This window comes from Ostrinia nubilalis, chromosome 12 (genome assembly GCF_963855985.1).
Source record: "Ostrinia nubilalis chromosome 12, ilOstNubi1.1, whole genome shotgun sequence".
Lineage (NCBI taxonomy): Eukaryota > Metazoa > Arthropoda > Insecta > Lepidoptera > Crambidae > Ostrinia > Ostrinia nubilalis.
Window position 1 is genome coordinate 6,203,383 of NC_087099.1, and position 70,022 is coordinate 6,273,404.

Below are 70,022 nucleotides of genomic sequence, written 5' to 3' on the forward strand. Positions count from 1 at the left end.
GAACATGATGTCGAAAACCTAGAATATAAATTATGTAATCTTAAGAAATCTTTGAACACAATGTCTGAACGGTATCAATGTACAAAAAAAGAGTGTGATGAACATTTCCAGGCTTTGAAAAAATTTATATCTAATTGCAACTGTCAAAATTCTATCCTATTGGATGAATCTTGTACAGATAGTTTTCAGTCTGGTTGTGAGTCACCACCTACTCTAAACACCCTAAACAAAGACTACTGTCCTAGGATATCACACACATTTACCAACGGCTCCCCAACTAAAAATATTGAAAAAACCAACATAGTAATGTTCAGTGATGAGTTAGGCAAAAATATGGGCCAACTTATTAATAGTTACTTGGGACAAAGTGTAATCAACCATTGTTTACCGGGTGCTTCCTATTTACAAATTATGAGAAAAATAACAAATTATTCGTTCTCAATAAATACCACATTAGTAATTTTAATAGGAAATAGGGGCAATGTAGGCAAAAAAGACCTACTAAATATTTTTGATAGCTTATGTTTACTTAATGTAGATAAAATAATTTTGTTCACATTCCCCTACAGTAGAAGCTTGCCACAGGAGGAAAATAATTTAAGATATAAATTGAATTTGACATTGAATACACTGACATATAATCAATGCAAATTCCATGTAATTGACATTAACAATTATTTAAAAAATAAATGTTTATTGACAATAGATAAATATAATTATCTAAATAAATATTGTAAAAGACGAATAGCGAATTCGCTATCATATTTTATTAAATATTTAGCCATTAATTTGGCTAGCCAAACTGCTTTTATTGAGCAGAACATGGATGTTCGACCCTTGGAATCTGTTCCAAATCATAATTTAAATTACATCGTAAGACAATAGAGGATAACTCTGGCATACAAAATTCGGGTACAAAGAAATTTAACGGTTTTAATTTAGTGCATCAAAATGTACAAGGCTTCTCCGGCAAAGACTTGGAAATTGAGTTATTTATCCAAGAATTGAATATTCATGTCTTATGTTTAACGGAACATTGGCTCAGGCAATATGAACTAATGCTGAGCATTAATAATTATAAGCTTATTAGTTCATTCACTAGAGAGTTAGCTATTCGTGGAGGGTCACTAATATTAATCAATGATAAATTAAAATGTAAAGAGCGTAAAGATATTGTATCTCTCTCTGTCGAGCGAACTATTGAGCTGTCATGTGCAGAACTGGACGACTATGTTATTGTATGTGTATATAGACCCCCATCTAGTAACTATGAATTATTTGAAACCACAATGGAAGAGGTACTTAGAAGAGTGTGTAATAGTTCAAAGAAAGTAGTTGTATGTGGAGACTTTAATATTAATATAATAGAAGATTCCTCTCTTTCAATACGGTTTTTAAATTTATTCAAATCTTTTAACTTGTTAAATCTTTTCTCTGAACCAACTAGGGTGACTCCAACATCAGCTACTTGCTTAGACAATATATTCTGTAACTGCTTAGTGCTAGAGAAATCAATAATAAATTTTGTTAATTCTGATCATTGCGGTCAAATAGTGTCATTTCAACACCATTTTGTGCCATCGAGCAAGGAAATAGAATATAGACCAGTCACTGCATCCCAGAAAGACAAATTTAAATCTCAAATATCTAATAAGGTCCCACTTTTGCATTATTTTAACTGTAGTATAAATATTTTATATGAGCAATTATTTGAATTAATTAAAAATGAGTTCAATAAAACTTTTCCTAAGAAAACAATTATTATTAAAAACAATAAAACTAAATTCAGTGACTGGGCTACAGTAGGTATTTATATTAGTAGGAAAAAAATGTTTGAATTATATGGTAGAAAAGCCTATAGTAGCGACCCGGACTTTATAGAATATGTAAAAAAATACTCAAAAGTTTTTAAACAAGTTTGTACCATGGCAAAATCTATTTACATACGTGACAAAATTAAAAACTCTGGCAACAAAATTAAAGCTACTTGGAATTGTATTAATAAAGAAACTTGTAAAATTATATCTCGGGATGACACATTCGCATTAAAAATTGATAATAAGTATATTAAATGCAATGATAAGGTAGCAAACGCATTCGAAGGTTACTTCTCAAATGTACCAATCATAACAACAAGCAATCTTAATTCATGTTCACTTTATACACTTTAATAGTCAGGTTTACGGATAATAATAGTCCTAAAATTATTATTAATTTCCCATATTTCGGGTAATTTTCCCACGTAAATAACTGAGAACACTGGTCTTTGACGTATTATTTTTTCGAGTGAATGACGTTTGATTTCAATTAATTTCAATATTTTAATGGCGGGAAATAAGTGATTGGATTATTATTTTGCCTGTGAAATGTGATTCCTTAATTTTTGTTTGTTCGAACAGAACGGTTTTTACACAATTTCATCACACAAGACATGTCGTATTCGTGTTGTTTTTTTACTGCTTAAATGTGTCAACTGTGTGAAGTTTGCACTCGAAGTGGTGTATCAGGGTGTGAATGTGTGCGTGCCGGCCTGTACGTACAGGCAAGCTGGTGTATCCTAATGTCACAGTATTTTGTTGATGAGAATCCGTCCGACTTTTTTTATAGGTCCATGGTAGGTAGCCTGTATTTTGTAGGAAAGATTATTTACACTAAACTAGAAAACTATAGTCTCAATCTCATTATACATAGGTACTGTCCATCTTCAGTAAGAATAACAAGGACTAATCAACTAAAAAGCATGAAATAAATTAATTTTAACAAAAAAATTAAAACCGACTCCAAATAACCTGCACTAAAAAGTAGAAAATAATTACATTATTTATTTATTAGGACAAAATGTATACCATGATTGATATTTTTGGAGTCGGTGCCGGCAAATTTAGAACATTTCTTGAGCTTGGCACTGAGCAGGCTGGCACCGACTCCGAGAATATCAATCATGGTATACAATTGTCCTAATAAATAAATAATGTAATGATTTTCTACTTTTTAGTGCAGGTTTTTTGGATTCGGTTTTAATTTTTTTGTTAATTCAAGAAAGTAAGAACTTTTACGTTTATATCATCTGAAACGATTTACCATCATTTAGTAGAAATAAATAGAGAAAAATAGCATAACATAAACTTTCATAAATAACATTTAAAAAGTTGCGTATCATAGCGCACGCGCATACGGTGACGTAATTGACGTAATCTTTATGCCATTAATTAATCGAAGCGATACAATTAATAATTACTCTGAATTAGCAAATGACCCTAAGATTTGGGTATTTAAACCACCTTCACAGTATGAAGTTCATCATTCGAACATTGAACTAGTTCAATAAACATTCAAAACTTCTTCAAACTTATAAACCTATATCAAAATGTTCAAGGTAGTATTTGTCTGTGTAATCCTCATTGTCGCTACTTCAGCAACGCATTATGAAGACCTAGAATTGAATAATCTGATTGAGTACGGAGAGTCACCTTATGGGGTAAGTTAAATATCACTTTCTTCAGTTCAGGCATTTGGTCTCTACTGAAGGAGTACGACCCTCTCTGATGTTCCAGAGGCTAATGGAGGATTTAGCTTACACCTCACCACACCAGCCAGAAGTCAAAATATTGTAAAAGCCATCATTTGATCGTCAGTTATCAATCATTCTTTTTCTTATTTGGTTTATGGCCAGATCTGGGTCTCTTTTGTAGTTCTTTGGGCTATATCATTTCTTGCACCATATTCTTAGCTTCAAACATCATACTAATCAAATTTTTTTTCAGGGCTTCGTTGTGCCGTACCCTTATCAAGATCAATTACAAGAACAAGTGGTGTTAAAACCTCTTTATTCTGAAGTCATCGTGCCTGCAGTGCCAGCGCTTCCAGCCACTGCAGTAGTGTCTGAAGTAGCTGAAGTCGGCTTCTCAAAGCTTGGTCTCATCACAAAAGCGGCATCTGTAAGTATTGCTACCATTTTATTACCACGTTTTACCCCAATGTAACAATGACGAGTTTTATCTATCCTTTTATCTATGACTAGGGATTTTCTTTGTCTATATTCTAAGCAAAAAGACATTTTCATTTGTACTATTGTATAGGTTCTTAACATTTATGTATCCCAACTAAACTTATCGATACTTGCAATCATAATTTATGACATTATTTTATTCTCTTTACAGTTCGCACTTGGTTTGGTGAAGACAGCCGTCTTCTTCGTCATCGCCAAAGCCCCTGCTCTTATCCTGGGAACGTTGGCTGCCTTCGGAATCTGCAAGTTCACGCCTATCTGCTCCAAGCTCTCCAGCGTGGAGTCTTTGTACGAAGTCCCTATTGAGCTCAGGTCATACGCTACCCCTGAGAGGCTGGCCAAGGCGACCGAATTCGTCAAGAAGGCGATTAGGAAGTACCGGTCATTGCAAGAGGAACACTGAAGGCGATTGTAGATTAATTTATATTTATAGTTACGAGTATTTAAGACTATTTATTTGATGAAATAAATTATTGAAACGAAACTTTTGATTCTTTTCTTCAACTTAACCTGTACGATAGCTTTGATAGACAAATGCTCCGTTAAGTAATACTCGTCGAGACGAGTGATGAACAATTTACATGCAAAAAGTCTAAAATAATCATAATTTTGTTAAAATTAATAAATTAATAATGTAACAAAAAATATACACAGACATAGAAATATGTATAGAAAATGTATAAATAAATATTTAAACTAAGAATTAATGTGTAACATACTAGTAGAGCTAAATTTGATGATTACTTATCTTAACATAGGTTAGGTACACAATTTCAATAAAAACAGAAACTGTTCTAACGCAGAAGTAAATAATGATAGCTTGTCAAACTACGTTATGGAAATTGGAAATGTAGTATAATAAAATATATTAATTTGCATTTAAAAAGATTAACTGAAAATTAAGTCCTGATCCTATAAGTAGAGGCAATAATTTTGATAGAGTTTACCACACGACTTGGTTTTTATTTTCTAGGTTCATATCTAATGTGATATGAGGCCGTTGTGTTTCGAATGAAAAGGAGAAGAATGTATGGACCAAAAACCCAAAATCGATTGGAACTTATCTTGGGAATTATATGGGTATCAGTAATATTTTACCCCACCGAAAACTCAGAAGATCAATGGGATATGTAGAAGTTATAGACTGACAAAGTATGTATCAAATATCATGGGTTAATTGTGACTTTTACCTTTTACAATAATAAGATTTAAAACTTTCGAGTTCCATTTCAACTAAAACAGAATGATACTATCGCCCGTATTCACATACATTATTATGAGGTCTCACAGTGCGCGTGGACGCACAGAGTGACATGACACGATAATGACAGAGTTCTATTCAAAGCTGTGCGTTCGATTTGCTGCTACACCGTTTGTGCATAAGGGCGTATGACTGATTCTACTATGCTATGACTGAGTAACATTATGTGCTCATGGCTTGACGTTTCGGCTGCTATGCTGCAGTTGTGGACACAAGCAGACATAATGTAACTCAGTCTTAAATGTCGCGTTAAGACCCGTATCTTTCTATTTCAGTTTTACAATATTAGTTTCCATCCTCACAAACTTTAAGGCTTGGTATTTCTGCTAAAGTAGGTATTTCGCGCTGTCAAAATCTGCGCGCGCAATACTTCTCCGAAGACAGAGCGCCAAAGAGCTCTCGCGGCTACACAGTATAGAAATACGCAGTTGGTTAGGTTAGGTTGACTTCCTTCCGTTCAAGCGTCACACTCACAGCACTTTCTAATACAAATCATATCCAAGTGATACAAATTAAAACAACTTTCAAAATATGAAAATTATAAATAACTTGAAAAAATCGAACTGCCTAAGGCGGGAATTGAGCTTTTTCAAGTTATTTATAATTTTCAAATTAGTTTGAGATGCGACTCTTAACGCTAAAAAAATTTAATAACTTTCAAAATTTTTGGGAATATATTTTAGAATCGAATAAATATAGAATATAACTGCCAAAGTAAACACGGTTCAAAGAGGCGTGGCGTCACCCGACCTTCCGGAAGTTCCGCGCCGGCTAAAAGAATTTCAAGATTACGTCACCCGACCTATCGGTAGATCCTCGGGAGCTTGAGCGATTGGAAAAACATTTCATGATCAGTTACTCGTAGTAGCGATTATTTAGAGCTTGGATAATAAATTATAGTTGTTGCAATTCACAAAGCTTTGCATGTAGTTAATTACATTAATCAGTACACGCATCAATTTTGTTCAGTCTTTTTGTTTATTAATAAATAAAAATATCATACTAAAATTGCATACATATTTGTTTGTATTGGTCTGGGTGTTTTCTTTCCATAATTTATGTATAACGTATGTACGGGGCTCTGTATCGAAAATCACTATGAGCAATGAGCATCCCACACTGTTACCTGGAGTGCATTACCGCAGCAAAATTTTTATAAATGTTGTGCTTTAGAGAGTCGAGAGTATAGCAGATAATTAGTCCATCGTGAGCAGAAATTTGTCCACTAATAGCAAAATTCGTTCAAATTATAGTGTTAAAGTTATTGGCTAGAAGATTATTTTATCTTGCAGCTTAGACCTTTAGCTACAGACCTTAGACAGTATTTTTGAAACATTCTTACGCATGGTGGAGGAAGGGACGCTCTAGATCAGCGGTTCTTAACCGGTGGTCCGCGGACCACTGGTGGTCCCTGGAGGCATTCCAAGTGGTCCACGATGTGCACTTGCACACCTTGGTCAAAACCACTTTTAACTGATTTTTGCAGTCAAACTGGTTTTGACCGATTATGAGGTGGTCCCTGACAAGACAGAAATTTTGTAAAATGGTCCCTCATGACTTAAAGGTTAAGAACCACTGCTCTAGAGACTCAAAACTACAAGGATACACATGAACTCCAGTTTTAAATCCGTTGATATCTGCTGCATCTGCCATGTTTTTGGCTATAAGATTCTTCTATCTTACGGCTTAGACCTTTAGCTACAGACCTTAGACAGTATTTTTGTGAAAATTCTTACGCATGGTGGAGGAAGGGACGCTCTAGACACTCAAGTCTACAAGGACTCACATCAACTCCAGTTTTAAATCCGTTGACATCTGCTGCATCTGCCATCTTTTTGGGTAGAAGATTCTTCCATCTTGCAGCGTAGACCTTTAGCTACAGACCTTAGACAGTATTTTTGTGAAAATTCTTACGCATGGTGGAGGAAGGGACGCTCTAGACACTCAAGTCTACAAGGACTCACATCAACTCCAGTTTTAAATCCGTTGACATCTGCTGCATCTGCCATCTTTTTGGCTAGAAGATTCTTCTATCTTACAGCTTAGACCTTTAGCTACAGACCTTAGACAGTATTTTTTATTATTTATTTGTGTCAGTGTGCTCTTCTAAAGAGTGTAAGACGATTGTATGTAGGTACTATTAAAATGTAATTTTAACTCATTGGTTTTGTCTCATATTTGAGGAATGTACTATGTATCATGAGTAGAGTCTTCGTTTAAAAGGATGCGAACGATTTAAATTTCAATAGGTAGACAAAATTGATAATTTATTCTTAATTATCAAAAATTTAAGCTTTCTCCAGTAACACTGATATTATTATACTGTGACTCATCAAAGTCATCATTGTCAAAAATATTGACAAATCGCGAACTGTCACGGCCATAAAACTGACACGCGTCCGTCCTCCGTAAGCGCCACCGCGCGACTGATTGAGATTGTCCAAGCCGTCATGGACGATTTTTTCCACATTTTTTAACATAGTAACTAAATAAGACGCAATATAAAAATTTCATCCGTTAAAAGCCCTCAAGTTATTTCTGAACTTTAGTTTAGTAAAAGATTTAGAATCTCAAATCGCTTATTTTAAAAATAAAACCATAAATAGAAAACGAATAGAGGTAACTTTGGGAATATATTCTATCGAGTCAACTTTATCAAATCGTGTTTCCATCCGTTAATAGCCCTAGAAAATATCCTCGACTATGCCCAATAAAAATCTTAGCCTTTAATTTTACTGTTTAGTACCTCAAAAATGAAAAATGAAAACCTCATTTTCGCCATTTTCTCTGCTACCCGGCCTTAACATTTATTCATACTAGCGGCTGCCCGCGACTTCGTACGTGTGGATCCCGTTTTACCCCCTTAGAGGTGGAGTTTCGTAAAACCCTTTCTTAGCGGATGCCTACGTTATAACATCTACCTACATGCCAAATTTCAGCCCGATCCATAAAGTGGTTTGGGCTGTGCGTTGATAGATCACTATGCCAGTCAGTCAGTCAGTCAGCACCTTTGAGTTAATATATTTAGATTAAGTTTCACTACTTTAAAAATTACCCATGTAAGATTGCAATCATTTATTATAATTGCCTGAGAATTGTATGGTTTAATAAAGTTTATTTATGTGTCTGTGGTTACATTATGGGAACCAAATACTAAATTTATATTAACTAATATAATATGGCGACGGTTGTAAGCTCAGATCATAGAAAGAGAATAGATATGAAGTCGCGCGTAACTACAACGAGAACCAGTGTCCCCACATTTCCCCCACCACAGCTCCCACACACACATTCAACTGTGTAAAAACAAAGCGACTGTGAGTCTACGACAACATGTGCAACCGGCTTAAAAGTGCTGTGATTGGCCAGAAGGCGTGCCTTATGGCCAATCAATGGCCGCGTTACGTGACGCACACTAAGAAAATGCTAGTGAGAGAACAAAGATAAAATGGAGTCGACAAGATATCGATACTTTAAATCGCTAGGGGCAAGGCTCGAAACTGGTTTCACAAAATGCTTATGTATGAAAACCTTTTTATTATTATACGTTATTATTAACTACTATCACGCATTTACTTTTTAATTACGGCGATCTGCGTACCGCATATGTTTATCAAAAATAATGCCTATATTAGGCTTTCAACTAGCTCTTATAGTAATTACATAGTTGACAGTTACTAATTACTTCTACTGTTATTATTATTTTTGTAAAATCTTATAATCGCAAGTAACACATCATTTTTTTATTTAAAATTACAAAATAGAAAATTATAATTTACTTCTATTTATCGATAATAGGAAACCGCATTAGAACACGAGCACGGCACTATGTTACGACCGGCACATGCGGCCGTACTGTGTATTTTCACACGACAGTGGATATCGGAAGAAATTAAATACATTGCGCAGTAGTTGAGCATGACATAAAGTGGTTGCTAACTAAATCGTCAATGTACAAGTGTGTTAGAATTTTTATCACCACTGATTTCGATATCGCAGTAACTGTTACGGCACTGAATTCGTTCGTAAAAATGTTTAGTTTTTTTTATTTATAAGCAAAATACCAATGGATTTGCAATACTTACATGTAGTAAATGACTCCATTGTTCCTGTAGTTCTTCGTTTCACTTGTTTTATTGCACGTAACGACGCATTATCCAAAATATCGGAGAACATTTCCTTAGTACGACTGAATCGCGACTAACCTAGCTACGCGGCCGATGTTCGTTTCTGGGCATATCGCGGAGACACGCGCCACGCCCCCGTTTCACATCTATTCCCTTCTATGATCTGAGGTTGTAAGCTTTGATTACCGCAGATAAAAGCTTTCAGGTGGTCAAAATATGTAATGTGTCTACAGACGAACACCACAACAAACACAATGATGCACCAGAAATGGACAGCACAGTCTAATACTAATACCAGTATTATACAACTGTAGATCAGGGATGTTATGGATATGAAGTTTCGGTTATGGATAAGGTTACGGATATTAGAATAATATTATACCGGTTTCGGTTACGGTTAAGGATATGAAATCATTTCGGATTATCCGAAAGTGTCGGATATTTTCGGTTACGGATATTACAATTTCAAATAGCAAAGATGCTGCGCGACCCATATAGCCGCTTTATGTACTACTAGCGGCCGCCCGTGACTTCGTACGCGTGGATCCCGTTTTACCCCCTTCATCTATCTTACGCGGTTTAGATTTTTTCATACAAATGTTTTTTCCCGCTAACTCCCGTTCCCGTGGGAATTTTGCAATATCCTGTTGTAACTAAGCTTTAATTTTACTAAGGTACCTGCATGCCAAATTTCAAGCGTCTAACTTAAGCGGTTTAGATTTTTCATACAAAAGGATTTTCCCGCTAATTCCCTTTCCCGTGGGAATTCCTAAGTATACTATAACCTGCCCAGGAGTATGAAGAATAATTGTACCAAGTTTCGTTAAAATCCGTCGAGTAGTTTTTGTTTCTATAAGGAACATACAGACGGACAGACAGACAGACAGACAGACAGACAAAAATTTTACTGATTGCATTTTTGGCATCAGTATCGATCACTAATCACCCCCTGATAGTTATTTTGAAAATATATTTCATGTACAGAATTGACCTCTCTACAGATTGAACCTATGATAAAGGTGAAACAGGCAGGGATATCCGATTGTGCCAGGGAATGCCAGATAAGTGACAAATGTTAAAAAACATTAAGATTTAGACTCCGCCTTCATCCGAAACTTTTGAACCGGTTTCGGTTACGGTTATGGATATTTTTTTTTCGGATATCCTATAGTTTCGATTACGGTTACGGATATCCATAACATCCCTGCTGTAGATTGTACTTATGAAAGTTACGCAGATGGATGGTGAAAACTAAGTTATTCATATGAAAACAGCCGAAAACGTTCTACACTGGCCTGCAACTAAATATCACACTTTTAATATTGCAATATTTAGTTAACCCGTAGGAAAAGAAACTGAAACTTTCAGTCTTTAGTAAGTTAGTACTTTTGCAAGCCAGTGTATTTTAGCACAATACTGAATACTTACCTGTATGTAAGTTATTTGTTAACAATCTTTCGCTAACATTAAGATCGATATTATTTTGTTTTGAGAGAAGGATAATCCTTATGTTACGAGAAATTAATGTGCACCAAGAACATAAAACGATAGATACTTATTGAATTTGAAAAAATACCACATCCCTTAGTTTGCTTGTATCATTACTGAATAATTTTATTCTTATAAGCGACACTTAATACGGGTCCCGGGTTTGAATACTGCCCATATTTATTTTTCCAAATGTAAAATCAAATTAAAATACCCAATGGCATGTCAGGTTTGCTCCATACGGGTCCCGTTTACTGTGTAACTCCAGGACTTTCCCTTTATTTTGGTGTATGGTGATGAGGTATGACTTTGAATAAGTATCTAAATATTTAGACAGAGGACTGTTAGTACGAAACATTTAAAGAATGAATAGGCACTTACAATTACAAGGCAGATAATATTATACCATCAGACTGCATCTCACTCAATTAACATCAAGTGCAATTGCGGTCATATTATATACCTGTCTTGTTCTGCATAAAAAAATCAGGAGGATATAACAAAATAACATACAATCTAACTTTCGTCTCAGCCAAATGACGTCCACTGCTGGACAAAGGCCTCCCCCAAGGTTTTCCACAATGAACGGTCCTGCGCTGCCCGCATCCAGGCTCTCCCGCGACCTTTACCAGATCGTCGGTCCACCTAGTAGGAGGCCTGCCCACGCTACGTCTTCCAGCCCGTGGTCGCCACTCGAGAACATTCCTGCCCCAACGGCCATCGTGTCTACGAGCTATGTGCCCCGCCCACTGCCACTTGATTTTAGCAATTCTGCGAGCTATGTCGGTTACTTTGGTTCTCCTGCGGATCTCCTCATTTCTGATTCGATCACGCAGGGAAACTCCGAGCATAGCCCGCTCTATCGCCCTTTGGGTGACCTTGAGCCTTCTTATGAGGCCTTTAAAATTGAAAATATTTATCTACAACTTAATTTTATTCAAAATGTTTATTTACAACTTTTCTGCAAGCAGTTTGAGAACCACATCCATAACCGGAACTTATTCAAAACCAGTTTATCGCACGAACACTGTCGGAGTCGTCAGCCGGTTAAGACACGTAAGTTTGCACTTATCCGCCCAACTTTCGGCCGCTTCCGCATGGATCTGCGGCGACTTTCGGGTCATTATTGAGTGCGCGCGCACTGCTTATGGGCGATATTTGCCTACGGAACGTCGCAACTATGACTGCGTAGCGTCTTTTGCTTTGCTTACGATGTTTTGCATTTGTACCTTATTTTTAAATTATTACAATTTACATCGGCAGTTATTTTTAGCGATTTGCTTTATTTGCTATGCATTTGAGTGGGTCAGTTACAATTATGTAATTTGTAACTGTGATTATATTGTGGATAATTCGGAATTTATATTTATTTTGTTTGTATATGGCTTTTATGCTTTTAGCTTTAGAGATGGCAAACCTTAGTGTATATTATCAGAATGCTCGAGGGCTACGCACAAAAACGCATACTTTTAAACGTAATTTACACTTGAATCAATATCACGTCGTTTCATTGACCGAGACTTGGTTGATAGATGGTATTAATGATAGCGAACTTTTTGACGATAGATACCTTGTTTATCGGCGTGATAGAAATTACCTACGTACCCAGGAAAAGTATGGTGGGGGTGTACTGTTGGCCGTTCGTCGTGATATAATGGCCGTTGGACGTACGGAGTGGTCATCCTCAGCAGAAGATATATGGCTTACCGTTACATATAGACATAATAAAAATACCACTAAAATACATTTTTGTACTCTTTACTTATGTAAAGAAAATAATGGTTTTAACTTTAACACGCAGCTACATAATTTCGCGGAAAACCTGACTTCTATTGTGAACTCATGTCCTAACGATGTTTTTGTTATAATGGGAGACTTTAACTTAAGTAATATTGACTGGCACAGTGACGGAGATAACCTCCAGCCTACTGGTATTCTAGGGGAAGCGCAGACATTTTTTTTTGATACACTGGCCGAATGTAATTTAAACCAATTTAATTTGTGCCGCAATGCCAACCATAGATTACTAGATTTAGTCCTGAGTAACTCTAATTTATCTGTGTGCGCGTGTGACGACCCGTTGGTCCCTGAAGATACACACCATAAATCTCTCGTTATTGAATTGAGTTTTGGTGGTATTGAGTGTCTCAAAACAAAAACTAGGCGCAAATACCTCTATCGATTAGCGGATTATGGGAAAATTAACTCGTCTTTAGATGAAATCAACTGGGAAGACTGTTTAAACGGCACATCATTAGAGAATGCTGTACATTATTTTTATAATATCTTGTATAATCTAAGAGATAAACATATACCACATAAACTAGTTTCCCCGTCTAAGTTTCCAGTGTGGTACAACTCAGCACTAAAAAAGGTTCTCAAAGAGAAATATAAATATCATAAAAGATATCGCACATATGGAAACATTTCGGACTACGATACATTCTCCTTACTACGTAAGAGAGCCAAAGCACTAGAGGAAGATTGTTACATAGCGTATTTGAAGACCTCAGAAGAGTCCATTATCGAAAACCCTAAGATGTTTTGGTCCTTCATCAAATCAAATAAGCAGGGCGCTAATTCACTTCCGGCTAATTTGGAATATGAAGGTCAATCAAGTGACTCTGGAGAGGAGATTTGTGAGCTTTTCGCTTCTTACTTTAAATCCACCTTCCTTCCACCCTCTAGCAATATTGCACCAAAACACTCTAACGTAAATACTTCAAATCATACCCATTCCATTGGTGATATAGAAATTAACGCCGATAGTTTAAATACTTTACTGAAATCTCTCGACCTTACCAAGGGTGCAGGGCCGGATCTTATAGAGCCAACATTTATTGTGAACTGTTCGAAAGGTCTTGCGAGGCCGCTCGCAATACTTTTTAAGCGTTCTGTAACGGAAGGTATCGTCCCTGTTCTATGGAAGTCTGCATTTATAACCCCAATACATAAAAGCGGTAACAAGTGCCTGGTAAATAATTATAGGCCTATATCGAAATTGTGCCTGTTCGCCAAAGTCTTTGAGCGTATCGTATATACGCAGGTTTATGATAGCCTGTCTAGTATTTTCATCCCTGAACAACATGGATTCTTAAAAAATCGATCAACCACATCCAACTTAATATTATTTACCGAATTTGTAACTTCAGGCATGGATGCAGGGGGGGAGGTTCACGCTATATTCACTGATTATTGCAAAGCCTTTGATCGAATAGACCATTCATTGCTTCTACAGAAACTACTGTCAGCAGGAATTCATGGAAATCTGTTTAGGTGGTTCTCTTCTTACATAGAAAATCGTACACAGGCCGTAGCAGTGAATGGTTACTGTTCAAAATGGTGTACTGTGCCTTCTGGTGTGCCCCAGGGTTCACTGCTTGGCCCTCTACTGTTTAATATTTTCATAAATGATATATCTTGCTGTTTTTTACATTCAAGTTTCTTATTATATGCAGACGATATGAAAATATATAAACAAATACAAAACACAAATGACTGCCAGAAACTGCAAGATGATCTCCAAAGATTTGAGGAATATTGTAAGCTAAATAAACTAGATCTAAATATTTCTAAATGTCATAGTATATGCTTTAGTCGTAAATGTAATGTGACGCACTACTTGTACACATTAAAAGGGACAGGGCTTAAGAATCTCACCCAAGTTCGGGACCTCGGCGTAATACATGACTCCAAATTAACTTATGAGCTGCACGTTGATAGTGTAGTTAAGAGAGCCACTAGGACCTTGGGCTTTATCATGCGTTCTTGTTCTCAATTCCAAAGTGTAAAAGTAGCAAAGGTGTTATATTGCTCATATGTGCGTAGCATCCTCGATTATTGTTCACAGATTTGGAATCCGCAATATAATATTTACATTAACAGGCTGGAGTGCGTCCAACGGAAATTTATGAGATACTTACAGTACAAGAGCAAGACTTACATTGATAATTACATAGGGAGGTGTAGCAGACATCACATATTACCGCTACAAGATAGACGCAAAATAGCAGACATCACTTTTCTATTAAAAGTAGCCCAATGTAAGATCGATTCCCCACACCTCCTTTCTTTAATAAATCTACGTGCTCCTAGCAGGACTTTAAGACGACCCATTACTCTTTCTGTTCCTCATAGTAATAGCAATTACAGGAAGAACTCATTTTTTATTCGAGCTGCTAATGTCTTTAACCTTATGGCTGGCGATTCCGATATTGATTTATTCAATTCCAGCATAAATAGTGTTAAACGAAATCTCTTCAAAGACTGGTTTGATGTGCATTCTTAAAAGGTGCTTTTTTTTGTATTAAGCTTTAATTTAATTAGTAGTAGGTAACTTTTGGCTTGGTAACTTCTATTCTATTTCTGTTTATTGATAAACAAGCATTACTCAGGCTCTAAATGTGAAAACATGTTAATGGTTATAAATTTTCTAAAATGTTAGTCTACATAGTTTCTACACTGTATTGTTTTCCTTGTAAAATAAAAATAAAAATAAAATAGTAAGAGACCACGTCTCAGATCCGTATACCATCACTGGCAACAACACATTGGTCGAATACTTTCGACTTGAGACACTGCGGTATTTCGGACGTGAGTATATGGCGAAGCATTCGGGAAGCTTCGCCAATCTAACTAAACTTAACTAAAACTCAGGTCACTGCCTTGGAGGAAGGTGCCCAGAAGCAGAAGGCTAGCCACATTGCCCCGCTGGTTGGTTAACATGATCTCTTATTCAATGAAGATAAATACATATTACAGAAATGCCATTCATGACACTGAGTAGGTAGGTAGGATTTAGTTTACTTAATTAAAATCAACAGTGATGGAGATTAAATGTGTAGTAAAAATAATAATATGAGAAAAAACAAGCAATACAAAAATGACCTCGACACCATCATTTTAACGTGGTTGGTCTGTAGTTTGCCGTGGTAGCAGCATCAGGCCCATCTCAACTTATAATTATGTACATTGCCATCAGGTTTATGCATGAGTATCAAAAGAGATTGCCTATAAGTCTATGTGAACTCGTAGTAAGTTAGTGTAACAAAACTCTGTCCTACTAGCACAAGAATTAAGCTATACTTTACTAAATGTTTTCGTGGCACAAGATAAACATAAAACACTAAAATGTAAAAAATTGTATAATGAAATTATTTGAAATATAATTATATAGCCTATAAATGCTAAAGACACAATATGGGCCGGCAAACGGGCATGCTCCTTTCAGTCTATTCGAGCTAGGGAGCTAGTAAAAATTAAGTTGTATTCAAAACCTAAATAAATATACATACACTACAAGTTATTTTTTTTCATGGAATTCATGACGCATTTTTCATAAATTACCTAATTACGTGAAAGTTGCAATCATGCTAATTATGAAATAATTTTAATGCAGGTAATGACTTTAGAAAATAGTCATTAGGATATTAGGATATTCGTTACTTTAATACGTCATATGAATTAGGTAATTGCATAATTATTAACAAATGATCCTTAATGTAAGTTAGTTGGGTTTGGTTTAAAAAGCAGAACAGTGTTCCTACTGGCATCAGTTCCTGTCCTGACTTCAGTAGTACAACAAGTATTATCATAAGTGCAATCACCACCTACAAATAAATCAAGGTAAGCAAAGTCTACTTTGACTATTATAATAATATTACTGGCTCTTTTGAATCGCTCTACTTTAAAAAGTAAAATAATATTTCTACCTTTTCATCTTCAAAAAATTTTGATTGGTTTGAAATTAACCTTTTGTACCATTGAGTTCCAAATATCACCTTTGATATATTACCATCAGCAATTATGTAAAACTCACATGATACAATATTCGATAATCCATTATCAATAATTATGTTTACAAGCTTTTAAGCAGTAATGATTGTATTTCTGATAAAATGTATTTTTTGTAGATGATGCACAAATTGGTCGCCCTATGCTTTGTGTTCGGAGTAGTGTTTGCTGGACCTACCCCAAAACTTCCTACAATTGACAATGATGTAAGTATCACAATTATTATTAGATACCATGTGTTTGGCTTGAAATACTGTATCTGCTGCTATGATTGTTAAATTATATGAATACTAATGGTTTTCTTCTATTTGTAGGAACTAGACTATCCTCCCCACGACAACACCAACAGTTCGAATCAGCAGATATCTCGGACTCTCCCCGACGTGCCTGCCTTTTTGATTCTAGACGTCATCAACGCATTAGTCGGAAATAAGTTTGTAAGTGTCATCTTCACTTTTAGCTTTAGTATGTTTTGCATTATCCTTTTACTCCCCGATTTCTACTGACCTAATGTTCAGTCTTGATCCAAATGGTTCTCATGTGTGTTTATCCGTTTTCTATTTTAATTTTCAAATTCATAAGAATATATCTCATCTTTTACGAATTTTAGTCCCTCATCATCATAATCAGATTTGATGTTCACATCCTAATCATCATCTTTCAGTCCACAGCTCTGAGCGTAGGCGTCTTCGTCATCGAATGGCTGGTCTCAAACGCCATTATCATCGTAGTCGGTGCTGCCGCCGCGCTTGGTTTCTGCAAAATCACTGGCAAATGCAGCCTGAACTATGAGGAGTACGTGCCAGTGTCCCAGCTGAGGAGCTTTGTGACTCCTGAGTATTTGGAGACGGCTGAGAACTTCTTCGTCAGTGCGATTGAGAAGTACGCCGAGAAGAAGGGGAAGGCGATGCGGAATCGGTCGTCCGCGTACTAGTTTTAAGTTAGTTTAGCTGTACGATTTATTTATTTAATAAATTATTTATTTAAAATGATTTTCTCTTTTTAATTTAGTTGTTGTTGTACCATATTCGAATCTTTTTGATTTGAAAACAATTAAAGGTTTTCATTCAAATTAAATTCTTTTGGTCTTACATTTTCAAGAAACCCAGTCATGAGCTAATTAATACAATTTAAATATTGTAGGTAACTTACTGAGATAAAATATGGAATCGATTTAAAAATTAGTGAGTTTAGTGACAATATCTTTATTACACTAATATAATTTAAACATTCTAATCTGATTGTTAGGTCAAATTTCCTTCCTTACCTTTCCTTCTTCAATACTCAACTAAATTAAAACCAAAGATTTTGATTTTAACACACGTGATGTGTATTTGAAATTACAATACGAAAGGATCATTAGGTATGTATAATCTTTGGACAATTTCACACAGCCCCAAAGTAAGAAGAGCGTTGTCACATTTTTCATGCAGAAATCGAGAATTTGGCAGATTTCGAAATGATTTTAGTCATATAATTTATTGTTATAGCTTCTTTTGACTTATATCATCGTAATTATCATACGTTTTTACAGAATGTCTATTGACAAAATCTCGTTCAAATTGGATTTTTGCCTACGAAAACAGCGAATTTCGAAAGCCCGTTTTCCAGGTAACTCGCGAAGGCACAACTTTGAACTAATATTACAACAAATTTATTTCTAAGTAAGAAGATAGAATGTATTCATTAGAATAAGCATACCCTGAAGAAGAAAGTGTATTGAGAAAATTTTGATGTTTAATTCATTAAAATGCATTTTTATCATGTCTAAGATGGTCAATATTCGAGAAAATTACTGCAAGAAAACAGGTCACATCTCATAATCTAAAAGTCATTTGGCAACATAAACTACTTTACACTTAAGAAGAAACATAGTACTATTATTGTGTGAAAAAGAAAAAATATCTATCTTCAATCTTCAAATGAAAAATTAATTTGAAAATACTATAAAATCGGGTGCATCAAATGGCATAAATCAGTCGTGCTTTGGCACTCGTAGACGCCGGGTCTATGTCAGTTGACTGCCCACTGACGTATATGCGTCACGCGTGATTTTTTCGTAAATTGTAGTATGATTGAGTACTTTTGATCCGCAAGTATTTTTAATTTATTTGTTTAGGTAAATCGGACTTGTAATTTCTTTCTTTTCAAATTTTTTATTATTTTACTTACAGAATATGGGTAGAATAGACAAAAGATATTATTATAGTATCTGTTTGGTCAGGAAAAAATAAATGACTAATAAAAATTTTAACAGGGTGTCAAAACATTAGTCTATGCTATTGTGTTTCTACCAACATAAAATATACTCTTCCTTACTAATAAAAGTTGAATAGCGTCTGTATGGTCACACAATGCTTCGTCATGTTTTTCCGAAAGTTCAATTACTGACGACTGAATGAAAGAAATTGGTGCGTAACTATTCATCTGATATTAAACGTTTATTAATAAAGGGGTAGGTCAGGTAAATGGCAAATCCACCAGCGGTCGCTCGATGACACTTAGACAAATAGTTTTATAAAACGTCAACTAAGTTGGTACAAATACCTATTTGTATTGTAGATACTTATACAAATGAACGTATAAAATGAGTTTATTTTTAAAAGTATAGGTACAGGGTGGAAACGATAAGTGATTTCACTTGATTTTTAATTATACAAGATATCGAGAAACTGTTTACTGTTCCTGTAAGTGCTTCATGAGCTCTTTAAAACAATAACAATAAATAGGTCAAAGAATAAACTGGATCTATGCCAAAATTCAATGTTTCCGAATTTCATACTAAATGTATGCCGCCAGCCATACCGACCATATTAGAAGTGTTAATTTTTAAAATTTAATTTTTTAATTGAGTAATATATAATAATTTAATCAAACAACAAACTCGTAAATTGCATTCTTATTTAAATTTATTTACGGAAAACATGATTTTAGGTTTAACTTGCTACAATATCATCAAGAGATACTAATTAATAAATACTAAATAAACAGATAAAGGGGACGGCATTAAGGCACTCAGAATTCTCAGAAACCATTGATTTCGTGTTTGTTTGTAACTGTATTAAATGTATGAAAGCTGGAAATATAGGTTTTTTGAATAGATTCAGTTCGTTCTTAAACATATTATTGATGCCGTTTGCTAGGTCTCATGAAGCACTTTTTCAGTAAGTAACCATTTGTTCGACATCTTGTATACCTACTATAAGAAATATTCGAGTGAGATCACTTATCGATTATTTTCGTCATCCTTATTTGTATTAAATTTAATTAAAATACACTAAGGCTGAGATGCACCACCTAACTTTGACCCTAACTGACAATAACCGGTGTTTTATTTTAGACAGATTTTTGACATCCAAAATTTTGATGTCAATGTTAAAGTAAGACGGTGCAACACGGCCTAACAAATGTATCGTAGACAGTACTTTTTATTTTCTTCATAAATCTTTCTTTTCTTTGTAAAGCTATCTACAAGCTTTTATTTTCTTTGACATCTGGAGTTGTAAAATCTTGCAACTTAAAATTTACTTACTTCCCGTTTTCCCATTGAGCTGAAATTTTGCATGTCTACACAGGCATGCAAAATTTCGTTTCATTTCGCACTAAATAATTTAATTTACACGTGTTTTCATGCGATGGCCAAGTCAATATATTTATGTAAAACGTTAATGATTTCCTGGACTGGACTTGGTATTACATGGATCTCACAACTTTTTACCGTAGAACAACTGAGTAGTGAGACTTGGTTTTTTGACAAGTATTGTTTTTGATGGGTTTGTATTACAGAACGCATGTGTACCTAATGGGATAACTGTTTAAAAACACGATTAGATAAATTTTTCTCTATGGATAAAAATCTTAAAGTTACCTCTGATTTTTTAGCATTAAACGACCGTGGTTTAGAATAATAAATTCTATAAAATCACAATGATAGGATCAGTATTTACCTCTTTGATTGCCTGACTTGTTTAGATTTACAAAAACTAAATATTTATTATTAACTTTTAGATAAAATGTGAATGGCGCTTACGATGTTTAGTTACGAGCTCTTTGATGGACACAGATATTATAGATAACGTTTAAAATATGGCACGCTCGTTTTCATACATTTAATTCTATTTATTTAACCTATCCATATTTATGTGCGGAAACGTCACAAAATCAGAATAAATTTTAATTTTTCCATCCCGCATCATAAAAACTAAAAACTAAAAAGTCAAAAGTAAAATTTAAATAGTAAATATTTTTCATAAACAAGCTTTCGATGCTGTAAAAAGAATAAAATAAAACATAAATTCTTTCAAACCCATCAACTTATTACTTTACTCAATTTAAAGATTAAAAACTTGTCGCGGGATTTACTAGTGTAAAAATTACATTAATTACGTAACTTCATTTTGCTAAAAGTCTGATCTGAGAAAAAATCTAATAGGTAAATTATACATTATTTCTTTATTATTATGTATGATGTAATGTCTAGGTACGATACAACTACGGATTAAGATCGTTTAGTCAACGCAGCGTTGAAATTGTACAGATAAATGCAGTTTGCGCACTCACTACGCGACGTCAAGCAATAAAAACCTAAAATTCGAACGCCAACTTTTTGCTACAACGCTCTTTAACGGATATACTACTTATATACTTTTTATTTTTATTTTTTATTAAATACTTACATATCCCAACTAATATTATAAATGCGAAAGTAACTCTGTCTGTCTGTCTGTCTGTCTGTCTGTCTGTCTGTCTGTTACGCTTTCCCGCTTAAACCTCGCAACCGATTTTGATGAAATTTGGCATAGAGATAGTTTGAGTCCCGGGAAAGAACATAGGATAGTTTTTATCCCGGTTTTTGAAACAGGGACGCGCGCGATAAAGTTTTTCTGTGACAGACAAAATTCCACGCGGGCGAAGCCGCGGGCGGAAAGCTAGTTATACATATTTACACCCAGACCCGTCACAGAAATTAAAATTCATCATTTCAATTTCTGCCCGGCGTTTCAAATCGAACCCGGGACCTCTCGGCATAGTAGTCCGTTCTGAACCACTACACCAAACGGCCGACAAGATATGTATACGAATGGATCGGTTTTTTGCGGGACACTGTAAACGGGATGTTTGTGGGAACAGTTATTTCAAAATAGGTAATATGTAGGTATTTCTACTAAACAGGACTCTGCAAAAAAACAGTTCCTGCAAAAAACGGGATGTCTCCTTGGGAACAAGGCTCTATAGGTGTATTTAAGTATAGTTAGGGCTTGTAGAGCTAGAAGTTTCTTGGCTCTACATGAGATTTGATAATTTTTAGCATTTTTCATAGTGCGAGCCATTATGCTCACATCTTGCCATCCCAACTAGTCCCAACTATCCCAACTATCCCAACTAATATTATAAATGCGAAAGTAACTCTGTCTGTCTGTCTGTCTGTCTGTCTGTCTGTCTGTCTGTCTGTCTGTTACGCTTTCCCGCTTAAACCTCGCAACCGATTTTGATGAAATTTGGCATAGAGATAGTTTGAGTCCCGGGAAAGAACATAGGATAGTTTTTATCCCGGTTTTTGAAACAGGGACGCGCGCGATAAAGTTTTTCTGTGACAGACAAAATTCCACGCGGGCGAAGCCGCGGGCGGAAAGCTAGTCATCATATAAAAGAAAGTCGTGTTAGTTACACCACTTATAATTATAACTCAAGAACGGCTGAACCGATTTAGCTGAAAATTGTCAGGGAGGTAGTTTAGAGCCAGGAGAAGGACATAGGATACTTTTTATCCCGTTCGAAATAAAAAAAGTCTGCTTATTTATTGCCATTAAGGCGGAACAAAGTTCGCCGGGTCAGCTAGTTTTACATGAAAATGTTTTTGGTGGGAAATGCTCTTTCTCCATAGTTAAGTTCAATCGCACAGGGAGCCGTAAGTTCGCAAAGTTAATAGTCAATTTAATTTATTATTAACTGTAATTTATATACCTAATACCAGGGCTAAAACGAAGTGTTATTAAAGAAGTTATGATTTGAAATTATTGGTTAGAGTGAGTGATGTCAACTACACAGTTTTAATGTAACGTAAGGTTTTTCTAATATTTTCTGTAAATGACAAAACCATTAGTTTATTAGTTTACTAAAGGAAAGGTGAACTTAATGCCAAGTAGCTTTGAAAATAATTTTGAGTAAATTAAAACAAATAATTAGCATTTTTGTAATATTCTTTTGAAATTAGATATTTGTCATATTGTGTAATGTAAATAAATTTAAAAAAATCGACCAAGTGCGAGTCGGACTCGCGCACCGAGGTTTCCGTACAAACCTGTAGGTATATAACTTTGAATTTGTAACATCTTAAAGGTACTATAAACCTGAATATTTGATAAGAATTTCAATTTAATACTTCTACGCGTTCATGAAGAAAGGAGTAGTAACTTTAAAATGTTTAAAAATATTTAAAAAAAAGTTTACTTACTAGATCTCGTTCAAACCAATTTTCGTTGGTACTTTTGATGGTAATGTATATTATAATATTTTTTTTAGTTTTATAATTCTCTTATTTTAGAAGTTAGAGACACTCATTTTACCACTTTGGAAGTGTCTCTCGCGCAAACTGTTTCGAAAAAAATGATATTAGAAACGTCAATATCATTTTTGAAGACCTGTCCATAGATACTCCACACGTATTTGTTTGATTTTTGTGTTTTAGTTCTAAGTATGGGGACCCCCAAACTGTATTGCTTTTTTTTTATTTTTATGTAAAAATCTTAATGCGGTTCACAGAATATACCTACATACTAAGTTTCAACAGTATAGCTCTTATAGTTTCGGAAAAAAGTGGCTGTGACATACGGACGGACAGACAGACAGACAACATGACGAATCTATAAGGGTTCCGATTTTTGCCATTTGGCTACGGAACCCTAAAAAAAGTCAATGTTCGCAATTTTATTATTATTGAATTTACGCAGATTACTGTGTAAATTCAATAAGTTCAAAGAAGTGTGATTAGTGGAATAAAAGATATAAAAATATTGTTCTTTAAAGGACATTGTCAGAAACCGCCTAAAAACCGCCCAAAAACATTAACCCATCATAATTATTTTCTATTTTTTTTAATACATTAAGCACCCTTTCATTCTAATGGACACTTAAGCATTGAAAAATTAAATTAATAAGTCTTTTAACGTTTATTCTATAATACTATTACAACTTCCGGACGTTTTGGTGCGTGGCATGGTCTAAAACCTATCAAGTTCCATAATTTTTGCCGATAAAATCTGTACGAGGCATTACCGTACTTTATTGCTGGGAGTCCATGTATAGTGATGTTCCTGCGGCCATCATAGACAATAAAATATCGATTTTGAAAATAAAATAAATCGATTAAACTGCTTTGAAGACTAGATTTGCGTTAAAAGCTAAAAAGATATTGACACTATTACAAGAAGCTATCTAAAATGTCCAACTGGTCGAAGGTCGTAAATAAAATAAAAATAATTAGGACCATAAACTGATATTCATGGTATAGGTCTACCAGAATCTCATGGCAAACAAAAATATTGGAAAAGTGTGTTTTTCATATGGCAATTGTCTATGGTTTAATTGTCACCTGTCAAAGAAAATTATGAAATCTGTCAGCCGCTGCAAAAATTTTGTAATCTCTTCTTGACTATTTGTTATTTTTGTGAAAAAGTCGAAAAAGCTCAAGCAAGTCATATTGTTTTCAATGTGAATTGTAAAATAAGGCATAATTCAAAGTCAATCTTTGATTCTAAAGCGCGTCGTCGAGTTGACAGTAAGTTGGACTGAAATGTTTTGATACTTAGTTTATTGTAAACATTCATGAAATGCAATAAATACATTTTGACTTTGACTTTGACTTTATTACCCAACTACGTCACAAGGAGGGTTATGTTTTTTATATTATTCTTAATAGCTCCTTTATCGGGGTTTTCAGGTATATCTCACAAATTGGTGCAGAGGAATGGTCAAAATGTTATGACCATGTAAAGAAAATTGAAAAAGATTTTATCTCTTTATCTTGATCATCTATTGAAGAACAAGAAATTGCAAGTGGAGTTCTTAGAATCGTTTTCTAGTTCTGAATGAAGTGATAAGTTAAAAGTATGATGCATAATAAAATTAGTTACTTAAAGTAATAATACGATTTATTTATTTTTCAAGACATTTTCCTATGTTAAAAACCCGATGTATAACAACATTCTTCATACACATACCTACCTAAAATGTATATTCGTACTTCATGTTCATTAATACTAAAGTCATAAAAGTAAAAAATTAAACAGTATCAAGATCGTTTATTCCAATTTCCCCAGTATTGCTCTCAACAAAGTTTATTTTCCCTATTTGCCATGAGATTCTGGTACACCTATATCATAACTGTAAAAGTGTCAGAATCCGATGTTGAATCCAATGCCAGTTGAAGTGAGAGAAACATAAATATCAACCTAGTATAGTTGCCAGTCTCTCATGATCTATGCCAATGAGGGTTTTCGCGATTGAAAAATCCGCCAGATGGCAATACGTAGACGTGAGGTCCAAATGCTGCATGATTGGTTATTTTTGACATGACATTGACAGATATGTCAAAATCCACCAATCATGCAGCATTTGGACCTCGCGTCTACGTATTGCCATCTCGCGGATTTTTCAATCGCGAAAACCCTCATTCATAGCATATGTATAATAATAGACCAAATGAACTTTTATAGATTGTGAAAGAGAAGATAAAGATTTTATTATTTTATTAAAATCTTGCCACGAGGTAGTTTTTCAGTAGAAACCAGGATTGGATAATCGCTACAGGCAAGTATCAGTACATTTTATAAATATTTTTAATCGATTATATCCTTGTGAATCGTTTTAATAAATCCTCATTTTACTTTTTCAATTAAAACTTTTTCAATCCCTAGTCTTGTCAAACTGTCATAATGTCAACAAATTATAAATGTCACGTCAGTTGACTCAATTTCAGTCTTCTGTGCGTTTATTGTATTTTTATTTCAATGAAATAGTGCTAAAGGGTTAGTTCTAAAAGTGAAAGCCTTTTTTCAGAAAGAAAACCAATGTGGTGCCCTTATTATTCATACTGTTTGAAAGTTACAAGTCAGTGATACAGAGTTGCCGCCATTATAACTCCGTAGTGATACCATACCAAAGAAGAAGTTTTCCTAAACACTTGTGTTATTTTTATATGTGATCAAATAAAAAGGATTAATTCTACTGCTCAAATGGAATAACTTATCCCAAGAGACCGAATATAAAAAAAAAACCTCTCCATAGAAATTATCACCATCACGAGGATGTGAATTTTTTTGAGAATTTGATATTGGTCCTGTAAGAAAAGTAGTTGTATTTCAGTAGTAGAATCAACCCTTCTTGTTTCATCAGCAAGAGTAACTATAAAAACGCCCTGTAGGTAGGTATTATTAAGCTGAAGAGTTTGTTTAGTGTCAAAGACTGTCACACAGTGTAACTTAAATTGACATATTATGATAATGAACATAAAAACTTAAATAAATATTTATGTTAATATTTTTTCTATTTATTTATTTTCCCAAAGCTTCACAGTGACAGCTGAAACAGCAATAGATACTGTTGTAAAACTAAACTTAGAACAAACTGTTACAAATATTTTACAAATTAAAATAAAAACGCATGTTGCTTTACTTTCTCGTATAGGTAATAAATGTAATTAATGGCTAGATTATTAATGTTACTTTGTTACCCTCAATAGTGAGGAGATCTTATAAAATGGTAACCCTGATTTTCATTGTCATTCAAGTGCTCTTTCTTCGCATAGGCTTCTGTGATTTGGCCAAGGGCCACACACATTGCGATAACATTATGCGACATTGATTTGACAGCAGCGGAGTGAAGTCTTGCGACTATGCAAAATGATACCCTGTAATCGTAGCGCATATAGACATAGACGGGGCGGGGCACATAGCTCGTAGAGCTGATGGCCGCTGGGGCAGGAAAGTTCTTGAGTGGCGACCACGAGCCGAAAGACGTAGCGTGGGCAGGCCTCCCACTAGGTGGACCGACGATCTGGTGAAGGTCGCGGGAGGTGCCTGTATGCGAGCGGTGCAGGATCGGTCTTCGTGGAAATCCTTGGGGGAGGCCTTTGTCCAGCAGTGGACGTCTTTTCGACTGAAACGAACGAACGAACGATACGTATTACCACTATTTACCAGACATTACTATTTATTGCATACTCGCCGGATTACACGTAGGAGCACGCCCGTTACAGCTTCGGCCTTGCATTATTATAAGATCTTGTTTCGCCCTTTTTCGAACTTCCTCCGTGAGGATATCCCCGCCAAATTCTATGATGAACCTATCAAAAGTCATATTCTGCAATGTCAACCCACCACAAGGTGGACCGACGACCTGATAAAGGTAGCGGGAAGGCGCTGGATGCAGGCCGCTACCAACCGTGCGATGTGGAAGTCATTGGGGGAGGCCTATGTTCAGTAGTGGACGTCCTGTGGCTGAAATGATGATGATGATGATGAAATGAATGAAAATGACAAATCTTCGAACGTGTATAATACCGTGCCAAAGTAATCATATAATTTTGGCACCTTAATAACTATTGCCGTTTTTGTTGTAAAGACCATGCAGCGCTACTTGCGGATATTATTGGAAAGAAAACTATGTAGGCTCTAGATCTGAAGCCGCTTTAACGAACACGAAGTGCTCATACAATGCGGCGTATTTTCTTCCAGTCTTTAGTCAGGACTTTAGTCGAATTAAAAACCCCGGTTGAACGTGATATAGCCGCACTAGAATACGATGCTTTTTTGCATAATCGCAAGACTTCGTTCCGGTGTCGACCGAATGTTATCATGATGTATGTGGCCCAGGGGTTACTGTAGCCGCTAAGGTTTGAAACTTCTTGCTTAAAATATTGTAGTCTTTGGCATAGACTACGACGGTAGTCATGGAGATAGGAGTTTGTTATCTCGTGTCAGATGTAAATGGTGAAAAGAAAACTCATGATTCGTGTTATTTTTATGCAATAGTAGGTATTTTATAAAAGTGGAACCCCGAGTGATCTCCAAAACCCATTCTATTATTATATACGATTCGGCTTCGATATCTACAATAGGAGTTTATTTCATGTGTCAGATGACAAGGGTGGAAACAACCTACGATTCATGTTGTTTATTTACGTGCAATATGTGGGCATATTATAAAAGTGGAATGCCGAGTTGTATTTCTAAAACTTGTTCTATTATTTTATACTATTTGGCTGCGACTCGGCGTGACGACAATACAAAACATTTTTTGCGAATCGGTGTTCATACATTCACACAATACATTAGACGCCATGTTGTCATAAACGACATATTATAAAATCGCTGTGATTTAATATTCTTAATCATTAATTTTATGGCAAGTGTCCATCAGGAATCATTGTTCTTACACACAGAATCGTATTATTTCGCTTTCGGGTAGTAATATGTCAAAATTGTTGGTTCTTAGGCGAACAATGTATGGAGAACGAACATTGTCCTTTATTTTTTGTTCAATAAATAAACATTCCAATTAATATTACATTATGTACAATCGTATAACTAACCTATCCTAAAAACTATCGCAATAAATCGTGGACTGGTCTTCAATAGTGGTCTCCATACTTCAACGCTCCAATACCCACATATTCTGCAGCATACGACAGATTGTCAAATTTTTCGGCGATATAACCAAAACCGCATTTGTCGGTCAACTTGCAGAAGCCAAACACCACAACTGCGCCAACTATGAGCGGGTAGCTGTGCTTGAATAGGAAGAGGGCTACATTCACAGCTAGAGCAGCCGCTGCCTGAAAACAAGAAATAAATATAAATATCACAGACGTTTAGAATAGACAGAATAGTGATACTTGAATGATATAAAGATTTCATAATTATAAGTCACCAACTGAAGAAAGAACTTATAATAGAAAGATTTAATTTCAAATATTGTGACAGTAAGCAATTTGACATTTGCTCAAAAGCGTCTTCTATCTTACGGGGTTGCAATCTATGACGTCTCGACTCTGATTTACAATTCCTTCCCTTTCGACGGTTTGTTCCATTTAGAAATGTAGAGATTCTAATTCTCGAACAGCTGGAGGACTTAGAAAATCGATAGCTTATGCCCGTTTTCACCATCAATCCCTAATTTTTAAGTGACCCATATGAAAACAAAATTCCTGTTATGTATTACCATAGGGGTCACTTAAAAATAGGGATTGATGGTGAAAACGGGCATTAGACTATTAATAAATAAGGATACGTACCAATTTGTAATCCACGACGGAGCACAATGTAGACAGCAAGAACCATGCGGCCTTTAATGTCTTCAAAATAATGACTCCAACCGATCTATAATAAAAATAACAATCAATAAAGATTCTCAGATAGAAAATGATAATAAATTGGCTAAAATTATTAGGTTTTTACTTACGGAGCTTCCAGTAGAACTCTGCTCTCTTTTTCAAGTGGGATAATTTCCTGTAAAGAATAAAGTTTTTAGGTAGGTAATGTAGAAAAGCTTATGAAGTATTTTAACTTAAAAGAAAGAATTGGTAAAGAATGTTTTAAGTAATCCAACATTGAATATTTCAAGAAGCTTTAAGCTGCCACCATGATGCAACTCATAATAATATGCTAATAAATAACTTTCTTCTTTAACGTACATTATTAATGTTACTGCTTACTGAAGTAATCCCACGAGCTTTCGCCGAGGCGATCACAGCGAAGATTATAAAGAACCATATCTTAGACATTTTCTGGAAAAATAAAAAAAAGATTAAGAATTTGTAATATTAAACAAAGTACGAACAATGACTTTAATATAAAAAGAGAGTAAAAGAAAGAATGGAAGATAATCTTACCTTAGGTTATTTTACAAAATTGCGAGTAAATAAAATAGTAATGTAGATAGTGACTCTAGGGAATATAGAGTAGATTTGATTTACTTTAGTCAAAAAGTTCCCTTATATACGCAAGTTTTCGTAGGCTCATTGTTAATGATATATAATTTGAATTAATCTAAGTACCTATTTAAGAATTAGATTTAAGGACCTCATTAATATACTTTAACATTTATAAATTAATGTCGTTACTCAATATTCGAGATTGTATTAGCTTCATCATTCATATTACGTGAATCATAATGTCTATTGTTGTAGATTAAATTATATAAGTACTTACATTATAGTTTATGAATTTGAGAGTGTGATAAAATTATTGAATCGAATTCCATTCGGTTAGTGGTCTACCATGCTATTTTAAGGGTTGCTACATACATAGCCCAGCATTAATCGGCACAGCTGGCCGTAAAATACATCGAATATGTTAGTCGAATCGAATATTGTAAATGTAGATGAGTGCTCGGAAAAAAGCCAGTGAAGCTGAACTGTAAGGAATTTCTTTAGGTCCTCTTTGTCATTCAAAAAATACCACCGAACTAACAATTAAAAAAAAAATTCCAGCCCGCTTACATAATGTGTAAAAACCCTAACATAGTTAAAACTATCAATTATTAAAAGTTCCATGTTAAAATTATGAATTTTTGCTCCAATATGGATTCATTACAAAGTTTTAAACCTCAAGTTTGACAAGAAATATGCCTTACCATTATATCAAATCTATCGATTGGTTTTTTAATAAAATACTCAGACCCAGTGTTGTGTGTGCTTGATATTCGTAGTTGAGTAGAAAGAGTAGTATGTGGCTAGCATTAGTTGTATTCCAAGATAGACAATAACTAGTTACTTATTGTTTGATTTACTACTAGGTAAACTAATTATCAAAATTAATTATTATCAAAGCTTATGCCACTTAGGATTTTATCGATAAAAATTAACGAATACTTCTAGTGGTAAAAATACAGAAATTAACAATCTGTAAATCGTAAAGTGTCGGTAAATCGTGTCAAATTGCGTATAGTTTTACTGAAAAATATGTAAATCACACACACACAGTAACAGTAAAAAGAAATTAATTTTGGTCTTCGGATACTATTCTCGTTGTCAATTCATATTAAAATCTACAAGCTTTTGCCCACAGCTTGGCCCGCGTGAATTTTGTTACAGATCTACGTATATCATAAGGATATTTTCGAACCCTGACAATAATACTGTAAAGTTTCATCAAAATCTACACAAAGTATCGTTTTTATACCTCTAATATTAGTAGTATAGTAAGATTATGAAAGCTTTGAGAACAGTGCACAAATATAATTACAGCTAATTTCTGCGTAGCTTCATGTGATAAGATTTCAGAATCTTATAGAAACATTTTGTCTCGCACTTAATTTCTTCTTTCATCCTTTAAGTAATTTCCTCTTGTGAAGTCCAATCTAAGGCTGAGTTGCACCACCTAAACCTAACTTTGACCGTAACTACACTCAACATCAAATAAACCGCACCTTCCGCGACGCGAACTTTAAAGATTTTCTTCTGACACAATCAATGGTACCCCAACAATATTGGTGTTATTTGAAAGCCCAATAAATATCATTAAAGAAAAATACATTTCATTTCTAAATAAATGATTAACATATTATACCATAAATGTGACTTGAAAATAGTTCACCTCTGGGATCAATTAGACCAATTTTTATTATTTATTATAAAACCAAATAAAGATCTCACGTGTCCTCTTTAACAGATGGATAGCGATTAATCCCAACTTAACAGTTTTATAGTCATAAAAATGGCTATAGCGTAACTACCTGTTTTTTAAATAAGTGACTCTGGATCCTTGTAAAGACACATTTTTGGGGTTAAAACCTTTCCTTTAATGAAATGAAGTTTAGGACTAGGCTTTCAAATGGTACCAATGTTGGTGGGAAGTGGGGATGCATACGTTTGATAAGTGCTTGTCGAGGGAGGTGCGATTTATTTGATGCCGAGTGTATAACGATAACCGGTGGTTTTTGTATGGAGTTTGACAGATTTTTGACGTTTGTCAAAGTTAAAGTAAGATGGTGCAACCCAGCCTTAGTATTAAAAAACCTAACAGACAGCTAGAGTTACGGAGTTTAAAATTATTAATTCAGATAGTTTAGCATTAAGCAAGTATGGGTATTTCTCACGAAGTAATAAGATGAAGTAATGTTATTTCATTAAAGTGATCTGTTGGAGATCCGAATGGTCGATAATAATTACAAAGGGTCTCTTTCTACAAAAATATCTGGTAGCTGTGATTTTGTGAAGTCTATGTGCAGCACAGTAGGTATATTTAATATGCTTCACTTGTATTATTCCTTAGGAAAGTATTACCTATACAGTTTTGTATTTTGAGTGCTCTGCTGAGTCAGAGATACATTTGCATACAACAACCACTTCATCTTTTACTAAAGTGGAGAATTAATCTCTTTCCAATGAGCTATGTAAGAATTGACGTTATTTAGACGTATCATTGGATGCACGTCATAGATGAATGAGTGATTCATTAAATGAGTAATAGAATGCAGTGCAGAACATAATCGTACCTATTATGTAGGTAGAACGATCACCCATCCCCTAATAATTTTTTAATGTTGCCTAATTTAAAGAAAAAATATTGAGTTAAGTTCCTACTTAACTCAATATTTTTAAATGCAAAGTGCAAAGTGAAAAGTTTTATTAAGATAGCTATTTATAACAATAAAAGGATCAAATATCGTTTAAACGTTTATTTTAATAAATTAAATATGGCTAACACTTGTATTTAACTATGTACATCAGTCGTCAAATAAATTAGTCTTAATCTAAAGGCATAACTGGTCTTTATAGGTCTCCATACTTCAACGTTCCCAAATCCAAATGGTCAGAAGCATACGCCAATGAATCTGTTTTCTCATAGATATAATGTTTGTTACATAGACCAGTCACCTTACAGAATCCGAACATGAGGACTGCCCCTGCAATCAGAGGATAGCAGTTGCTAAAGAGGTAGAGGGCCAGATTCACAGCGAGCGCCAAAGCCGCCTGAAAGATAAAAAACAAATTATAAGCGAATATTGCATTTATTTCCAAATATTGCATAATTATTTTATTACCAAATAAGTATTGAATTTATTTCCAAAAATTGCATTCATTTCTAAAAAGCTTATCAAAGATCTTGGTAAGTATTAAATTGCAATGACCGTGTTCGGTGACGACGTTTCGTTCTTGACTCAACAATATTATCACCAAGCAAAGTAACAGATAGAATTATAAGATAAGTGAAGACAAAAGGCATACTAACCAATTTAAAGTCGACCACTGAGCAGAATGTAGTTAGCAAAAACCATACAACTTTGAATGATTTGTAAATTAATTTTCCAATCAATCTGTAAAAGAAAAATAAAGATTCATTAGGTCCTAATTATGAACAAAAAAAAAGATGACGACAAAAATCTATAAAATCAATAAAGATTTTTTTCAGTAAAATTGATTTACTTACGGTACTTCCAGCAAAACTCTGCTTTCTTTTTCAAGTGAGACAATATCCTGTGAAAAACGCAAATTTTATTTAAAATAATGAATGAATACAAAATTAATCTAGACAAATAATTTTAACCATAAAACCAGAAAATAGCCCAGATCCAAGGCATCTAAAAAAAGTTCTACGAGTATAAGGATCGAATCAAAGATAAACATGCTTAACGCAGTTTATCGTACTACTGCAATTTTGATAACATCATAACACCCGAGGGTCACCGCTGCCGCTATTTCTAGCAATTGAATCTCACATTGTTTTTATACAGTTCGCCGATATAACAACAATGTTGGTTAGGGGTTACAGGGACGTTAGAATGTGAACTTACATTATTTTTTGTATCGTTGCCTTCTGCGATAATTCCTCGAGCATTTGCCATGGCGAATACAGCCAAAAGTGCCACGAACACTAGCTTCGACATTGTCTGGAAACATAAAAGAATTTGATATAGAATTAGAAAACAACAAAACATTAGATAAAAAAGAAACTGGCACAAAAGAAAGTAAAAGAAATAAAACAAAAGAAAATAGAACCCCTTTTCGAAAAAGAAAAACACCATTACAATGATAGCAAATAAATAAAATTTACCTTGAGGTTGTTTTATCAGATTGCGTGACGTGCTGACACAAGAAAGTATATCGATGTGATTTATTGACGTTAAAATGTTCCTATAAATACTTCTGCCCTTGGTAGGTCATCAGTAATGAGAATAATGTAATTTTGATAATTATAAGGTCATAAAATTTAGGACATCATCAACATAGATTGTATCACTTATTAATTATTGTCGTTAATCAATAAGCGTCATTGCGTGCTGTAGTTTATGAAATTCGGGGTTTTTTGTGAATTAGAAGAAATACCATCAAAATGTTGACATGGCCCTAATCTAGGATAAAGTATTGTGGCAGACAGAATAACTATCAAGTTTAGTTATCGGTAGATATCAACTATTTTAGCATTAAAGGATTAGATGATGATGAATGATCAGATTACTTTAGGTGCCTTGGTGTTATATCCCAATGTTGGAATGAATGCTGATATCGTAAATATTTGGCTTACTTTTGATTTTTATTTACTAGTCATCTCTTATTATTTTGACCCAGGATCAATTAAATGCTAATGTTAGGTATTCAGCCTTTTTTTGCTATTTCTATTCGTGCTGATTTGTAGGTACTGTTATCATCTAGATAGTTTAGTAGAGGATGCATCGTTTCTCAAGAGATGAACTTGTTGTGTTTATTCGGTGAAGTCACTGCATGTCGTGTCATTGAGCTGTGCGCATGACTCATGAGTCGCGTCTTCCTATATTAATCCTTGTTGTTGGCTGGCACATAAAGGTCTAACTTCACAACGAATTCTATATTTAGAATATCCTCCAATTTGCCTCATGGTGTACGAGCATGGCTGTTATCAATGACGTCATTGTATAATGCTGTCGCAATTAGTTATGGAATCTGGGCTGGGCGTGTTATTAATTTACCACTTTGCAAAAAAGAGGGTATGTTTATTGAGGATATGACAGACCATTGTCACTGTCATAAGAAAGTACCTACATTTTATTTTAAAAAAGTAAGCAGGTAACTATTAGTTACTTACTAGTATGTTAAATCTTTATTATACTTTCTTGAATATTCTATTTGCACAGATGTTATGTTAATTTGTAAATGTACTTCAAAATGATGTCAGAGTGTGGCTTTTTCACTCTTATACTATTTCTCGAAATGTTTTTATTTTAGTCTTCACTGTAGTATTTCAAGAAAAAGTACCTAACCGGTTCTTATTCATCAAAAAACAAAGTAAGTAGTCATACAAAGAAACTCAATGACAAGACCGATTCATTCTACAATGTTTAATTAGAATAGACCGACGTTTAAAACTTTTGCAACATCTCGCATTTTGTTATCACTCCATTTGCGTCGCCAATTCGCTATACGCTCATGCGGTCCGCAATGTATGACGAACTTCCATCCGGTCAATGTAACGAACATTCGACAGCACATCAGGCTTTACATTTTGTTGCAAAATCGTCCTTATTACCATTGAATAAAATCCCTCAGTGTTCAGCTTTATGTGCCATCGTCCTTACGTACGGGCAAATGTGTCATTGCCGCCTTATCATATAGGTGACTGCATTTATATGTTTTGACTAACAATCTTGACGCCAGTTGTTGATTCGCTTTCACTTTGCCCGCCGCTCCGTTATCACGTTTATCAAACGTTGTACTTTAATTATAATCCGCTATCTGCTGGATTATCCCGTGGATTGGAACAGTTTTATGTGAAGTTGGTTGAAGATGGGCAACACTAAGAGCAAAAAGATGAAGATCAGCCAGAGCGAGGGCCAGGATAATGTGGAGGATCAGGGCACGATAAATTCCTTGAAGACTGATATTGCTGAAACACCGAATAAGAAAGAAGAAGAAAATGTAACAGAACAAAAGGACAAAGACAATGACAATGCAAGCAGTGCATCTACTGTGGAAGTGCTAGACGATAAGTGAATCATTGTGCTCGTCGTTATAATTGTATCCTTAGTTCTGATAGAGGTTAATATTTAAAACGTGTACCAAAATAGTCTTAAGATTATGTTAATACGTAAGTACCAGTTATGCTCATGTCGACATTGAGAAGTAGAGAGGGGAATAAGTATGAATCTTCAAGATGTGATTTGTGATTCGTCTCAATAAATTATTTTGTATTCGTGTTTTTATTGATTTGTATTATTCTTCTGCTTATAAATTCCATTTTAAGTCGCATTAAATTAGTATTGAACAGGAATTAATATTGATCGATCCTCACCAAAAATAACGTTTAATTTCATCGTTGGTTTCCTATATGGTCTCTAAATTGAAATATCAGAATCTAGGGTTAGAAATACCAAAATCTAGGGTTACTTATATGTTTTTGTTTGGTAAAATATCTTAACTTCATAAAATGGACGAAGACAGTCATGACCTCAGGACAATTAATCAGTCGCTTTATTTCAATAGTAAATGTGGTGTACATAAACATTCTGTATTAAAATAGGTATGTTATACCTAACGAATCTAGGCTATAAAAATATTCTTCGAATAATGACATACTAAATACATATTCTGTCGTCACGTTCTATGACTGTACGAGTACAATACGAGGTAATGGTCACTTATTAAATTTACTAATGAGATGATGTTGGTTGAATCATGCAATTACTTGGAATTGCTTGCAATTTGTCGGTTGTTCACTGTACTAATAAACCGATTGGAAATAACAACCTATAGAATAACTACTTGAAGAAAAAAATACAATAAGTATGTTCCTTTTGAACCATAAAATTGTGGACATAATACCACCATCATCATCAACAGGTCATTTGATCCCCATTGCAGGAGAGCGACCTTCTCTAGTTCACCAGATGGAAATGGAGGATTTGATCTATTATGGAAGTATGGTGCCCAGATAGGTTTGGGATTCCTATATAAAATACTTTGTAACTACACCCGTAAAATATAGGTTTAATCCTTGAAGCAATTATTAATATAACTCTTCCAACCGTTACTAGTCAACCACAAAATTGCTACAAGTACGCAGCTAATCAGAGTCAGTTTAATTAAAACTGGTAGTAATATTCGCGTTACGCTTTGCTATAGGTACATATAATATGCAGAGGTTATCAGCATCTGATTAATATTGTTTCAACAACCGATTAAGATTTTCTGTATTACCTTGCCTAGCCAGAAGTTAGTAATAAAGCTTATTTTATAAATTGAGCTAGTAAAACAGTAAAGTAGTTTCGTTTTTTAAGGATCAGTTCAGTTCATTTTATTAGGATCATTTAATTCATGACCTAGATCAAGGTTAAGAAGTGCAAGCTAAAGTACTCAAAACTACCGTAATCTGTTATGTACCTATGTTCTTCTCTGCAAGAAGCTGTTGAAGGCATTGAACAAGATGGAGCCATTCAGGTTGGCATAAAATTAAAAGTTGCATGTCTGCCTTATTGCTTAAACCAGCTGTGCCCCGCGGCGTTACCTGCGGTAAAACGTACTTAGCCCATGTATTAATCCAGCCAGAGTGTCGGCTAACTCCATACCAAATTTTATTAAAATCGTTCTAGCCTAGACCTGAAGAAGTAAGAAACATACACACTCACAAATTTTCGCCTTTATAATGTGAGTTAGTGTGATGAAATTCTATCTCAAGAACTATGATATTTCTTAATGGTTTATGGGTGACTTCTATGAGAGGATACTTGAGGGAATTTAACAAAAATCACGTAAACATCATATAGTTAGGCCTTGACTGAAACCGTATGTCATGCGATGATAGCATGATACTAAATGCACGTTGCCAACGATGTTTATGGTGACATGCTATTTATAATTCGTAGTTACTGTTAATCAGATGGAAATTTTATTCGATAAAGTCATAAAGGTTATAAAGCGTTTATTGCTCGGGAACTTTTTGAAAATACTCGTATAGGTATTTATTTATCGATTTTCAAAACGTATCCGAGCTATAAACACAATCGTATATAACATTTGACCAATTGGCCTTGGTAAGGATAGGTGTCCTTACTTCATACTAAGATTTCGAATCAACAATCTTATGGAGATATGTTGTGTATCCAATCATAATATCCAAACGCTAGAAAAAAAAAGAGAAATTGTCTCTTGCTCTGTGGTCGTACGTATGGAAGACGCCTCTTTCTCTGAAACTGAAATTTATAGTAAAATATAAGGAAGTATTCAAGTATCCGAGTATTATTGTCAGCCCTTTCAACCATCAAAAATATAAACTACTTTAAGCTGAAAAGGTAGTAGTTAGTGATTATTCTAATAGTTAAGTAACATTAGAATACCTCATACTTATATGATGAATGCACCAAACAGTTATGTTTACTTATAAAATTGTGTGTAATCTTCTTCAGTCTGAAATTACGCTAATTTGAATTGCCAGTATGCTTCTTGAATGTAAATACAGAGGTACCTACCTCTATTTCAGTAAAGCTTGATGTCCTGTTAAATATATGGCAGATCGCTTAGCTAGCACATTAATTATTTGCAGTATAAGTGAAAAAAATACCTTTTTAGTTTGTTAAAAAACAATCTAAGATAACAGGCATGTACAGTTCAAGAAACTAGACATTACTTATGTCTAGTTTCTTGAACTGCACATGAGATCCTGGAAAGCGTGGGGTAACCACTGTGGCCACTAGACAATGTGTCATTTCGATTCGATAATAATATTCGATTCGATTAGTTCTACTCTATTATATTGTAGTTTCCAACTTTTGTGGACGTAGCAATATTATCACGGTCTCTACTTTTCCTAGAGCTTCATTTTGGTGTCAGTTAAAGAATGTCTGGATCTTTAAATAGCAATAATTTTAGTTTTAAAGTATTCTACCTCTGGACGCGACCCTGGGAAATATGATTGCGATGTCACAGTGACTTGGAGTTCTAATACGACCCGCCCATCGTTACTATGGCCACCATAACCATAACAGCCCCATAATAACGCGCGTTGTTATAAATCTCATCACTCGCAGTCCTGCCGTGCTTGGTGAAAAACCCGCGAGTTTCAATTGTTAATTTTCCATTGCTAATTGATTTAAGTACTAGTTCAAAATCGTTTCGATATTGTTTTGATTGATATAAGTGATTCAGTTCATTCAAACTGGGCCAATGTATGGACAAAACGATCGCCGAGAAAGTTCAAGTTGCTAAGTGAGTCTGAAAATTGAGATGGATGACAAAGAAAACTTATTGTGTTTTTAGTTAGAGGTTTTATTATACCTACATATTATAAATTCGTATCTCATACCTATTCTGTATAATATTAATCATCATTTAAAGAGGAAAAGTACGTCTAGCTAAAATACCCGCATAAAATAATTACTGAAAGTTCTGATTCGATTTTAAGTTTCTTTGTTCCCTTTGTTGCTTTTTGTTTTGTACAAAATAAATTATTGATAAATAAAATAAAATATTGTTAATATATTATGTATTTATTAGGGAATTTGTAATAACTCAGTAGGTATAGATTCTATGAAAGATCGATCATTACAATTACTCGTGCGTGAAAAATATAGCTTTTAGTAAATTATGTATTGCTATGTTGCGTGCGCGTTTTAACAATACAAACCTGTGTTTACCTTTGACCTCTACTCGCACTTACGAGTAATGTCACAGATTAGTTGGTGATTACCTTGTTTAATTTATACAATACAGAATTAGTGATTTGTGAAAACTTTACGGGCGTGTTGCGGTTATTTTAAACTAACTCCAAAAAGAAAGAGGTTCCCAAATTAGCCGTACCTATGTTTTATTGTTTAGTGAATATTGTTCCCAATGTTATTGTGTTTTCTAATAAATTACATTTTACTAGGTACTGATTGGCTATCACCGTATTAATAACTATACATATACCTACCAGATTATACTTCAGTAAACATGAAGTTTTTCGTCTGTCTCCTGTCGATAGTAGTTCTTATAAGTAATATAGGGTGAGTTCAATATTGATCACTGGTGTGGGTTTTGTGAAATGCATGAATAACCTAATTAATTTCGCTACATTCACTGTGTGATATTTTAATAGTGGTCTTTAGCGAGATCTGTCTAGCGACGCCGGAGATTAAACGCCTGAACAATATTTTTAGCAATGTTTACGTTAAGTAGCTTTAGTAGAACATAGGAAGTAGGATTTCGAACAGTCATGACCTTTAGACGGCCGTGATCCAAAATAGGAGTCAAGGTCGCGCAGGGAGAACTTAGTCCTAAAACTTACAGTGACCATAAATCATGTGGATAAAGAATATAAGTCACGCAAATGGAATCGTATGGGACTTGACTCGTGGAGGGGATTGAAAAGACAAAGGCAAACATGTTAAAAATATTATCAGAAAATGATCTGCATTATATTTTTAGTGAAACCTTCTAAAACACCAGACCTGTTTTGTATAAATTCTTGTTGATGGTATCTGTGTCTATGTAATCATGTCAATAAAAACTGTTTGTAAACAATGAAGATGTCGCAAATTGGTAAATTATACGTGTCCATAAAAACTAACCCACACTGCCTAGTGTTGAAGCGCACTCTAACCTATCAATTCCATCATCAGCTCAGGATTAAAGGTCAATGTCTTCTTCCAGCAACGCTGTGGCCCGGGCGAAGAGCAGCAAGATGCCGACCCAGCCCATCAAGCTGTATTATCTGCCCCCCTCTCCCCCCTGCAGAGCGGTGATAATGACAGCCAGGGCCCTTGGGATAGAGCTGGAACTGTCTGTCACTAACTTGATGGAGGGCGAACATCTATCACCGGAGTTTGTCAAGGTGGGTATCGGTAGCTCTTGTAAGTCTAGCTTGTAACCTAGAACTTTCTAATGTGCATAATAATAATAAATTAATTATGGGTCATGGCTATTGAAGATTATCTCATTATGGGTAAATCGATAGATCGTAAGGGTGGGTAGATTTGCTGTGTATAGAACTTCCTTAGGTGATGTGACTGGCATTGAAGATAATTATTTAGTGGAGTAGCTGTTTAAGGCACGTTACAACGGCAGGTGATACCTACTCGTAACATTTAAAATCTGTTATTTTGATTACAGATGAACCCACAACACACTATCCCAACAATGGATGACAGTGGATTTATTTTGTGGGAAAGGTAAGACACTATCCCTTGTTTGATCATAAAAGTGTGTGCAAATATGTAGTATTCAGAAGCGATATTCACGAGGAAAACTAAGTACCTAACCAGCTATTACTGAGAAATAGTAAATAATATGCTATGCTATAATTTGGTGTCATAATTTACTAAGAAGTTGTGCACACTGTAAGAAAACTGTACTGATATCATCCGATTGATTTTTAACTGTCTCTTGTATTTAATTCCTTTCCAGTCGTGCCATCATGACATACTTCGTGAACGCGTACGGGCGTGATGACGCTCTCTACCCCAAAAACCCTCGTCTGAGGGCAGTGGTTGACCAGCGGCTTCAGTTTGACCTGTCCACTCTCTTCATGAGATACATCAACCTTTACGTAAGTTCCTTGCATTTGTTAAAAGGTTGTTTAGATTAGTAGTAGGCTGAGGTTCAAGGCTGAAACCCTGCTGGTGGCAAATGTTAGTACTGATACAATGTCTCTAATTGAAGAACATGGTTACATTGTCTGAAAGCATAGGTCTTCTTTGACAAACTTGCCTGCGGGTAAAATTCATGGTGATTGTTTGAACTTAATGCCATAAGGCATTCTCATTCAGTTTTCCTTCGGATTATACAGAAAAATTAGTTCAGTACCTATTTATTACCAAGAAAATGGAGTTAATTATTAGGTAACGAAGTAATAAACACACTTCCAGGTGGACCTAGCCCGATAAGAAATGTATAACACTAACAAGAATGTGATTCTCTTTGTTATTGAAATGGAGAGCTGATAAATTAAGTTTTAAGGATATTTGTTTAAAAATGTTTTCTTAAAATATAATTTGTTTTCAAATGGTACTATTTTGTCTATTTTTTTTATATTTTTTTCCAGGGTCCCATGATTTTTAAGGGTGTACCTATGGATGAAGAGAAAGCAAGCAAACTGAACGAAGCCATCGACTGGCTGAACACCATGTTAGATGGCAAGGCATTCGTCGCTGGAGACAACTTGACACTCGCTGATATATCCATGATTGTCACATTCACTAATTTGGAGGTGTGTATTTTGAACACTAAGGTTTGTTTCTGTCACTCCTGGTTTTAAGCCTTCATCATCCTAGTATCTATTGCTATTTGATGATCTCATTCGGCTAGCACTAACATCTCGTCAAGTGATTTTTACAATACTTGACAAAAAATGATATAAAATTTAACGTGTCATAGCGTGCGAGAATAGAAATAGTAACATCTGAACACAATATGCCATGATCACGATTCACGACACACTGCGTAAAGTCATTTCTTATTATAAAGGCTTATTCGTAGTCAAAAACTATCTGTAAGGAATTATTAGGTATAGGTATAATATCAGCCAACATCCATTAACAGGTGCCTTAGATACCATACCCTGAAATAATGTACGAGCTAAAGAAGATGCCTGAAACAAAAGTGTCCTTGTTAAGTAGTGCTAAAGTCTGTTTTCTGTGCTTACAGGCCTTCGAATACGACTTCAGCAAATACGAGAATGTGGTGAAATGGTTCGGGAACACGAAAAAAGCCCTAGCACCATACGGCTATGAAGAAATAGACGTTGCTGGTGCACAAATGCTGGCTCAGTTCCTGAAGAGCCATGCTAGTTAAGGATATAATTAAAATATGTAATGAATATTCTTTCTGTTAAATCATTTGGTCTAATAAATCGAATTATTATGAATTAAAGTTGTTTATGTTGTATCAAAATTGTGTTCATCATCAGGACATTTAGTCTCCACAGCAGGAGCACGAGCCTCTTTAATTCACCACAGAGGCAAATGGAGGATTTGGTCTACACTCCCCACGCTGGCCGGACAGGTTGGGAAGGCAAAATTGCGTTACTTGTAGGACAGCAGTAGATAAATCGGAAGTAAGCAAATTGAAAACAAATTCCTTCATTCTCAGAGCAGGCAAGTCAGACGCAGGAAAAATCCTGAAAGGCTGTTAACGGTAGAACTGTTCAATAGAACTATTGAGAATGAAGGATTCGGATGTAATTACACACTTTCCAATTTACCTGCAATAAAATTCACTGCGATTTGTGCCTGTATGTATCGTATACCTACCTAATTGAAACGTTAGTCACCTAGGCTGCTTATTTAAGTTTAAATCCTGGCATAATAACACCTATAGTTCACAGAAGTTAAACATTCATTGTTTTTCAAGTCGATGTCAAGTAACGAAAACATTTAAATCATTAGTAAATGACTAATAAGTAGGTGTTAATGAGTGCTAAACTAATGACATACATCCGCAGGTGTTTAGTTACACGATAACTGGTCATTATATTCACTAGAAAGTGATTCTGGGTATCCATCGACTTAAACAGTGATGGCTAAAGACTGACAATGCGATAGGACAGTATTATGCTACAAAAATTAGCATAATTTATTGTTCTTTCCATCTACCTACTTCTTCGTCCATGTGGCAATACAACTCGTTGTTATGAATCTGAATGTCAAGGAATATCAACCCTCTCAAGTTCAGAATTATTTTTCTTTTTTTTGGAATCTGGTTGATCCAAGCTTGTAAATGTAACCAAACTGGGAACAATTAAAGTTACTTCCCAGTTTTGTGTCTCATCTGAGAATCAAATCCAAGACCACCAGATTAAAAGGGTTCAACATTAATCGATAATTCGATTTTCAAGGTTATTGTTGTTTCTTGTCTTGTTTTTTTTCTTCTTATTTCGTGTTGTTTTGTTATTTGTAATATTATTCTTGATGCGTACTGTAACCGAATTATACACACAACCCTGCGTTGCGCGCCCCTTGGAGAGACATTCACTGTTACTATAATTTACGCTTACATTATTTTTAGTTGGTGTCTTCTCCAAGGGATGCGCAATAAGCAAGGGCGTCCGCGGAAGACCAGCTTCGTGACTTGCCCTTTTGAGCATGTCACGATAAATGCTGAGCGGGTGCCTATTGGCACAGTTTTTTATCACCTCTTTGTTTTAATAGCCTACATACTTAATATGTGTTTTTGTTGTATTTTTTTCTGTATTGTGTCTTTTTTTACTATGTCAATAAACCAATAATTCTATTCTATTCTATTCTTGATCACTGAGGCTTTGAACTAACTGTAGCTGATGACGGTGACCAAATAAATCAAGACATGGATGACTTGAAGATTATCCCAGTAAGACAAATACAGGTACGTTGTTGTCTTTGGCGATAAGATGGCACAAGCAACATTACCCTTAATAGTTTCGTTCAGTAACACGAGACAAATATGAGTAGATATGGGATTATGACCTGTAATGGTGTTAACGATTGATACGTGAGCTACGTGAATATAGTAGTAAATCTGTTCATTGCTCATAAGGCATAATTAAATGAGATATTGCACCTATGGTACGAGTGAAATGGAATTTTTTGAGCCCACATGATCTGGTGAAGGTCGCGAGAAGCACCTTGATACAAACAGCGCAGGACCGCTCGCTGTGGAAATCTTTGGGGGAAGCCTTTGTCTATCAGTGGACGTTCTTTAGCTGAAACAAACCAAACAGTTTCTTTTGTTTTGTAAGAGATGCACTATTTATGTGGAAAAATCTTGATCCAGATTGCGTACAGTACTATTTTTAAATATTGTGTGCTCGTACTTACTTGTGCTAAACATAATACCACAGAATAATAATAAGTTGATAATACTTCAAACCTCAAACTTATTTACAGCATGTTCATTGGTGGTTGCGGCTAGTCGTAATCACTTAGGTATTCTATCGACTCATATTGCCTAATGTTGTTAGGCCATAGTGTGTTAAGGTAGAATTACTAAATAGAGTAAAATATATTTCAAGTAGATAATACATAACTTATTTTATAGGCCATTGTAAGACAATAACGTAATTTCTAATGTCAAATTAGTAGTTAAATGAAAAGATTTTCTGAATCAATTATTATATGTATTACTCCGTAAATAATGTGACCTGAACATTAACTTTAAAACTTTATTAAGACAATTCATAAAACTCTGGAGTAGTTTACTTATAAAAATCATTAAAAACATTGCTGAGCTAATTAAGATAGAAGCCAGGATAAATTGATCTACTTTATTACTAGATATCAATAAGATTAAGGTCGAGTTGCACCACTTTACTTTGACCGTAACTTTCACGGTAACCGGTGATTTTTGTATGGAGTTTGACAGATTTTTGACGTTTGTTAATGTAAGATGATGCAACCCAGCATTATCCTGGTGGATACCACCTACAAAAGGATATACGAGGTAGGTACGTGATATCTATGTAGGTATGCATCCAATAATTTGATTCATCAAAGAGCTAATTGATAACAAAGGGAGATTATAAGGTGCCAGGAGCCACGTCCGGTCGCACGAGAACGTATGGCCATTGAATTGAGTGAGGCATTTCGATGCCACAACAATACGCGTAAGCGCGCGCGACCGCTCGCACCGACCGATACGTTTTCAAAACAAAATACCCATTCGATTGTTGCAATTTGAAAAATCTACCACAAAACGACCAAACAGACGGCAGAATTCACAAACAGTGCAACCGTGGACTCGAAACGTGCAGTGAATGTCGATTTAACAGTGATTTTATCAAAGATGTAGTTGATGCTGTGAAGGTGTTCGAATTACGTTTGGATTGCACTTGAATTACGATGCGTGTGTTTGTAGGTATTTTTATTTTTGTTTTAATTAAAAAGTCCGTAATATAAATTTTATAAGACGAAGTTTTGTCTCACAAGACATTGTTTGTTTAAGGTAAATGTTAATTAATGATAACAGTAACCTCAACCTATGACAGCACAGGTGTAATAAACATTATATTATTATATTTTTTACATTTCTGTAAATTAACAAAGTTATTTAAATAATTAAATCATCTACAATATTAATTAATTTTTGATACCTTTACGATAATTATTTAAACCATGAGTCACTGTGATAACTATATAATTGGATCAGGATTCCTGCTTCATCCTTGTTGATCGCCCCTTTCGCAGTATATTTATAAAGGATTGGCATAACAACGCATTTCATTCGATAAATGAATTTAATAGTAACTTGACATTCGGCTCTTCTTTATTTATTTATTTATTATTCATTATTGAGCAATTACATACTTATGTAAATGGACTCAAGTCTAAATAGCAAGCAAAGTTCACAATAATATTATTCTCATTAATCAGGACCAATTTGTTTACGTTGAGCCCAAGTGAATAATGAGTATATTTAGAGCTGACCTAATACACATTCATTCTGCATTCTGCCTTTATCCTATAGGCTAGTATTGTCAGAGGATGCAGCTATTATTTAATGACGCCAAGACTATTGTTAAATTGTGACCTCGTGACACCCGATCTCATGTATCATTCTTTAGTCTTATCAGAAGAGTATCGCGAATTATCAAAGATCTCTGTACAACATCCGGTCGTAAACCCGACTGTTGTAATCTCAAGTGGATAGTTGTACCTGTCACATGCATTGTTCCAGCAATTAACGTTTGTTGCAACGATCGCCGTGGTCACAATGGCCGTCCAGTTTCCAGGGAACCCAAACTCAGAAATGTCAGCAGACGAAAAAAGTTTAAACAGAGAAAACAAAACACTAGAACAGTCTGACGAAAGCGGGCACGAAGTAGAAACAGACCTAGAAGATAAGGACAAAAAGTATTTAGATTACGCAATGAAAACCATTCTAGATCCTAATTCGATAATAATACAAAAGAACGATGAAATTGAAGGTTTCAAAATTAAATTAGAACAAATGGATACAGAAAATATAACGCTTGAAGCTTTCATGGAAGAAATGGACAAGCTAAGTTTAGATATTTGCAAAACTTCACAACAAGCGCTATGGTCTTACGTCACTGACATCAATAATGAGGGAAAGAAGAATAGAATGGTTTGTAATCTCTTTTATTATCACAAATAGTCAATCATAGTATTCTGCTTGGTAATCTTGGTATTCAAAAGTTGTTGTAACTTTTTCCAGGTTCGTATAGCTGCCGAAGAAGATGAAATAAAAAAGCAATATTGGAATATATTGAAGAAGAAATATTTGAATGATGATCAGATGTCGAATGATAAGCTAAAACGGAAGTTACGTATTATCAAAGAGCGTGGAACGAACGTTCAGATGCCCCAAAGCAAGGTTATTGATCCGATATAATATTACTTTAGAAAATTCTGACTGATTGCAGATTTTAGAACTAAGAACTTAATTCCATATTACTTAAATTAATATTTTTAATGTTTTTTTTTTAAGCAAAGAGAAGAAATAGATACAATGCAGCGAATATGGAGTCGAGTGACCGTGTGTGCATACAACGTAAGTTGCGTATCAGAAGATTCGGTGCGGACTATGAGTGGTAAGTTTACTTCAATTAAGTATTCCATGAGTTTTTGGCTAAATCATTAGTTAGTAATTAGAGTGAGCGGCAAAGTCAAAAGTTATCATTAGAAAAGTTTCTGATGTAAAGTTTCATAACTTAAATTGTACGTATAGTAGCTATGGACTTCACTTCGGTCTTGATTCTAAAATAATCTCAGTTCCAATTCTTTTGTTTTCAGATGTTATCGCAGTATTCAAAACTAGTAACGACACAAAAGAACTAGCTTACTATTGGAAGGCGTACCGCGATACGACAGGCAAGAAAATCAGGCCGATATTCAAAGATTATGTGACGCGAATGAATAGAGTTGCCGAATCTGAGAATTTCACTGATGCGGGAGACATGTGGCGTTATGCATTTGAAGACGACCACTTTGTAGAAACAGTGGATAGAATTTGGAAAGAAATAAAACCTCTTTACGATCTGCTACATGATTATGTGCGAGTTAAATTAACAAAGTATTACAAAGAAGACCTACAGAAGAATGATAATTTGATACCGGCTCATATTTTAGGTAAATGATGTATTATTACTATACAAAGTTGTTGTTTTAAGTAACTTTGTTGCAATAAAAAAGAGATGTGTCATATGATAATAATAGGAGTAAATGATGATAATTACATTATTAATTATAAAACATTCGAACATTTATATGTAAATGAGTGTTGCCATGCCGTTCTTGGTAAATACAAACTGGTTCTTTGCATTTACGCGTGCAATTTGTGATGATAATGTTATTATAGATGGAATAATATACCTAAAGCATTGATATTATAATTACGTAAAGCAGAAAGCATAATCTTTATTCTTCGTTCGTTCGTTTCAGCCGAAAGACGTCCACTGCTGGACAAAGGCCTCCCCCAAGGATTTCCACAAAGACCGGTCCTGCGCCGCTTGCATCTTTATTCTTAATAGTTTGTATTTGTAAAGGTACACATAATGCACTATCGTGTTTTGTCACACTCGGCTCTTGATGCGAATGCCTAGTTGCAGTTTGATAGCAATGTTTTACTTAGCGACAAATTCTCTGTAATGTTCTGGTTTTCAAACGGAACCAAATGATTCTATAACATAACCTTTTATACACAATTTCAGGTAACCTCTGGGCTCAGGAATGGCAAGCTATTTACCCAAAAGTAGCAATTTACCCTGAATTTGTGAAACCTAATCTGAAGAATGAGACTATTCATTCTAAAGACCTGTTCAATGCTGTCGACGAGTTTCACCAGTCTCTTGGGTTTGAGAGTGCCAAGGATTCCTATCAGGATATAAAGGAAACAATGGCTACTGCCAACTGCCTTCCATCAAGTCATGACATGTGTGATGGTGTAAATTACAAGTGAGTTTGTGTTAACTAGAATAGTGTTAATAAGATTAGACTTGGAAAACTTGTTCTTATTAGCAAATGTTATCAGTATGTATCTAGGTACTCACGTCACCAATGCATATTATTATAGCTTACTCAATCACTTCGGAACGGTCTATCTGGCTAGTGCTGAGAAGAAGTGGCGGAAGAATTTCAGTCACCTGTGATGTTTTAAGAATCATTTTATAATAAACATTGGACATAAACTTCTAAGCATAATTTATTTGGAGCCGTCTGAAAATATCTAAAGAGATTGACTCCAAAATAATAGAAGATGTTCTTATAATTTTCAGGATAAAGTGGTGCGGCGAAAAAGTAACTGACGTAGTGGTGGGACTATCACGAGCTGCAAGGCTGTTGGGACACGTGCAGTACTTCAAACACTATCGTAACTTGCCTCCGCTTTATAGAGATGGCCCCAATCCTGGTAATTAGATACTTTTATTAATACTTTATGACATACTACATCGTTTATACATTATACAGTTTGCGACAGTCTATAGTGCGGGTAAAAATGTATGGCGCTCCATAAATGATTCACTCACACTTCTGTCTATGGTATACCTAGGTTATTAAATATGCTTAAACTCTACATACGAGTAGTTACCTTAGTTTAACAAGCTTTGCTTTATTCGTATACTAATTTGTATTAATATTTATTTCCAGCTTTCCACGATGCCATATCTGACATCGTAGCTGTTCAGCTAACCTCACCAGCGCATCTGAAGAGTCTGGACCTGGGAAGAGTTGATACAGGTCCAGAAGTGACTCTGAACCATCTGCTCTGGGTGGCTTTGGAGAAGTTCCCACTGATGGCCTACGCGTACGTGCTGGACAAGTGGCGGTGGGACGTTTTTGGGAACAGCAGCTTGGAAAACTGGAATCGGCATTGGTGGGACTTAAGGTTAGGATAACAAAAAATAATAGATCCATCTTAGAAACTACATATCTCATCTTGTAATTTAAATTTGGTCCAGGCCTAAACATGAACTAACAACCAAGTCGACACTGCAACTGCACAGTTACAACAGAAATTTGTACAAATGAAATACAGCGTCATTTAATTAGTTATTTAAACTTAGCAGCAGTGTCTTCTAAGGCTGAGTTGCACCACCTAACTTTAACGGTAACTATGACGATAACCGGTGCTTTTTGTATGGAGTTTGACAGCTTTTTGACGTTTGTCAAAGTTAAAGTAAGATGGTGCAACTTACCCTAAGTACTAGCAAGCCATAGTTTCTCACGGTCTGTATTCACCAATAATAAGTTTAACCTTTGCTTATCAATACCGTTAATGAAGTGTTACTAAAAATACATCCGATCGCAAAAAGCATCAGAAAAAATATTTTTTTCCTACAAAGTCCCAAAATAGGAAAATTTGTCGCTAGATTAATCGATTGTCTCCGTGATCTTTGCCTTGAACTATGATTTCAAGCAATCATGAGGTACAGACCTTGCAGATAGGCAATATCCTGCTTATCGTAGAATCGTGGATGCAATGCGACTGGTTATATTAATTGCCAGTGAATGCCTGCAAAAGATATTATGCTCGTATTCACAAACGATGCTTGCTGAATGTGAAGAAGCAAATCGAACGCATAGCGTTGAATAGAGCTCTGTGATTGGTTCGTGTGTCACCCTGTGCGTCCACGCGCACTGTGAGACCTCATAGTAATGTTTGTACCTAAATACGGGCGATAATATGGCAACATCTTGAATGAATAAAAAAATCATGCTTAGTAACCGAGGGAAAAAACATCTGACGATCGTGCGGAGTTACATTGCACGTCATTCAATTAATTCATATAAGTACCTACATTATATCTGTAATTTAACTATCATTTACATGTATTGGACCCGAAAAACATTTGTCTAAGCGAACTATGTCCACAAAAGTTTCGCCATTTACCGGTATCTATTCATCACCTAATCATTAGGGTTTAATAACAAACAAGACATTCATAAATGCAATGATCATAATTATAGACGTAATAGCGTGTTATTATATCCTCGCAACGATGTCAACAATCTTGACTTGACAATTATGTCAAATAAATTACTTAAATACATATATTTACTGGTAGAAAATTCTGATGACTGCAGTGATCAGCATATTTAGCATGCACAGGTGGATTTTACAGATTGCTTTTAATAAAGAAGCGTTAGATAAAGAATGTGTAACTTGAGGTACCTTCTGGAGGGACTGACTGAAGGAATAGGTCGGCAAAATTCCTTAAGGTAGTTAGATCCTTAATGATTACAGCTAATAGTTGTTGCGTATCCCTTCTGTGCTGTATCTACACTAATATTATAAAGAGGAAAACTTTGTTTGTTTGTTTGTTTGTTTATTTGTTTGTTTGTTTGTTTAGTTGTAATGGATAGGCTCAAAAACTACTGGACCGATTTTAAAAATTCTTTCACCATTCGAAAGCTACATAACTCACGAGTAACATAGGCTAAATTTTATTTTGGAAAAAAATAGGGTCCCGTAAAATATTTGGGATTTTCATAAGACGTGGAAAAGCGCCATCTATCGTCATTGGTTAAAATCTTCTTGCGCCTGACAAAAATTTTTGAGGTACGTAAATATTCATGAAGGCAAAGCTGTCAAACGCCATCTATCGACATCATTAGTAAATTAGTAACTAAATATTACATGTTCTATGAATAGCGCTGATCGTAAATAATATTGAAATTTTTTTAATAAATAAAGATATTTTATGTAATTGAACCATTCACTGTATGTACCTATTTGAATCATTCATGTGTTTAAACGAGCAAATCAAAGTGTTAATTAGTGACTTTTTACAAACTTCCTTGCAAATTCTTACTATGTGCCGCCATCTACCGAGATGAATATTAGGATACGGTTCAGCGGCGGACAAATGGGTTGGGCGCGTGGGCGATTGTAGTTAAATAGGATAAGAATTACTTTGTTTTTGTTTTCTGTATGTAATTTGTTATTTTTTTGGTAGGGTCTTTATTTTAATTACTTAGGTTGGTAGGTACTTACTTATTTGATTTTAATGATAATTACTATAGGTACGTATAATTTTAGTAGAAAGAAAGGTCATTGAATGACTAAGTGACTCACTCAATCATCACGAAGTCTCAGAAACTACAAGTCTCAAAAGAGTTCTCATAGGAGTTAATGGTCTATTCCACCTGGCTTTGATCACCAAGATGATCAAAGTGGACTCCAGTTAAATTATTTTTTTAGTGTTCTTTGATCACCTATAAATAAATCATACCTCTGAATTGTCACATACATGTCCAATTTGTTTATTGCGGTTTTTAGAAAATATCAAAAATGTTACAAAACAAAATATGTAGTACAACAATTGGACATGTGACTATTCAGAGGAGGTGTGATTTGTTTGTAGATGATCAAAGGACACTAAAATGTTAATTTAACTAGAGTCCACTTGGCTCACCCAGGACATCGTATCCGTGGGTGATCAAAGGCACAGAAGAAATTCAAAGGACACTAAATTGTCGCTGTAAGTCCACTTTGATCACCTGGCTTTGATCAGCCAGGTGATCAAAGTGGAATACACCTCCTTTTAGAACGTAGGTAGTCACTAAGACGAAATTTTGCAAAATTCAACCCTTATGGGAGTTAAAAAGGGGGTTAGAAGTTTGTATTGCAGTCCTCGGTTTTTAAAGTAAGAGACTTGAAAGTTAAAATGTATGCTCACTATGATCTCTAGATATTGTGGAGGTGTACATATACTGTTCGGTACACTGTGGTACTGTGTATACATCGGTTTGCCGACGATATTGTGGTCATGGCAGAATCGTTGGAAGATCTTGGCACAATGCTCGAAGACCTTAATCGATTTTCCCATCAGGTAGGCCTGAGGATGAACATGGACAAAACGAAGCTTATGTCGAATGTCCATGTTGCGCCCTACCCAATTTCAGTTGGGAGCTCAATTCTCGAGATTGTCGACAAGTAGGTATGTCTACCTCGGCCAAACGATCCAGCTAGGTAGGTCCAATTTCGAGAAGGAGGTCAATCGTCGAATCCAACTCGGCTGGGCAGCGTTCGGGAAACTACGCAACATCTTTTCGTCCAAAATACCTCAATGCCTGAAGACTAGAGTGTATAACCAATATGTGTTACCAGTGATAACTTATGGCTCGGAAACTTGGCCTCTCACTATAGGCCATAAACAGAAGCTCAGTTGCACAGCGTGCTATGGAGAGGGCTATGCTTGGTGTTTCTTTGCGAGATCGAATCAGAAATGAGGAGATCCGTAAACGAATCAAAGTCGCTGACATAGCCCGACGGATTAGCAAGCTGAAGTGGCAATGGGCAGGGCACATAGTACGCAGAACTGATGGCCGATGGGGCAGAATGGTTCTGGAATGGAGGCCGCGTACCGGAAAACGTAGCGTGGGACTTCCACCTACAAGGTGGACCGACGACATCGTAAAGGTAGCAGGGAAGCGCTGGACGCAGGCCGCTTCCAATCGATCAACATGGAAAGCATTGGGGGAGGCCTATGTTCAGCAGTGGACGTCCTATGGCTGAAATGGTGGTGGTGGTGGTGGTACATATACTGAAAATGTATCATTAGAAATCAACTACGGGGGCTAAGGAGATAAAAGGAGGGTTGGAAGTTTATATTATGAAAGTCCTATGTGTTTAAAGTAAGAGAGTTGAAATTTTAAATGTATGCGCTATAGATGCTAAGAGCGGATTTTACGAAACTCCACCCCTAATGGAGTAAAACGAGGTCCACGCGTACGAAGTCGCGGGCGGCCGCTATAATTTATAAATCAACTTAATTATTCTGTTTCCTCTTCTTCTCTAACACCAAGCTCGCCGGAAGGGATGTGCAATAGCTGTAGGGCTTCCTGCTGAAAACCAATGTCGGGACATCCTACAAGGTGTCCCAACTAAAACTGAGCGGGCGCCCTTTAATTAACATGCATTTCTTTCTTTCTTTTAAATGTAACCTTTGTATTGTCTTGTTATATGTGTGTTAATAAAGTTATTCTTATTACGTATCTTACTGGGCTAACAAATCAACACCCTGTATAGATACAGGGTACATAATTATGTATAGGAACGGAATGGACGCCAACCGCAAACCGAGCTTGCGCATTTCTCAAACCAAATCTGTCAAACCTATCGCTGCAATGATGTCGCTACGCAGAAAGAATTTCAATATTTGCTTTGCTCAAAAGTTGAAAGATTAGGATAGTCCAGTAGAATTAGCTTTTAAATCGGAAATAATTCCTACAAAAGATTTTATTGTTTTAATGGCTTCATTGGTTGCCCATTAAGACTCTCCTAAGTTTTCGACTTCGACGGAGTTGTGCTTAAGTGGTGGGGGCCCCCGAAAGGGGCATTTTTTCGGTTTTCCGGTTATACCGCGTAAAGGAATTACCCTATCAAAAAGTGGTCTTCATGACGGTTGAAGGGCACTTAATCCTGCATTGAATAAGACCAAATTCATATGTTTTGGACAAACCGTTCTCGCGCTAAAGTTCGGCAAAGTAGAAAATATACGTATAATTAATGACCCTCTCCATGTCCAATGGTTTGTTACCCACAGGCTTCCAAGTCTTGAAAAGGGCCACCTCAACCAGTGTAACCCTATCAAGGCTTACGACCTGGATGCGCCTATCCTTGTTCGTCCCAGTCGTTCCTTAACTGCGGTTGCTACACCTCTTCCTGGCACTCACCTGAACGACTCTGTGTTACCTACTGTGGCTGCCCCTCTTCCTTGTATCCTCCTGCATGACTACGTTGCCTAGCCGTATGCCTGGTCTAAGGTTCGACGCCAAAAATCAACAACAACAAGTTCATATTAAAACGCTGAAGAGTTTTTTGTTTGTTTGTTTGAACGCGCTAATCTTAAGAATTACTAGTTTGATTGAAATCATTATTTTTGTGTTGAATAGCTCATACATTGAGGAAGGCTATAGGATATATACAATCACTCTACGACTAATAGAGGCGAAGCAGTAAAGAAAAATGTTGCAAGCACGGGAAATAGTATTTAAACTATTTTCACTCGTACGAAGTTAATTTTGTGGCGTCGAACCTTGGACCAGGCATATGGCTAAGCAATGAAATCGTACAGGAGGGTACAAGGAAGAGGGGCAGCCACATTAGGTAACACAGAGTCGTTCAGGAGAGTGCCAGGAAGAGGTGCAGCAACCGCAGTTAAGGAACGGCTGGGACGAACAAGGATAAGCGAATCAAACTCGTGAGCCTTGTTAGGGTTACACTGGTTAAGGCGACCCTTTACAAGGCTTGGAAGCATGTGGGTAACAAGCCATTGGACGTGGAGAGGGTCATTAATTATACGTATATTTTCTACTTTGCCGAACTTTAGCGCGAGAACGGTTTGTCCAAAACATATGAATTTGGTCTTATTCAATGCAGGATTAAGTGCCCTTTAACCGTCATGAAGACCACTTTTCGATAGGGTAAGTCCTTTACGCGGTATAACCGGAAAACCGAAAAAACGCCCCTTTCGGGGGCCCCCACCACTTAGTCGAAAACTTAGGAGAGTCTTAATGGGCAACCAATGAAGCCATTAAAGCAAAAAAATCTTTTGTAGGAATTATTTCCGATTTAATCAATTTTTGTGTTTAATTCTACTGGCCTAGGAGAGAATGTAGTAATTAGAGTCGTCTTTTATACCCTGTTTTAAGTTCATGCAACTAAATATAAAGCTGAAGTAATTTACTCGTAGTAATGTCAGCGGTCAAGATCTTTGGTCACGACACTACTGCGGTTAGCGGTCTAACTTCAAGGACAAACCAACACATTTTGATTGAACTTATCAAATAAAAAACCTACTAACTTCTGCAAATTAAACGTGCCACTTTTTATTTCCAAATTATATTATAGTCAGCGTGAGTAGTCCAATAGTTCGCGAATAGTGAGTAGACAAATCCTCCTTTTGCATTGGGTTATTTAAAGAGGTTCACGCTCCAGCAGTGGAGACTAAAAGATGCGCACCATGCACCATGATAAAATCTTACCGATTGAGAAAATGCTTCGATAAAAGTTTATCGTGGCGCGCTTTCTAGACCTACAAATGACGATGATGGTGATAAATTGACTGGTATTAATTCATTGTTTCTTTTTTCTAGAATCAAAGAGACTGGGGTGTCACCGCCTGTACCACGGAACGAGAGCGATCTAGATCCTGCAGCTAAATACCACGTAGTTTCCCACGTCCAATACATTACGTAAGTTTTAATGAACTGCATTGTTTAGTTTGGAATAATTCTTGGGTTTGAACTTTGAACGAGAGCGAGCGAGCTTTGATTGATGAGATGAAGAGTTCTCAGAAATATTTGTCAAAATTTGATCGAAGTGAGATTAGAAATAATATTCAAAATCGTTTGCAATAACCATAATGAACTTAACATTGTAAGTTTAAAGATGGTCAACAATTTATTGACTGAGCTATCATACAAAGTTATAGAAGTTAGTTAATCTGCATGACATCAGAGATGTAAGATGTATGATATGATGATCTTTGCATAGATTCATTTATTTCTGAGTCGTTTGTTGGCAAAAAATTAAGTAGGTAATAATTTTTTAAATTAGTTGTAGTTTGTTGTTATTAAATTAAGAAGTTCACCTTAATATTAAAACAGCAAATAATAACAAATTAATCCTACTTACATAGGTAAATTGATTGGAATTATGGATCTATAAAGGTTGAAGTTTAAATTATCTCTATAATACGTTGTCGGCCTTAGAGTGAAGAGGTCGTTTGCTTTTAAGATCATCTACAACCTTTTTTGCATATGTGTAATTACTTCCTAGATCGTTTGCAACTTTGCATTCTGCAATTCTTAATACTTCATGTACAATGCAAAATTTAACATACATAATTTGCAAAACAAAATACCATTTCGTACCACACTTTATGTATAACTAGCGGCCGCCCGCGACTTCGTACGCGTGGATCCCTTAGGAGTTGAATTTTGCAAAATCCCGGTGAGCATCTACGTTCTAAAAGGAACTTCTATGAAAAAAATTGAGACTTCTAGCACTTGTAGTTTCTGAGATTTCGTGATGAGTGAGTGAGTCAGTCAGTCAATCAGGAACGTTTCGCTTTTATAGATATAGATTGAAACACCCAGGTACAGCTTTGTGGGCTTAGTGCAAGTTTACATTGAACGTCGTACTTAGGGCTAGCTAGCTAGCTAGAGTGCGTCAACAAATCTATGAAGAAGATTTTAGGTCTTGAAGTTGAGAGTATCAGCTTGAGCTAGTATTAACAATCTATTACTGAATAACTTTTTTTTATGTGACAGGAGGCAAACGAGCAAACTTCCTATACTTAGATGGTAGATTGTGATTTCGCTACTTCATAAATAGTTAAGATAGGGAAAAGGGTCAGGACCATGTTATTACAAAAAGACATACCTAAATCTTTTTAAGGATAAATCAGCTTAAAAAATTAATTGCAAAAACACGTTTTTTTACATTTTCTGATGACACCATAACATAAATCACTTGTTAAAAACTAAGTTCCTAGGAATAGTACTTCCTGTGACAAACAAGTGTTTTTCTGTATAACATCACTGAAGCAATAAATGCACTTGATTTACATTGTTATGTCTATTATCTACAAAGGCCACTTCAAGACTCCATCTTTCGGTTTGCAGTTACGTAATCTGCGGTTACAGTCATCTTTGTTTTGGTTTGGTTATTGCATCCATTCTTCTAAAGGTCAGGGTCTCTATTATATTTGAAGATGACCATTGTTTTTATCCTAGGCTGGTCAAATCCCAACCGATAACCACCAGGGTATATGAGTTCTCGAGTAAAATCCCAACCGATAAACACTAGGGTAAATGAGTTCGCGAGTAGAAATCGAGATTCCGCAAGCTTAGTGTAGGACGCTCTCCAGCTATATTATGGAGTGATAACTTGCAGAAATGCGCTAAATTACGCACAGAAACTTAAGTGGAAATGGGCGGGTCATTCATGTCGCAAGGCTTAAAGACCAGAGATGGACCATAAAAGCGACCTTCTGGAAAGGACCTCCAGGTAAAAGGAACAGGGGAAGACCACTGACACGCTGGGACGACGGAGGCCTTCACCCAATAATGGGGTTCCTACAAACTGTGAAATAAAATGTATAATGCAATGTATAATGTGTAAAAAAAAATAGCTATTCATAACCAAATAATGTTAGCTAAACCAACGGTTAATTAATACTTAGTTATTAAATTAAATAAAATTAGTAGTATCTAAATACACTTAGTTAAGAAACCTAAAGTCATTGTAAAGTTAATTTGTAGGAAATAAAAGGCTTTTTTATTTTATTTTATTTTTATTTTATTTATTTTATTTTATAACTTGCAGAAAGTCGCTGGCAGATGCTAGATTTATGCAATAATTTTAATAAAAGGTATAATGGCGCTAATTGGGGGAAGCTAATATCATGCAGTGGATAACGAAACAATGTAAGACAAAATTGTAACGAGAATAATCTTAAAATTATGATGAGTTCATAATTACGAAAATTTAGTTTTAGTGTACCTACTTAGATATAGATTCTAGACTGACCCGGACCTATAAAATGAATGGGGGAATCACCTTTTTCTTACCATTGTTAACCATTTATCCGGTAGCATCTTGCGAATCACGATTTGTTCCCACCATATTACATTAGTAGCCAAAATAATGAGTATAATAGGTACAAGGTGACGCCAAAAAATACCTTCTACATTTTCCTTATTTGTTTACGCGTATTTTGTAAAAGACCTTCTCACATTATTGTTTTTACGACTTCTAAATTATTTAAATCTCGTTGAGCTTTTGGATCTATTAAATAAGATGATGGTCCATAAAGTATTCCAATTAACTAAGAATAACACTTTTTACAGTAGTACTATTGGAGTGTTTACTAACATTTGTAGTAATTATATTTTTGCAACCACATTAAATGAAAGTCAAAGGTCAATACGTGTGCTATTGACGTCTCGCTTTGAAAGGTCAACATTAAGCTACGAGATATTTTCTACCTCTAAATAAAGCTGAACGTATTTAACTATGTTTTCCTCAATAACACGATTAATCGGGTCCTAAAAATCGAACTACCAATGGCCAAACTTAAATCCTTAACACAATTGGATGCTTTTTTGAAAGTTGTTTCGTGAATAGCAGTATCAATGTTAGCACGTTACTTTAGAAAATAACTATACCAACTTTTAGTTACATTTTAATTCAAAGTTAATAAATGTCTCACAATTCTTCTAAAATATATTACAAAATAGCAAAAAGATACAAATTTCCTTCCCACACTCTTTTGCTATTTTAAATAAATATTTTCTATTTTAAAACGTGTTCCACAGGTACTTGGTGTCTCACGTCCTCGAGTTCCAAATCTTGATGTCCCTGTGCAGACGTGCCAACCACACCGGGCCTTTGCACGAGTGCTCGATATATGGCGTCAAGGAAGCAGGAAAACTGCTGAGGTAACCTTCCGGGGCCATCTGGTCACTTAGAATCCACTCGGAGAATGTTGTAGTCGTAAATTTCGTGTCAAAGTTCGCCAATGTGCACCAGGAGAGATTTAAATAATTTAATATGTTGTTGGTAACCATGGTCATGCTTTACCAGTAGTTCCTGCTAAGTTGATTTTGATACCTAGTTTAATTCGATTATAAGTGTTTAGGTACCTTACCTTGTAAGATACAGTTCTAATATCAAATCTTCTATTTTCCATCAGCTAGTTTACAGTCAACTCCACAACATTATAGGCTTGTTTTTGACCGTAATTTATGACAGTAAGTGATTGCATTTACGTGTCTATTAACTTAATCTTACTAATAAGGATTTAACACAGCAATTGATTATGGAGAGAAGATTTATTACACAAACGGAGAAACATAATTATCATAAATGTCTATATTCTTATAAAATAACCCAGTCAAAGGTGATTCTACATTCATGAATATTTATTTTAATGCTGTATTTGTTTACAGTGATGGTATGTCGCTGGGAGCTAGTGAAGATTGGCGAACCGTACTGAAGGTGATGACGGGTGATACAGAACTATCATCAGCTGGTATCCTAGAGTACTTTTCAGCACTTCGAGATTTCCTGAAGGAAGAAAATAAAAATCTTCTACTAGCAGAAGTTGAAGATATGGACCAAAGTGCACCGATAATTGTAGGAGCAGTAGTTGTGATATTGACGATAATTATTATAGTAATTTATTGTGTAAGGAAACATAATGTAGGCGGTAAGGTTCTATCAGTATGCGGTTTGAGTAAAAACGGTTCACTGGATATTGTAACAAACGAAACACCTCAAGGCAAAAGTAATGAAGTGGAAGGAATAAGCGAAGAAAAAGTGTGAATATTTATTAAAAGTGAAATGACTGTGCAACTTGCTGAAACTAGAGCTTGATGTATTAATCTAAAAGTTGTGAGACATGTAGAATCACACCATATTGTAAATCGTTAAAACTTTTTGAAATAATTCACTGTACAAGGTACTAAACCTTAATAAATGACGAGTAAAGGTTGTATTAAAAAATGGTTGTTAACAAAAATATTCTTTATAACCTTGACCGTTATGAGAGAACGTCTGTTAAGGGTATGCGTAAATTGTCTTCAATGTAAATATAAGGCTTTACTCTCACGTATGATTTTGATTTTCGTAAATTACTTTTTATTTAAACCTTAATCTGTTACTAAATTAGACGACATTTTAAGCTTACAAAATGGACATAATAAAGACATGAGGTTTAGTTTCATAGTTTTCAAATTCATCTGTAATGTAAGCCTTAGTTGGCAATATAGCAGAAAAATGCAATTCTTAACATGGAAGTAGTGCAAGTTAAAATCAAAATAATTTTCAAAGATTATTCTATAATAGCAGTGAATTCTCAAGTCTTAACTCTGTACGAGGCGTTATATCTACCTACCTACTTAAAATTACCCTTTTTTGCGTTGTAAAATTTCCATTATCTTAAGTCATAAGTATTGAATTATACCTAGTCTGGTCATAAGTTCTGTCACATGATCATAACTTTTGAATTTTGAATGAAGGTCCCAAAAATATTTATTGAATTAGAATTTAGAATATTTAACGAAATTAAAAATGTGCACTGTTTTGAATTTTATTTGTTTTTAAATATGTAGTGGACGAATAAAGAAGACCGAACAGCAGTTGTCACGCTGCATTGGTGCGGTTACGCGCCAAAGCAGATTTTCGATGTGCTGAATAAATTGAATTAAATATCAATTTTACGTTTATCGTTTTATCAAACGATATGATGAAGTTTTAAGTGTAGAAGGCACAAAACAAATGTAATTGTCCTTGCACGGTTAGGACTCCAGCAGCGTTAAAAGCTGCGAAGGCGCGAACTCAAAAAAATCCCATGCGTCAGCAGACTTTGCCTGCCCTGGAGGTAGGCTTAAGCACAACCAGGGTGAAATTGGTATTTTGAAGACTTAAGGCTTCAAACTTTTTAAATAAAAATCAAAAATTACTTGGATGCGCGTTTAAAAGACCTGAGATTGAAGAAATCCCACGTTTTGCTTAAGGGTACGGTACGCGGGAAAAAAGTACCTTGAAAAAAAAATTTCGAATGATTTTTCTTACCATGGAGGAGAGTTACAAAAAAACAAAATGGTAAGTTGGATGCGTACATCAATGAAGAAGTACCAGCATAATTTCGGCTGTTCAGCTAGGCCAGCTTTTATCGTCACTCAAGGTTTGGTAACATGTCTCAAATTTGGACTTTTTTGAGGTATTTTTTGCATGAAAGGCATAAAAATGAATGCCATTCTGTATCAAAATTCAGTTCTCACAAAGCTTATGAAACCTTTTTCACATTCATGCTCAATAACAGACACTGGGAGTTCCAGTAGGATTCTGAGCCAGCTAATAGAGCGAAAAGCGCGCAAAACCCGCTCGTAGGGCGGAAAATTCTGTACCCCCAGTGAAAACGGAGTTAAGTCGAAAATGGTGATTTTTGGGAAATCGCATTTGAAGTTAAAAAAAATCCTGCTTCGTCGCTATTATAGATAACTTGGTGAAATATTTTTTAGGTGAAAGGTAATGTTAGATTTAATTAGGCAGTGTGCCAGTTTGGGAAATATAGCATGTAGTTTTTTCGTAATTAAATAAAAACCCAGTTATATCGCCATGCACGGCAACTTTACATTCGTGTAAAGTGATGTAATGGGACATAAATCATTTTACACCACACCGAATTGACCACCCGCTAACAAGTGTAAAGTGATATATTTTACGTCATTTCTGTTGATATTTTTTTGTTTCTTTAATTTTAGAAAAAGTTGTAAAACAAACATTAGTAATTACACTATGAGGAATCATTATTTCAGGTTATTTAGGGTAAATCGTCCAAAAATTTCTTCTTATATCAATATACACCAATTTTTTGATGAGAAAAAAAATGTGTAAACTGATCTAACTAACATAATAGCGATCTAAGTATCCTAATAATTATGTGTAAAGTGATATAAGTGGCGATTGTAAAGGAATAAGGCTAGAATTTTAGAGTGGATTCTAATTATTTACTCCTTAAATGTTTATTCTGATCTGAAACTACTATTTTATTAATTATTACACCATATACCATGAATGATATCGGCCTAAATCACATACATTATCTCCTATTTTAAAGTAAGTATTAGTTGAAGCAATTGGGTAATAAAGACCAGAAACAACAATGGTTTCACATCAACTAATTAGACAGGAGACAGAGAAAAGTTTGTTTTCTACAATTACCTTATTAGGGATCAAACTCTGGACCAGAGATGATGATGTCAGGCAATATTGATTGCTTTTTGGCTACAGAAGGATAATATAAGAGTAAAGCCATAAAATGCATTTGTTTTCAACAAAGAGGCTTTTAAAAAGCCCTTTAACACGTCCTAGTATCACTTGAACCCTACTTTTATTTTGGGACATAAATAGGTCAGTGCTGAGAAGAAGCAGCGCAAGATATTTAGCCACCCTTGTCAGCCTCTTCTTAAATCATAAATAACTTGAAAAAATCGAACTGCCTAAGACGGGAATCTTCTTAAATCAATAGAGACATGATTAACAAGACATGTTATACTTGCGAGCTAAGCAGATAAAGTCCAGCAACACATGCCATTTACATAATTATTTACTTTATACATAGTATCCATTCATAAGGACTTACGTAGTTAGTTTTGCAGGGCAATCGAATATTGCACTTAACTTTTTGATTAGACCATTGTGCGCTATTTGATCTTCCTATTCAAACCGCTCCAGATCCCCCCAGGTAGCAGCAGCCTATCTAGGTCTCTACAGGCCTTCTGCAGCGACCCTGGTGATTGGAGAATTTGAGCCTGTTGATCTGCTACGCTTCTGCACTCCTTGTGCACGTGCTGTGGTTTTTCTTCTGCCTCCATGCATCTTCTGCACAGCAGGCTGTCTGTATAGCTATACTGTGTAGGTGTTTGTTTAACATACCTGTTATTACACTTAGAACCTTGCGGATGTTGTCCCTGTTTAGTCTTATGAGTCTTTAACTTTTTCGATATAATATCCACAACTGCATCTTTTGTTTGCCTACATCTTTCACAATCTTTCCATTCTGTGTGGTGTTATTTTTCTATTTTGGAGCGCAGCCAGGTCTTGATCTGTGGTTATGGTATCGGCATTATAATTGTTCCGGACCAAATACCGTCGTATACGATCCCCTTCTGCCCAGTTCATCTGCTGCGTCGTTGCCCAAGGAGTTACTGTGTCCTTTGATCCACTTCAAGAGTGCAGGGTAACGCCATTTGCAATTGCAATGACTTAGGAGCGCGTCATGGCATTCCAATATAAGTATTATAATGTAGTATATTAAGTTGCTTTGTATTGCTTGCACTATCTGAGATTATTTTTATATTCAGACCTCGGATGTCTATGGTTGCAACCGCCTGTGCTGCTCTGATTGCAATCTGCTTGGAAAATTGTATTGTGTTTATCTAGTGTTGTTGATATTCTTAGTATATTTAGGTAATTCGAGAAGACACCAGCTCCCGTACCTTTTTGGGTTTTGGAGCCGTCAGTGTAATATCCTAACTTCATTGATTCCAGAGCAATCTTGCGTTTCCGCTGTAAGCTGGATATTATATCTTCAGTCGAAGAGTGAACACAGGGAATTCTGCCGATAGGTGCCTCGGTGAGAGGTATTTCTTTTATTAGGGTTTTGTGCAGGATCGTGGAATGTCCTGTCTCCTTGTTTTGCTTCTATATGCCGTTCTTACCTTTAAGTCTTAGAGCGGCTGCTTGCGCTTCCTCCTGAATGATGAGGTCTAAAGATCTGAGATTCAGAAGGTACTCAAGTGATGTCGATGGAGTGGTTCTCATACAACTAGTGGCCGCTATGCTTACTAGGCGTTGCAGGCTTTGGAGTTTTGATCTTGCTGTTGATAGTTGTGTTCTGTGCCACCACACAAGTGATCTATAATAATATGTGTAAGAGGGCCATATAACCGACGTGTAGAGCCAGTGTTATCTTTGGGTTGAGACCTCATCTACTACCAATGAGTCTCTTGCACTGATGGAATGCTATACAGGCCATTTTTATTTTGTTCTCGACATGACTCGCCCAGTTCAATTTGTTGTCTAAGGTGATGAGTTTTGTTTATAAAGAGTTCTGGTAGTTGGAGCTCTTGTAAATAATATAATGCACTTATTAAGTACTTTTATTGACAGCGTTAGGCACTATGAATTCAATTATATGTTTTACTAGTAGATGTTAACCATTATTTATTAAAACTATTAACTAAAGTTCTTTGATTTATAAACTACGCATTATGTTTTCCTTTAATCTGACAATTGGGCTAAGTTATATCATTTTACACCAAACAATTAACCAAATCATTAGTTGCGATTTTCAAACGTTTTTGATCTAAGTAACTGATAACATTTTACACATGTACGAAACTTTTGTGGTTAATGGTATTAGTCTAATTGAATCATTATACACAAAATAATAATAATCATTTGTCTTTTACTTTTTGTGCTATAAATTAAGTTACATTCACCAACCAACAATACATAGTTTTTTTTTGTGTATATTAATATGAGTCATCCTATATTGTTAATCACAAATTCAATCTGAACAACTTCAATCGTGTAAAAAGTAGTAACACGAGTCGTACCTCTTGACACAATAAAAAATTGAAAGAAGCCTCCGGTACACTTTGTTAAAAGTAGACATGTATCAATATATATATATAGGTTCCTCAGGGTTCCCATTTGGGCCCTATTCTCTTTAATATATTCATCAACGACGTTTCTATGTGTTTTCAGAACTCTACACCATTTTTATACGCAGACGATCTAAAATTTATAAAAGTTGTAACCAGTACGGATGATGTATCCATGATGCAACGTGACCTTAATGCCCTGGCTTATTGGTGCAACTCAAACGGCATGCTATTAAATTCTAAAAAATGTGTACACATAAAATTCACTAGAAATACAAAGATTATTCCATCTAAATACCACATTCAAGGCACAACTCTCAGCGAAGTGAAATCGCTAAAAGATCTGGGAGTAACGTTCGATTCAAAATTAACCTTTGTTGAGCACATCGACTGCATAGTTAGTAGGGCCAATAAAATGCTAGGGTTCATCATGCGTAACGGAAAGGTATTCCATAAGCCCTATACACGCATTAATCTCTACAATTGCCTTGTACGTAGCACTTTGGAATACTGCAGCGTTGTGTGGCGACCTCATTATGCGGTTCACTCCTTACGAATAGAACGGGTACAGAAGAGATTTCTTTGGCATCTGTCAAGCTCCTTTGGTCTCACAAAAAAACTTAAATCTTATGCAGAAAGGCTCATGCACTTCAAAATGCAAACACTAAATCAGCGAAGGGACTTGCTTGACCTGGTTTTTCTCCATAACATCATGAGAAGTAGGGTTGACAGCAGCCAACTCCTGAGTAAATTTAATCTTCGCGTACCACGCACGATCCCCCGCAAGCCGATCTCACCCTTTAGTGCCCCCCATCGCAAAACCGTCCTGGGTAGGAGCTCCACAATTCCTCGTCTATGCAAGTTATTGAATGAGCACAGTGTGGCGGTGGATTTATTCTTTGATAGCCGTCAACAGTTTAGAAAGGCAGTCATGGAGACTTTTGAACATGTTTGAATGAGTTGTAAATTGTAATGATTAACAGACTTTTTATTGTTTTCTTTTCTTTTCCTTTAAATAATTAGCAAACATTAAATATTATGTAAGCGGTGTTTACCTTAATATAGCTATACATTTACATTATTGAATTGTCAAAGAGTCTGTGCAAATATTGATGTAATAGTTGATGGTGAACCTAAATAAATAAATAAATAAATAAATATACACGAAAGAAAACTCAAAATTGGTTCACAAAGCCTTACTTGTATCATTTGGCACAAAATTATTTTCTTTTCTATACGTCGTAGAAACATACCGATTAGATACAAAAATAGCTAATTTTTCAGAGATTCACATTATGTTATAAAGTCAATTTTGATCTAAGTCGAGTTAGATCCCTTTTCACTGGGGGTACAGAATTGACCTCAGCCGGCACGAAGTCTGACCCTCATCCAGTCCAGACTCTAATCCGTTGGATTACAAAATATGGTAACATTTGGAGAGGAAGGCCTGCTCTATGCCTCATACTGATTTGGAGTCCCTTAAGGCATCCTGTATTAAACCAGCCGCCGATATTGATACGAAACTCGCTCGTGTTTCTAGAGACCACTTGAACCCTTGTATTCATAATTGCGAGGAAAATTTGAAATATTTTTTATAGGCATAAAATCTTTATTTTAGTTCCTTTCTATTGGTATATAAATGATTACCGTAAAAACAAATCGATGCCTCCTAAGTAAATAATCGTAAGCCACAAAATATCAATTTTGATTTTATAAGCATTTTATAATTACTGAAATACGTATTATCGAACCCGCGAACAAAAATTGCAATATCATTTAAAATAAAAGATTTTTCACACGTATTCAATCGTATGTAATCCACGCTCGCAACGTATACTATCTTAATGTCCTGTGCGATCGTCTACAGGGGAGAAGCGGTTTGGTTCACCGCTAGCGAGCGCATACTATTTAGGTAAGTAGTAATTACAGTTTTCCTTTTGGTGTTGAAAATTGCCTTATATTTTGTTACTAGCTATTCAAAACTATAGTAATTAACACATACCATTATTTACGTTCCTTTTTTAAGCTAACAAAGTATCGTATGTTTTACATACCATGATAAACGTTGTCAATTAAATTTATTTTTTATCGTATGTAATACATACGATTATTAACGTGGTTTGTTTTCGTACGTTTGATATTGTATGTGCAATTTAATATTGTTTACGTTGGTAAATTGAGTATTTATTCCTATTGTAACGTTTAATTACGATTTTTTCGTCTTCGTTGTGAAGTTAAATTATATTCTATGTTTGTGTTTTTTTAATATTTTCAGATTCGCCATTGCCTGAAGGAGCTGATTTAATAGAAATCCAAGCATTTTCTAATTTGATCTCCAGTAATTTACTTAGTGATGAAGGTACTTCGATCCTACTAATTATTATAAATGCGAAAGTTAGGATGTCTGGATATCAGGATGTCTGGAAATTTGTTACTCTTTCGCGCAAAAACTACCGAACAGATTTTGATGAAACTTTACAGTATTTTTATTTATAACCCAGAATAACATACATGTAGGCTATAATTTATGACGATCTGTGACAAACTAAATTTCTTTAATTAGTGACATTTGTATGTATTTTTATAAGTAATCAATAATAGGTAAAAAGCTTTATAACTAAAAAAAGTAAATCTGAATCACTCTTAGCATTATGATTAAAAGAATCTACAATAAGATTGTGATAGAATTGGTGATGCACCGCTGGAATGACACCACTAGTACAAAGGCTTACCAAGTATTTTTTTTTAACTTTGGTTATAGGTAGCATATGGTTAAAAAGGGGGCAAACATCAGAGTAATCTTGCTGTCGTCGTCTCGTGTTAATTTTAGTAACAACAGTCATATATTGAGACTCATCCAAATGATATTCATAATGGAGTTTATTTGAACACAACATCACCGTTCAAGTTCTTAGTCCAATTTTTACAGCCTAAGATTGACTTAAAATCCAAAAATTTGGTATGATGCAACTCGATTACAGTATATGCTTTCCCATCTTGTTTAGCCCATCGTACCAATGAAAACCATTCTAAAGGAGTATAAATACATTTATTATTGGCACATCTTTCAATCTAAGCATAAAACTATAACCATGTACTGTAATCGAGTTGGATCATACCAAATTTTTGGATTTTAAGTCAACCTTAGGCTGTAAAAATTGGACCAAGAACTTGAAAGGTGATGTTGTGCAATGGATGAAAATAAAAGAAGTCAAGGTGCTACCTTCTGAGCCAAATAAACTCTATTATAAATATCATTTGGATGAGTCTCATTATATGACTGTTGTTACTAAAACTAACACGAGACGACGACAGCAAGATTACCCTGATGTTTGCCCCCTTTTTAACCATATGCTACCTATAACCAAAGTTAAAAAAAAAACTTGGTAAGCCTTTGTACTAAGTGGTGTCATTCCAGCGGTGCATCACCAATTCTATCACAATCTTATTGTAGATTCTTCTAATCATAATACTGAGACTGATTCAGATTAACTTTTTTTAGTTATAAAGTTTTTTACCTATTATTGATTACTTATAAAAAATTTACTGAACTATCATTAATTATTATTCATGTTACCTATTATAGATTCCTTATGTGCAATTTTTGAATAATATTAGAGGCTTTAATAAGATTAAATACTATTTTTTAAAAGTAAGAACAATAACGATGTAACTTTGTTAATTGATTTTATCAATTAAGAATAGATTTTGCTTATTTTAAGGTTAATAAAGAAGATAAATATTCCCTTTATCACTTTATAAATAAAACTTTTTAATTTAGTCGTAATTGCTATGTTTCAAAAATAATCAATGTTTATTAGAAAACATTTTTTTTTATTTTTATTTGATCTCGTCAGTTAATTACTTTTGATTTAATTATTTGTAATAACTTCACATTCTATGTTAATTTAAAATTATTTTAATTATATTTTCATAAGAAAGAAAGACTGTTATAACGTGATTCTTTGGTACAAATTAATAAATAAGGTATTTAAAACAGAGGTTTCATTTCAAGACTTTCATTGTGTTCAAATTGATTTTGTGAATCCTTTTGTCCAAAATAGATGAGTACCTAATTGAATAATTTAGTTTTAGCATGAATTTACAATGAAAAATTAATAAATATGTAACATACCTTCGACAGTATAAATGATTATGTTCCCGTACAATGGAGTATGTGGCTCTTACTATATATTTTACCTACAACTAGACAAAGTAAATAATTGTATAGTTATGTTACGATTTCTATGACTAATTTTATCCGCCGTAAAACACCGTAACAACAATATCTCCAAAACTACAATATATTTACAAATAAATGTTATTGTATGAGAACACACCTTATATCGACTATATGTTTTGAAAAAATTGTACCCCTAGCTCAAAAGATGGGAAAACTGCACACATAAATATCTTTAAATGGCTCTACTGTAAAGTTTGGTTTTAAGACATACGATAGTTTACTTAGGAGGCATCGAAATATAGTATCAAATATTTTACTATAAACATGTGACAGAACTTACGACCCGACTAAGTAGTTTAGCTATAATAATTAATTAATATAGCTAAACTACTATAATAAAAAATTTTGTTTTTTATATGGTGATTTTCAAGAATTGTGAATATTAGTTATGACAAAACGTAGATTTAAACGTTTTCTCTCTAAGTTAAATGAGAACGATAAAGATAATTGTATGAATGTACGAGTTTAGTTAAGTCGAATATTATTTTGAGATTGGATTCCAATTTATTTAATGATATTCAAAACAATTCAGTTTTGATGTGTAACGTAATCATGAAATTTGAATTAAATCGATATGCGTTTGATGGAATATGCCTTTTATTGGTTTGTTGGGAAATACCTATAAAATATTTATGTTAAACATAAATCTTGGTACTTTAGACATTTGAAAGTATTTCGAAATTTACTATTGCAAATCTAGATACTTAACTTTTAAAATAGATACCTATTCACCTAATGATTCGAACCATTACAACAACAATGATAGGTACTAGATAAAATTATTACATGATTAAGTATTATACCGATGGTTAATTGAAATAATTGCCGTAGTAAACCATTATTATGAGAGCAACAAAGAGATTGCCTATTTCTATAATTTATATACAAATAAGAATAATAACATTAAAATAGTAGGTATACAATATGTTCGTTAATTATTATGGCGAGGATTGAAATGATTGGGTATTGCCCAATTTAAGATGGTGTTTAGACTTAATAGAGTCGTGTAAAATGCAGTTAATTTATTTTATTTAT

The 70,022-nt window shown here is 35.0% G+C and overlaps 2 protein-coding genes and 1 long non-coding RNA gene across 6 annotated transcripts; all 3 read left to right on the forward strand.

Moving 5' to 3' along the window:
* Nucleotides 1-16,447: 16,447 nt before the first annotated feature.
* On the forward strand, nucleotides 16,448-17,109 carry LOC135076499 (uncharacterized). Its single transcript, XR_010258275.1, has 3 exons — nucleotides 16,448-16,510; nucleotides 16,798-16,884; nucleotides 16,993-17,109. It is a non-coding gene; the product is annotated as an uncharacterized LOC135076499 (long non-coding RNA).
* Nucleotides 17,110-38,507: 21,398 nt separating this feature from the next.
* On the forward strand, nucleotides 38,508-42,494 carry LOC135076854 (glutathione S-transferase 1-1-like). 3 transcript variants are annotated; one of them, XM_063971323.1, is made up of 7 exons: nucleotides 38,518-38,852; nucleotides 39,514-39,631; nucleotides 40,278-40,458; nucleotides 40,737-40,795; nucleotides 41,031-41,172; nucleotides 41,668-41,832; nucleotides 42,270-42,494. In XM_063971323.1, exons 2-7 carry the CDS (start codon nucleotides 39,579-39,581, stop codon nucleotides 42,414-42,416), a joined length of 747 nt encoding a protein of 248 aa, XP_063827393.1. In that variant the 5' UTR covers nucleotides 38,518-38,852; nucleotides 39,514-39,578; the 3' UTR covers nucleotides 42,417-42,494. The 3 variants fall into 3 exon arrangements, with proteins under 3 accessions (XP_063827395.1, XP_063827393.1, XP_063827394.1); XM_063971324.1 differs by having other exon boundaries at nucleotides 39,562-39,631; XM_063971325.1 differs by lacking the exon at nucleotides 39,514-39,631 and having other exon boundaries at nucleotides 38,508-38,852.
* A 2,689-nt stretch (nucleotides 42,495-45,183) lies between these two features.
* On the forward strand, nucleotides 45,184-60,658 carry LOC135076852 (angiotensin-converting enzyme-like). Of its 2 annotated transcripts, none has more exons than XM_063971321.1 (11): nucleotides 45,184-45,452; nucleotides 46,272-46,682; nucleotides 46,773-46,931; nucleotides 47,046-47,148; nucleotides 47,351-47,686; nucleotides 48,268-48,511; nucleotides 48,832-48,965; nucleotides 49,205-49,442; nucleotides 55,658-55,756; nucleotides 58,886-59,008; nucleotides 59,519-60,658. In XM_063971321.1, the coding sequence occupies exons 2-11, from the start codon at nucleotides 46,308-46,310 to the stop codon at nucleotides 59,892-59,894; spliced, it is 2,187 nt and encodes a 728-aa protein (XP_063827391.1). In that variant the 5' UTR covers nucleotides 45,184-45,452; nucleotides 46,272-46,307; the 3' UTR covers nucleotides 59,895-60,658. The 2 variants fall into 2 exon arrangements, with proteins under 2 accessions (XP_063827391.1, XP_063827390.1); XM_063971320.1 differs by having other exon boundaries at nucleotides 45,184-45,448.
* The last annotated feature ends 9,364 nt before the right edge of the window (nucleotides 60,659-70,022 follow it).

What these genes read in the sequence shown, in the direction of transcription:
- LOC135076854 (XM_063971323.1), top strand. Translation starts at nt 39,579, where the DNA reads ATGAAGTTTTTCGTCTGTCTCCTGTCGATAGTAGTTCTTATAAGTAAT. An exon ending in TATCACCGGAGTTTGTCAAG is followed by an intron (nt 40,459 to 40,736) that starts GTGGGTATCGGT and finishes TTTTGATTACAG; the next exon opens with ATGAACCCACAACACACTAT. An exon ending in GGATTTATTTTGTGGGAAAG is followed by an intron (nt 40,796 to 41,030) that starts GTAAGACACTAT and finishes ATTCCTTTCCAG; the next exon opens with TCGTGCCATCATGACATACT.
- LOC135076852 (XM_063971320.1), top strand. An exon ending in TAGAGATGGCCCCAATCCTG is followed by an intron (nt 48,966 to 49,204) that starts GTAATTAGATAC and finishes ATTTATTTCCAG; the next exon opens with CTTTCCACGATGCCATATCT. An exon ending in CGGCATTGGTGGGACTTAAG is followed by an intron (nt 49,443 to 55,657) that starts GTTAGGATAACA and finishes TCTTTTTTCTAG; the next exon opens with AATCAAAGAGACTGGGGTGT.